This window comes from Silene latifolia, chromosome 5, assembly GCF_048544455.1.
Source record: "Silene latifolia isolate original U9 population chromosome 5, ASM4854445v1, whole genome shotgun sequence".
Classification (NCBI taxonomy): Eukaryota; Viridiplantae; Streptophyta; class Magnoliopsida; order Caryophyllales; family Caryophyllaceae; genus Silene; species Silene latifolia.
Genome location: NC_133530.1, coordinates 82,918,129 through 82,989,519, shown reverse-complemented (window position 1 = coordinate 82,989,519; position 71,391 = coordinate 82,918,129). Strand labels below are relative to the sequence as shown.

The window sequence follows — 71,391 nt, the reverse complement described above, 5'->3', positions numbered from 1 at the left end:
AAAATAGGCTAATAAGACTATATAAAATGCACGTATCAAATCTCCCCAAACCAAACCTTTACTCGTCCTCGAGTAAACTAAATGCAACTAAAGGAACGGGAAAGATAACTCAGAGCTAGCTACAAATGCCCACTTAAGCCAATTTAATGCAAACAAACTAACACTTATAGCTAAACAGTCAAATGCAAACGAGTTATAGGGTGTTTATAATAAAGCTGAACTGTCGACCTTGCAAGACCTTTAAAAATGGACTCTCACGGGTCACTCTTCCCTCATGAAGCAAAGGGTGAACATATATATGTAAGAGAGAAAGAAAAAAAATAGTCGCTCACCTAGACTACGACCCACATAAACATGCATGCAACTAATATGATAAACAATTCTAGCTACCGTACACAAATTCCAACCCAACAAGGTCCTGTCACAGCCGAGGGCTTACAAAAATATGGTAAAGTGAGGCAATGGGTAAGAAAAGGCAAAACATTTATGCGAATGTGGAGGTATAGGCGGCCAAGCTAGTACCTAAACAAAACCATATGAAACATATCCATTTCCAACTCAATTATGAATTTAAGCACATGCCCTTCATTCGGCACAAAATCTCACCAAACCGAACTAGAAACCCTCCTCAAATGATATAAGATAGAACATAGGAGCAGAAGTCGACAACGAACAAACAACATTTTTTTCAAATTTTTCCTTTCTTTTTCTATTATTTTCGGTTTCTTCTTTTCTTCTTTTTCGAATTTTTTTCTCTTTTTCATTTTCGAATTCCTTTTTTTTTTCATTTTTCACGTCTTTTTTCATCAACCTTTTCCTCAATTCATCCTCTTTTTTCCTTTTCTACCAACTCCAAATCAACAGAATACGCGCCAAAATTTGATACAAGAGACAGTATACCGCAGAACAATCTAAACTAGCTTGACAAGGCAGGCTAAATTTGGAATGTAGCTAAGGGTCAACAGGCAAATTTGGCTAATGTGGAGTTAAATGGGTAAAAATGAAAGAAAGGGGAAATGTACGCACCTCCCTGCATGTGACACCAACCACTAACCCGAATGTATGACGGCAAAAAGCAATTGAATTTCATATATGTGCAAATTAATGAACATGTTATGCAAGGAGTATACTACTCACAATCCTACATGAAACTGGTCATAAATGACACCAGTTTATAAGGCTCTAAATCTTAGAAATTATAAGTAGGTTGCCAAAATTTCAGGTCAAGTCTATTCGTTCAGCTAAATTTAACATTAACTCGTAGATATGCATAAGACAAAACTAAAAAGAATAATAGTTTATTGCAAGGCTTAAGCAAAAAGACAATTATAGAGCAATATCATCATTGAAATCTACCGTTCCGACTCAACCCATATGCTAAAATAAACGTGAAATTTTTGAATTTTTGAAATTTTCTAATTTTTATGAGATTTTAAATTTTATATGAAAATAAAAACAATGCAATACATAAATTAAACGTGATAACATAAATGCACTTAAAGACAAGATGCAGACACGGATATGGATGCATAACCTCCCCAAACCAAACCGTACAATGCCCTCATTGTACCAAAACATGGAAAGGAAACGCAAACTAAAAGAGAAAGAGAGTAAATGCGGAAAACTTACAAGATACGTGAATAAAGAGACCTCCCCAAACCGACCATGAATATGGGAGGTTGCTAAAAGGCCCGGAAAACCGTCTCGGGAAGCTAATCCAAGTCAAATACACTCGATAGCAGATGAACAGTGGCCGATCGAGTAGAATGGGCATCCGAAACCGCTCGATCGAGGGGAATAGCAGTCGATCGAGTGGTTTCTCGTTTTGCAGGTGGTCGATCGAGTAGAAATTCTACTCGATCGAGTGGATTCATCAGAAAAAGTATTCGATCGAGTAGAAAAACTACTCGATCGAGTGATCCTCGGCGTGCTCCTGCAAAACGCAATGAAAAACAGCCCGCAAACTAACTAAACAAGCATACTAAAATAGTTTATGGTATGAAAACCATTTATTGCAACTGAAATTAAATAAAAAACAAAATAAAATCGCCGGGTTGCCTCCCGGGTAGCGCTAGCTTCAGACAGGTCCCAGCTCGACCTTCTTCTCATCATCCAACAGCACAGATCATTGGCCCACTACTAGGCCTCTGACTGGACGCGGTAGCTTCAGCAATTGTCAAGCGGACATCCGGCCTCCACAGCTTGGCAATGTAAGAACAACAGCTTCCCACAGCATCCGGGTCCCAAACTATTGTCTCATCACGCAGCTTCTTCCTAGACGGTGTAGCTTTATCAACACCTCCTCCTGGGTCGTCTATCCAGGCAGTTCCGGATTCCAGACTCGGAGCACCCATCTTGCCTCTCGGGTCTGTGAACTTGTCAAGACCTGTAAAAAGAGAAACAAAACAATGTTCCTCCAATTCGCTCCCAGAATGGGGCGGAGGTGTTACAACAGCAATGACAATATGTGACTCAAACGACGGCTCAGACGGAATGTCGACGGAGTCTACAAGGGGAATATCAATGCAAGGTATGATAGGTATGGACTCCCTAGGGTCATCGGACTTAGTAAAAACCAAGTCCTCTCCTCCGACCTGAAAGGTAAGTGTCCCTACCCCGACATCAACAATTGCGCCAGCAGTGCACAAAAATGGTCGTCCCAAAATAATGGGAACATTGCGGTCTTCGGGTATGTTTAAGACAATGAAATCTGCGGGAATATAGAAATTCTCGATCCTAACAGGTACGTCATGTAAAGCTCCTTTGACTCGTACATAAGAGTAATCAGCCAACTGGATAGTCGTTCTAGCGCGCATAAACTTAGTCAGTCTCAATTTCAACGCCAGCGACAAAGGTAAAATGTTGACATTAGAATCGAGGTCACATAAAGCATTATCAAACGAATGGGTCCCTATAGAACACTGAATAGGAAAACGACTTGGGTCAGACATTTTAGAGAGGGTCCCATTCCGAAGAAGTGTGCTACACTCTTCAGTCATAGCTACATTCATTATCGTCTCACTAGCATCCCTCTCAGACCAATCAATTTGAGAAATAAAATTAGCATAAGTAGGTACCTGAGTGATCATCTCATCGTAATGAGCAGCGACATTGAAAGCTCGTATGCGGTCCAGAAATCTACGGTGTGGCAGCAATCGTTGTGGATAAGGAACTTGAACAGAATAGGAGTTGACCGTATGTTCCTTTGTATCGTCACTTGGAATAGGCTTTGGTGACGATTTAACAGTTTCCGCAGCTTTTGGGGTTGATCGAGCATGTCTATTAGTCGATCGAACTGTTTCCCCTTCGTCTTTGGTCGATCGAGCAGAATTGTTGCTCGATCGACCACTTTCCTCCTGAATTCCACTCGATCGAGCAGATTTACTAATCGATCGAGCACTTTCTCCTGGAAAATCACTGGATCGACCAATGTTAGTCACTCGATCGAGTGATTCCTTCTGTACAGGGCTGAAATCTTCGCATAAACTCTTGAAGTACGATAGGAATTCGTCATCCGAGTCATAGAAATCATTCTCAACATTGGGTGGCACGGGTTCTTCATGAGACGGAATGGTGTTGGTGTTGATATAGTGATTACCACAACCCCAAGATTCTTTCCTCTCCCAATTAGTAAATCTTTCAGTTTGTTGCTCAAACTGAGCAATAAGTCGAGAGACGGACGTCATCTTGGCAAAAGAGTCGAAGGTACTCAAGCCTTCTGTTCGACAATCTTTCTCTAAAAACTGACTAATAGACCTGTAGACCTATCAAAACAGCGCTGAAGAAAAAGATTAGAACGGCCTCAAGGTACTCAGTCTTCCCTTGAGGCGAAAAACAGACAAAATTAAAACAGATAAAAAAGCGTCGCCTCCCCGGCAACGGCGCCAAAATTTGATACGGTCGTTTTGTACCAAAAATAAATACCTAAGTTACTACTAACAGAAGTCAGCGGTAAGTAGGGTCGATCTCCACAGGGAGGCTAAATTGCTATCTATCTGTTTAATTCGGTCTGTCAGGGTGTCACAGAAATGGGGGTTTTGATTGTTGAACTAAACTAATGAAGCTAAGGAAAGAGAGAAATGAATGTAAGAAATTAACAGAAAGAGAAAGGAATATGCTAGGAGTCGGTCTACCGTGGCAGCTACACTATCGGGTCAACTGAGTCGATTAAACTATTGATAAGAAGAGCTATGGTCGTCACCTTTCGGTCCTTAAACCGCCCTAGGGTCTCCTAACTTAGCTTTCGCCCTAATTAGGTATTACCTATTGTAATTAAGCAAGCCTTCCCTTCCAATCTTTCGATCCAGGTCGGGGTTAACTAGATAAATTGGTCTCCTGCATGCATTCATTTGACCTAATAACAATTAAATTGCCTAATACAATTCTTATCGCAAGACTAATCTAATCAAGTCAATCCTATCATATTACTACCACGGCTTCCCTAATCCTAACATACAAAGGGAATTAGCTACACATAATGAAATAGAAAACAAGAAATAAAGGGAGAACAATAATCATAAGCATAAATTAAAGAGGAAAGGAAAGGGAAAGAAAGAAATACTGAATTAGATCCGGAAGAAAGTAACAGTAACAAAGTATGATCCAGTTCCAGAGGAAAAAGAGAGAGTTTAAATGTCGTCCTAATCTTCCTATTTATAAGAAAATAGGATTTGCTAAACCTAATTAACGGAATTAAAGCTAAAAAGCCCAGCCCATAGCGAATCCACTCGATCGAGTGGAATAAAACCACTCGATCGAGCAAACTCAGCCAAAAACTGCTCGATCGACCAAGAATAGAGCTCGATCGAGCAAATGCTATTATTGAACTGGTCGATCGACCATAAAGTTGCTCGAGCGACTGTTTTATTAGACCTAAAACCACTCGATCGACTAGAAATGTCCTCGATCGAGTGATAACTAACTTCAGCAGCTCAAAATCACGTTAGTTTGACTTTTGACTTGTCCTTTTAGCTCTCGAAATGGCTTCACGCATCCCAAGACAGCTATAATTTCCGCTCCAAATCCACTCTTCCTCCAAATGCATGCAAAACGGACGGTAAATGGCCTGATTTCACTATTTTATGGTCCATTCCTGCAATTAAGACAAAATACACCAAAGTAGCATATTCGGGGCATTTCGTAGCATAAAACCACGATAAAAGCATAGAAATACGTGCATAAAATAGGCTAATAAGACTATATAAAATGCACGTATCATGGAGAAAGCATACGACAAATTAGAATGGAATTTTATCGAGGAAAGTTTTAAGCAAATGGGTTTTAATGCTAAATGGATTTCATGGATTATGACATGTATAAACATTGTTTCTTACTCGGTGTTAGTAAATGGAACACCGGGAGATGTTTTTAGACCCACTCGAAGTATTCGACAAGGAGACCCACTTTCGCCATATATATTTATTATGTGCGCCGAGATTTTAGCAAGATCTCTACAAAAAAATAGTGATGTTAGCTCTAGTGATATTGGTATTAGAATTGGATCCGGGATGGAAAAAATTCCTTTTCTCACTTTTGTGGATGACACTATCATTTTCGCTAAAGCCTCTAACCAGAGTTGTAGAACTATTAAGTCTATTTTAAATAAATTTTGCACGATTTCCGGATAATTTGTTTATTTTGACAAATCCACTTTTCAATGCACTAGGAATATTGAGCGTTCTGTTCGTGAATCCTTTAGAGTCATTCTTCATATGAACGAGGAAGCTCATTTGGATAACTACTTAGGATGTCCTATAATTGATAGTAGAGTGACTAAAAGTACTTTTGAGAGCATTATTCAATCTTCTTGCACTCAATTATTGAAATGGAAAGCAAATTCGTTATCCCAAGCAGGTAGACTAGTTCTTGTCAATGCTAATTTAGCCGCGAAAAGAACTTTTCAGATGCAAAGCTTCCTCCTTCCTTCATCGATCCATAATAGACTAGATAAAATTAATAGAGACTTTATTTGGAATAAGAATCCTTCCCAACGTTCTCCTAATTTGATTGATTGGCATAAAGTTTGTTTACAAAGTCGTTTGGTGGTTTAGGAATTAAATCTTCTGAAGCAGCTAATAAAGCTCTTCAAATGAAACTTTTATGGAAAATCCTTATGGATAAGGAAAGTATATGGGTCAAAGTGGTAACTAAAAAATACTTGAGAAATTGTTCACTCTTTGATCATAAGCCTAATTCAGTCTCTTCTTGGCAATGGCTAAACTTATGAGTCTTCGGACTCTATTTAGAAAAGGGCTCAGATGGCAGGTAGGTAATGGTAGCAACATTAAGTTTTGGTCTGATAATTGGGTTTTTGCACACCCACTTACAAGCACTATGGTTGATGATGATAGTAATCGTGATCTTAATCTTTTGGTTAAAGATTTCATAACCTCTGATACACTACAAAAAAAAAGGTTCCATTGCGACGGAGACATTACGACGGACACGTAGGCCGTAGCAAATAAAATCCTGCGACGGTTCCCTAATTCTGTGATGGACTTGCGACGGAAATTCCGTAGCAGACGAATCTCCCAGACCGTCAATTTTTTTGACATGGCGGGAACGCCTGCGACGAAAATTCCGTCGCAAAAATAAAATAATAATAAAGTTTACGACGGAAATTCCGTCGCAACAATAAAATATTATTTTCCTTGCGACGAAAATTCCGTCGCAACTATTTTTTATACACAGGCTTTACTGCTCATTTAGTAAAATATTATTTTAATCTTGCAACGGAAATTCCGTCGCAGATATTTTTTATACACGGGTTTTTCACCCGTCTCCTCCTATCTCTCCTCAATTATTTTCTACCCAATTATTTTCAAAAATGCCCCAAAAAATCGCCAACACCACTCATACCACCACCACTCCGACCACCACCCCACTCCGACCATTTCTTTCCTCCATCCCCTCTTCTTTCTTCTTTCCCCTTTCCCCTTTCCCCTTTCCCTTTTCCCTTCTCCCTTTTCTCCCTCCGATCTGCCGCCACCCTTTGTCGCCGCCGCCGAAGCTGCTGCCGCCCTCACCCTCCTCTTGGTTCCTTGTCTCACTGCTTTAATTCAAGGTTTATTTACTTTATTTTATTATTTTGATTAATTAGGGTTGTTTTATGGTTATTATTTTGATTAATTATGGTTAATTTAGGATGCTTAGAATAATTTAGGATACTTAGTTTAATTAAGTTTAGTATTAATAGGATGCTTAGTTTAATTAAGTTTAGGGTGCTTAGAATAATTTAGGATGTTTAGTATTATTAGGGTAGTTTAGTTTAGTTAAAAGCCAATTTAGGATGTTTAAATCAATTTTAGGATGCTTAGTTTAATTAACTTTAGGATTGTTAAAATAATTTAGTTTAATTAAAATCCAATTTAGGATGTTTTGGATTATTAGGGTAGTTTACTTTAGTTAAAAGCCAATTTAAGATGTTTAACCCAATTTTAGGATGCTTAGTTTAATTAAGTTTAGGATTATTATTACAATAGTTTAATTTAATTAAAAGACAATTTAGGATATTTAGGATTATTAGGGTAGTTTAGTTTAGTTAAAAGCTAATATAGGATGTTAAAACCAATTTTACTATGCTAACTCTACTTTTGCTTAGTTTTATATGGTTTATTAGGAAGCATTAAGTTTGTTTTGATAAGTTGTGTATATTTACTTATGAATTAAATTTTGTCATGTGTATTTTTTTACAAATATTAATTCATCTTATGGTTGTGTTGTCGTGAAATCATAATGTTTTGTATCTGTGATTTTTAATATATTTTTGACCTAGTATCCGTTCAGGGATTACACATTAGGTGTAATTCTTGAATAGTCCCCGTTTTGGGACTGTCTTTGAATCTTTTATGCCATTTAGGTGGTAAATACTCATTTTTTTCTTGATTGTTATGAGACAAAGTTTGGTTGACATTTCCTTTAATGTTTTCTGAATACATATGTAGAGTGAGAATTCTTTCTAAATAATATATTTGGAGAACTGTAAGGAAGTGCTGCCGAATTTTTGTCTCATTACAATCAAGAAAAAAAATGGGTATTTACTAATGGTATGAAAGATTCAAAGATGGGTCTAGGTTGGAGAGATAAGGACCCCAATACATAATGTATTTTTTTGCAGATTGTTGTTGTTGTTGTTGTTATTGCTGTTGTTGTAGCTGCTGCTGCTGTTGCTAGGGCTGAGCAAAACCGTATACGGTTTTTAAAACCGTATCGGGTATACGGTTTTTAAAACTCCTTTTTTTCCCGGATACGATACGGTTTAACCGGGTATACGGTTTTCGGGTACCCGGTTAAACCGGATATACGGAATCCGGATACTGGATACGGTTTTCCTGGTTCTCTATTAAATGCGATTAAAAAAACAAGTAGACAATTTTATGAAGTCAGGGGGTAAAATAGCCCTTCTTCTCTTCTTATCTTATCTTCTTCTCTTCCTGCCAAAGTACCTAAACATGAAAAACCAAAATGAAACAATCGAAACCATGAACAATCAAAATCAAACTAACAAAAACATGAACAACCAAAATCAAACTAACAAAAACATGAACAACCAAAATCAAAGGAAAATCAAACGAAATATGTGGATTAAAATTAGACAAAAAAACCTTGATGGAGAGACTACTCGTGTGACAGAGTTGAATTGGGGATCGAAAGTTTGTGTCTTTGTGAATATCAATTGAGGATCGAAATTAGGGTTAGGGAATGGGGATCGAAATTAGGCTTAGGGAATGGGGATCGAAAGTTTGTGAGGAGTGAGGACTGAGGAGGCGCTGAGTGAATTGAGGGTTTTTGTGAGTACTGAGTCGTGAGCCGTAATGTTGTTATGACTTACGATTTTTTTTTTTTTTTAATAAATCTCAAAACCAGGTCAAAACCGGATACACTGTTTTCATTTTCCCCGACCCGGATACGGTACCGTTTTCAAAAAACTGTATCGTATATACGGAAAATCGTATAGTAAGAACCGTGTATCGTATCGTATCCGTATAAAAAAACCGTATCGTATATTTTTGCTCAGCCCTAGCTGTTGCTGTTGGTGGTGGTGGTGGTGGTGGTGGGTGGCGGTGTTGTTGTTGTCGTCCTAAGAATATGGATATGAATGTTGTTACTATTGATAATTAATCATTGTTATTTACCAATATAAATGTAGATTTGCAATGAAGAGATTAGAACGAAACTGGATGTATGAAAGGTTGGATTCCAATAAAAAATTAAGGAAGGAATTCGTAATAGGGGTTGTTAAATTCATTGATTATGTTAAGCAACAAGACGAATTCATTAGAAGTAAAGAAATTAGGTGTCCATGTACTAAGTGCAAAAATAAAAAGTATTTAGTTGAACAAGAAGTACGAAAACACCTTGGTCTAAAGGGTTTTTGTGACAACTATTATGATTGGGTGTGTCACGGAGAGAAATTCCCCGTTGAGGAAGATGAAATGGCAATGCCCTCTGACAATCCTTATAGGGATATGGTAGAGGATGCGTTGCGCGATAGCATTGATCAAATTAGGGAAGAAACTCTTAACGCCGAGGCGGTTGATGAATCTCCAAATCCCAATGTATTAGCCTTTTTTCAAATGTTAAAACGTGCCGAACAACCTGTCTACGAAGGATTTCGACTCTCATTGCTATAGTCAGCTGCAAGGCTTGTCACTCTGAAATGTGAATTCAACTTAGCCCATAGATGTGTAGATGGTTTCACGTCACTTATGGGAGACCTTCTTCCTCAAAATCATATTTTGATGCGTAACTTCTATGAAACCAAAAATGTTCTCAAAGCTCTTCAACTTCCTCATGAAAAGATAGATGCATGTTTTAATGGATGTATGCTTTTTTGGATGGACGACGCTCTTCTTGACAAATGTAGAAAATGTGGTAGAGTTAGGTACAAAAGTGCAAAGAATGCAAATGGCAAAAGGGTCCCCGAAAATTTCTTAAATTATTTCCCAATAGGGCCATGTTTGCAACGAATTTATGCCACAAAACACCTCGCGGAACAAATGCATCTGAGCCTCGGAATGTTAGACTTGGACTTTGCACCGATGGTTTCTCAGCTTTTGGTCCATTCGGGAAGTTGTATTCATGCTGGCCGGTGATGCTTACTCCTTACAATTTACCACCCTGGCTATGCATGAAAAGGCAATTTATGTTCTTAACATTAATTATTCCCGGACCAAAGAGTCCCAAACAAAACATTGACGTCTATTTACAACCTCTAATTTACGAGTTGAAGCAATTGTGGGACACATGATTGTTTACATATGACGTGTCTAGGAAACAAAACTTCGACTTAAGAGCCGCACTCCTATGGACCATCAACGACTTTCCTGCTTATGACATGTTATCTGGTTGGTTAACTGCTGGTGAGAATGCATGTCCATGTTGTACGAAAAAAGAGACTAAATCGATTTGGTTCAGCATAGCAGAAAATGGAGTTGGTTTGATTGTCATAGACAATATTTAGACACTGGTCATATTTTTCGCAAGGATAAGGTCCACTTTCGAAAAGGAAGAATAGAGAACGATGTTGCTGGAACTAGGTTATCGGGCGAACAAGTTGTTACTATTTAATTTCTTACTTGTTATTATTTGATTTTTTATTTTGTTGCTACTATTTGATTTTTAACAATGTTGGAGAATTTAGTTGGTTTGTACGGCGACGAGGGGACGAAGAAGAGGTAGTTGTAGTAATGTAGGAAACCGAGGAAATGAAAACGAGAATGAAGAAGTACCAGGAGGTCATCAAGAGCAACAACAAAATGCTCCAATTGAGAAAGTTCATTTCGATCCGCTTGAGCAAGATGGCGTCTGGTAAGTATGTCATTTTTTTCGTAATTAATTATTTTTATAACGATTTATATATATATATATATATATATATAGAGGCCGGATCCGGTGAGGCACCTCATTATGGCGAGGCGGCCGGCCTCACCAAATTCCTTCATTAAACTTGGGGCGGACTGAATGTGGACTGATATTAAACGGGCTCATCCAATGTGGGCTGTCAATTCTCTAAACTTTTCTACGCTTTCTTCATCAACGATTCCAAACCCAAACTCCATAAAATCAACGATTCATCAATTGCAGGTTATTTTTGTGAACACAATTCTCATCAACTTTCCTACGCTTTCTAATGTTCATAGATTCCAATTGATGAATTCCGTGAGGGTTGTGAAGCAATTAATATCGTGATTCCAATTGCAGCGATTTGCCGATCAACAAGCAATAATATCGTGATTTGATCAATTTCAGAAGACTTTATTCGATTAATTTGAAGGTAATTTCATCAAAATAACATACAACAACGTGATTTCAGCAATTTCAGAAGAAGATTTCGAATAATTTCGAGGTAATTTCATAATTTTGATCAAAATTGAGCTCGATTAATTTGTGTTGGATTGCGCGAAGAAAAACACCGCGGCGAGGCGAGGCAAAAGGGTCCGGAACAAGCGCTAGAGGAAGACGTCTTGTTAAATTGCGCGAAGAAAAACACCGCCGTCAACATGACCGCCTTCATAATTACCCCTCTTGGGCGAAGAAAATAGTTTATTGATTTATACTAGATGATGTTTGAGGGAATTTTAGTTAGGCTGGGAGATAAATAAGGATGTCCCGACTTCCCGATATAGAACGAAGTACGATAATGATGAAAATTTCATAGAATGAGATTCACTACATGTTTTGATAGGTACCTTGATCCTGGAATATCTGAGAATAGTTTACCTTTTTGAGTTTCCTTGCTTTTCTCTTGTTTGGTGGAGTACTACTTTGAAGTGGTTCTTCAATGCCTTTCATTTTCAATTTGTATGTGCATATTTAGTTACTTTCTTTGAGGTATATGGGTCGGGTTTCTTTATTCTCTTACTTTAATAATCGGAAATTTTTCTTTGCTGCTTTTGGTCAGTAGGTCACTTACCCCGTGATTTTTCCAAGCAAAGAGATATGCGCATCCTGTATTGTTGCCCAAGTCTGCTTCTTTATTTCGGTTTCCTTTTGAATCTTGTTTCTTAACTTTATTCTATCAATCAAGGGGAACAAAGGGAGTGTTGTTTAAGTAAGAAAGTAATGTAGGATATGTAGACATTAACATTGTTTGGCACAGCAAGGAAAATAACGCTTTGAGTGACACGCTAAATATGAAAGCTACTAAAAAAGCTCTTTTAAAACCTGAAGATTAATGTACTCTTTGTTCAATATGATTTCATCTTTGACGACCCATGAAAGAACCTTATTTCTTGTTGTTTAAGCTTTAGAAGGCAATGAAAGAAGAAGAAACAAAAGAAGAATGATTCGAGCCTTCAAGGGTCTCTCCTTCAACGAGAAAAGTAGTAAACAATTACTCCAGATAACCTTATTTCTTGTTGTTTAAGTTTTCGAAGGAAGGCAATGAAAGAACCTTATTTCTTGTTCATTGCATGTCTTTGGGAGTTTGGGTTTTGACAGGGCTCATCATCAGGTTTTTGAGTAGTAAACAATTACACACAAGTAGGCAAGTACTGTATCTTCCTCTTTTCGTTCCTTGACCCTTGTCCAATACTTTCTCCGTCTCCGTCATTTGTTTACCTTTGTATTTGTATGATTATGCAGAGTGTTGGAAGATGCGTGTAAGAATGATGCTGAGTTAAGGGCTGTCCTTGGTGATAGTATTGGTGATCCTGAACTCATGCGCCAAAGGGTATTTTTTTTTTATATTTTAATTCTTATTTAAGACGGGCACTATCCGTCTTAAGCAGACTCACTGTTTAATTTTATCCGTCTTGGTGTATTTGTTTTATTCATTCATCTGTTGGTTTGAAATCGTACTTGTGAACTACTCCCGCCGTCCCAATCGTTTGTTTATCTTTAATTAAAATATCCCTCACAAAGAATAATAAAAGTAAAACAAATGACTGAGACGGAGGGAGTATCTTTCTGTACAGCGGGCGTGTTTCTTGTTTAAATAACAATGAAGGAGGTTCGATTCAATAAGGGTAGTTCAATTCAGTTTAGTTCCAATCAGTGCAATTGAGTGTAGCAAAGCTTCATTTCTTGTTCAAGTTTATATCAGTTGTTATTCTTTCTGTTGTTTGATTCAGCTCGATACACTGCATTTTATTCCGACTCTGCGCAACTTTGTTGAATAGTCTTTGGTTGAGCTTCAAGAATTCTAGTTTAGTAAAATTGTGAAGTATCACTTTTCAATTTAAGTCTATAAGGTTAAACGCGCTAGTAGTGGACGTATTATTCTTTGCCTACGGTTGGTAGCATCACTTTTCAACTTAAGCTAGTGTTATGGTTAGGCTCGGGGACTACTTGGCCATTCAGGTTTCAGGGTTAGTCTCACGTGAATTTAAATACGCTGAAATCACCTATTTTGCTCTTGTTCTTATTTTGTGAATCATAGAGCCTGTTTTGTGAATCTTAGACCTTAGTTTTGTTAAATTAAAAGCTAATATTGTGAAACTTAGGTCATAAATTGGTTGAAATCACCTATTTTGCTCTTGTTCTTATTTTGTGAATCCTAGAGCCTGTTTTGTGAATCTTAGACCTTATTTTGTGAATCTTAGAGCTTATATTGTGAAACTAAAAGGTAATATTGGGAAACGTGGTCATAAATGGTTGAAATTATCTAATTTGTTCTTGTTCTTATTTTGTGAAGCCTAGACCTTGTTTTGTGAATCTTAAAGCTTATATTGTGAAACTAAAAGACAATATTGTGAAACTTGGTCATAAATTGGTTGAAATCACTTATTTTGCTCTTGTTCTTATTTTGTGAATCCTAGAGCCTGTTTTGTGAATCTTAGACCTTGTTTTGTGAATCTTAGAGCTTATATTGTGAAACTAAAAGGTAATATTGGGAAACGTGGTCATAAATGGTTGAAATTATCTATTTTGCTCTTGTTCTTATTTTATGAAGCCTAGACCTTGTTTTGTGAATCTTAGAGCTTATATTGTGAAACTAAACGACAATATTGTGAAACTTGGTCATAAATTGGTTGAAATCACCTATTTTGCTCTTGTTCTTATTTTGTGAATCCTAAAGCCTGTTTTGTGAATCTTAGACCTTATTTTGTGAATCTTAGAGCTTATATTATGAAACTAGAAGGTAATATTGTGAAACGTGGTCATAAATTGGTTGAAATCGCCTATTTTGCTCTTGTTCTTATTTTGTGAATCCTAGAGCCTGTTTTGTGAATCTTAGACCTTGTTTTGTTAAATTAGAAGGTAATATTGTGAAACTTGGTCATAAATTGGTTGAAATCACCTATTTTACTCTTGTTCTTATTTTGTGAATCCTAGAACCTGTTTTGTGAATCTTAGACCTTGTTTTGTGAAACTAGAAGGTAATATTGTGAAACGTGGTCATAAATTGGTTGAAATCACCTATTTTGCTCTTGTTCTTATTTTGTGAATCCTAGAGCCTGTTTTGTGAATCTTAGACCTTGTTTTGTGAATCTTAGAGCTTATATTGTGAAACTAAAAGGTAATATTGGGAAACATGGTCATAAATGATTGAAATTATCTATTTTGCTCTTGTTCTTATTTTGTGAAGCCTAGACCTTGTTTTGTGAATCTTAAAGCTTATATTGTGAAACTAAACGACAATATTGTGAAACTTGGTCATAAATTGGTTGAAATCACCTATTTTGCTCTTGTTCTTATTTTGTGAATCCTAGAGCCTGTTTTGTGAATCTTAGACCTTATTTTGTGAATCTTAGAGTTTATATTGTGAAACTAAAAGGTAATATTGGGAAACGTGGTCATAAGTGGTTGAAATTATCTATTTTGCTCTTATTCTTATTTTGTGAATCCTAGAGCCTGTTTTGTGAATCTTAGCGCTTATATTGTGAATGTTAGAAGACAATGTTGTGAAACTTGTCATAAATGGTCGAAATCACCTATTTTCCTCCTTTTCTTATTTTGTGAATCTTATGTCCTATTTTGTGAATCCTAAAGCTTGTTTTGTGAAACTAGAAGACAATATTTTGAAACTTGGTTATAAATGATCAAAATCACCTATTTTTCTCCTTGTCTTATTTTGTGAATCTTATACCTTATTTTGTGAATCCTAGAGCTTGTTTTGTGAAACTAAAAGGCAATATTGTGAAATTGGGTCATAAAATGGTCGAAATCACCTATTTTGCTCTTTTTCTTATTTTGTGAATCTAGACTTTATGTTGTGAATCTTATACCTTATTTTGTGAATCTAGACCCCTATTTTGCTCTTTTTCTTATTTTTGTAATTTCGTTGTTTTTTGTGCTTTGTTTTAATGGTTTCGAGTTTGACGATCCATGTTTTTTTAGAGCATTGCGGATCCGGAGGAGGATCCGGAGGAGTTGACTCGGGTCCATGCTGAGTTAGATGAGTCGAGGGCGACGATCCATGGACAGGAGCTTGGAATCATCAATCGTGACCGAAGTTCTTTGCGTTGAGAGGAGGAGCTGCGATGTCGAGAGGCTGAGATCGTCTCGCTTAGGGCCCAACTAGCTACAACGGAGGCTTCTCGTGTCACGACAGAGCCAGAGATCGTGATGGAGGAGGAGACGCTAGAGAGCTCTCCAGAGAGGTGGCCAGAGTGCGAGATCGTGTTTGCTTTAGTCGCGACTTCTGGTGAGACTGAGACTGGCCCGCCAGGGGGTGCTGAGTAGTTTGGTTTTGTTTGCTTGTATTTTGGAATTTGACTTGTTTATGGCGAGGCGGCCGACCTCACCAATTTACTTCATAGTTTTGTGAATCCTAGACCCGATTTTGTGAATCCTAGACCCGATTTTGTGAATCTAACACACAAACAAGTGACAGTGGACATATATTAACATTGATAAATATATTATAATCGTATATTTATATTGGTTTATCTATGTGGGACTCGAACCCACACCTTGCGCAATAGCACAATGCTCTACCTTTTGAGCTAATAGATAATAAGTACAAGCGATTGCATCAACAAAATCAAGTTTCTACTACATAAGATTCAAGTCAGCCCCCGTTTTAAGGATTCAAGCCTCACCCCCTTTAATTTTTGTTGTTGTCAAGTTCGGGTATTATTGAATCAAAAGTACCTAAATCGACTGTGCTTGATTATGATCAATGACGATTAGAAAATCCATGGCCAAAACCAACTCCACAACCAATGCATGCTTCAATATTTTTTGCACCTATCTTTTCAAACCGGGAAAAGAAAATCCCATATCGTAGTAGAAGAAAGATACCCGAATTAAGTGAAATATGCTCGGGGATTAAATACAGGAAAACAAAGAGCAGACATAATCTACGTACAGATTGATTCACATGTCTTCCGACACCCGAGACGGAAACGGAATTAATAAAGTAGTGTGTACTGCTGATATGCAAGCCAAATGAACTAATTATTATGGTAAAGATGAAATGATAGGATAACGGTTCTTTTACCTCCATACCAAAGTAATTAAACTGCCCCTCATTATATATAGATAAAATCACACAGAAACCCAATTAAGAAATATAATGAGACATATAAGTATATAACCACTCTTACTTTGACTTAAGTCTGCTATTTGTGGTGCACCCCCGCACAAAGTAGAATAAAAGTCGCCCACTGGACTTCACTCAACCTGGAAATAATGTAATAGAATAACTCATTTTGTGAATCAAATACACTCTTGATGCCATGTTCGTATTGTAAGATAAAAGCCTATGTGCAAGATATTATATGTTCGGGAGTGAATTACCATATTAGGCACTATGATTTGTCATGTTATCAGTTCCAGATCACATTGATGTGAACTAAATTATGTGCGCAGCAAAACAAATTATTACTCCATATTTTTTTCTTGACTTGATTAGTAGAAAGAACTTAATAGCATGACTCAACACAAACCACGGCTCACCGTTTCTTAAGAATGATACGGTATAGAACACCGTCTTGATGATATTCAAGTTTTTCAATATCGATAGCCTGGAGCATCCACATATGCGAAGATATAATACTGCTCAAGGAAAAGGGTAAAATGAGAAGTAAACGACAACAGTCCAAGTTGACTACTTGTTTGTAAATATACATGTACATTAATCCCCGAAGCCATAAACAAACCTGAAGTAGATTCTTGACAAGATAAAGAATTCTTTGGAATGGGGTAAACAATGACTTCATCAATCGTGGTGCTTAACCTAAGGGAAGCAAAGCAAATAAATCGAAACTTATATGGACATTTCACATTAAAAGATCAATGAAATGATAAGCAAAGAGAGTTCATAAACAATCAACAATTATCGACTAAGGCGAGAACAAATCATTCATTCCGTTAACATTTTGCCCTGACTTACCTTTGATGAAAATGGCGAGCGCACACCTTCTTGAGTAATATATAGCTTTAAAATTTCATTTGAAAGATTTTGGGGTAACCAAAGTCCATGATTTCGTAATTCAAATTTATTACAAGAATTAGAAAATTGAGAACATGATAAAGTCGAGACTCAAGATGACGACAAACACCATAGTACAAATGCAAGCTAAGCAGGGACACTAATTCAACTTCATTAATTATCACGCGCAACTTGTGTATCGCCATTATAATATGCCTCCAACATAATGTAAGATGATGATAAACGCCAAGCACAATGATGTTTCAGTTAACTGGTTTTCGAAGAGCTCGTAAAACATGTAAGAAGATAGATTACCAATACGCATATTGAAGCTATTGGACATGATACTATAGTCCTTGGTGTTTCATTCTTTATAAAGAAATTGAGATAAAAAGTAGTCTCTTACAGTATTTATAGCATTCTCATGTCAATATCCAAATGGCCAAGTATATGTAATTATGTATCATACTTTTAGTCTTACACTCTCTCATACTCCACAACAACCAGACAGAAGCGGGCAGGATTTTAGTTTCCTAAGAGAAATGGGCATAATCCTTGTACCCAAAGAGAGACTTTCCTCCACACCACAATCATCATAATCATCATCAAATATCTAAATACTTCAATTTCACACAATCGATCAATTAACTAATGAATTAATCAAATAATTTCACCAGAATAATACATAAACAAAATAATAGCTGTGTAAGATGAACAAATTCAATAGTAAAACCTAGAAAACCGGAAATTACTAACAATAATAAAATCTGAACAATAAAAGAGCAAGTATATTATCAAATAACTGACAAAAATCACATGATATGGCGATTACAAGTTTAACATTCAAATAAATGAAAATTAAAAACAAAAAAGAATAACAGCGAGAAATGAGAATAATACTTACTCCGAGATTGATGATGAACACATAATAAGAGTCCAGATCAAAACGTGAAGATCGAAGAAACATGGTGAATCACAGCATGATTATGGTGTGGACGATGAAAATCAGGGTGATAAAATGGTGATTGAATTCGAAGTGAACGTCGAATTTGAGTTGAAGAACAATAGATGAAGAGAGAGAAAGTGAAGAGATGTGAGTGATTGCGCATCTGAGTAAATGAACAAAATTGAAGACGGAAATGTGTTTTAGTTGGGGTTTTGTATGGGGACACGTGTCATCATCTGAGCCATCTGTAGTTTTTTAATCTGACGGTTTAGAAGGTGTCCAGCCGCCTCACCCTAAGAAGGGTGCCTCACATGATTCAATCTCTATATATATATATATATATATATATATATATATATATATATATATATATATATATATATATATATATATATATATATATTATTTATATTGTCATTTTTTTCGAGTTTAGTGATTCATCCGTTGTGAACTTGATATCGGACAATATTGGATGCAACTACACAGAACATGCTCCTAATTGGAAAATGGCGTCATCTACTATAAAGAAGCATTGGTGGAATTGGTTTGATGTATTAGCAATTGTCATTTATTTTAATATTAGGTATTTTATTCATTTATTTTATATTTATTTACAATGAAGTTTATTTTCTAACTTTATCGTTTATTGAACAGTGGTGTGTTAGTTACCATCTCCGTGACAAGGCAAGGGTTAAGAAGGCTTGGGAAGATGCCATGAAGACTCGTTTACGGCAAATGATTTTTCGAGCTTATCATAAGGAAGAGCATGAAAAGCCGGATTGGATTAGTCTTGATTTGTTCCGTAAATTGAAGAAAAGACCAGTTGAAGAACCTACTTTTACGGAAAGATCGGAGCAGTATTCGGCTACCGTAAGTCGGGATGTGACGAGAAGGGGAAGGCGTGGGTACTCACCTAATGGGTCGAAAAAACACATTGCAATATATGGACTCAATGGTAATTTCCTTACTTGCTTTTTTAATTTATTACCTTTTTTTTAACTCTATTTATAAGTTAGTAATCATATTTAACAAGTATCAAAATTGTAGGTCGATAAAGATGGAGTTGGAGAAATTCCGTCCGCTTTGCACTTGTTGGAGAAGACAAAGAAGCATAGCACAAAAGGATGGTTAACCAAAAAGGACAGTCAACTCTTTGTAAGTTACTATAATTATTTAATTTAACTCATTTTTTCAATCATGATTATTTAGTAGATGGTATCTAATCTTTCGCTTTTTAATGATGTAGGGTAAGATCATCTCAAGGAAAACTCAGCTTCAGAGTGAAGGGGTCGACAACATCGATGATAATGAGATTTATTTTGAAGAACATAGAGGATTTGATGAGAAAGGTAAAGTATATGGCGCGGGACCAGCAACACCACTTATTTGGGAGCACCAAAGCCACTCGACTGGTAACGCCACTTGTACTCCTCTTACTCCGGGTTTTGTTGGTAGAGTCGCAAAAGAGAATGCCCGACTTAAGCAAAAAGAGGCCGAACAATCTCAAAGGATTGCGGCAATAGAGGAGTTCTTGAGCCAACAAGGTTTTACTACTCAAACTTATAACCCCGGAGGTGTATTTCAAGGTCAAAATGACTTTGATGATATTGGTGGCGACAATGCTAGGCCTAATTCTACTCATATGACCCCATTCACTCTCGTGCATTGATTAGTAGCTATTAGTTGGTTTATGGACTTATTAGTTGGTTTATGAAATTATTTATCGTTATTTGTTGAACACGTATTTAGTTTAAGTTTGTTGTGTACTAAACTTATGTAAACCTTTTTTTTTAAGGTTATGAGAAAACGTTGTTTGAAAATCTCGTGTTGAACGAGTTGCGAATTTGTCGAATACTGGAATTTCCTGTGTGTTTGCAGGAAACCGTATGTAATTGATTTCGAAGCATTTTGAGGGAGCTGGGAAGGCTGTAAACCCCCTAGAACTTTTTCTTTTGCGACGGATTTTCCGTCGCAGTTGTTGACTATAAGTCTGACTTTAGCAGCCACGTGGCCTTTATGAACAGTAACTTGCGACGGATTTTCCGTCGCAGTTGTTGACTATAGGTTTGACTTTAGCAGCCACGTGGCCTTTATGAACAATAACTTGCGACGGATTTTTCGTCGCAGTTGTTGACTATAGGTTTGACCCTGACAGCAGTGTGGACCCCATGTACAGTGCATTGCGACGGAAATTCCGTCGCAGTTTAAGATTTTGTGACGGAAGCTTGCGACGACTCTGTCCGTCGCAGGATATTATTTGCTACGGAATTTCCATCGCAGGATTTTATTTTGCGACGATTCTTTGCGACGGTTTAATTACGTCGCAAATTCTATATTTGCGACGGATTACGCCGTCGCTATGGAACCTTTTCTTTGTAGTGATAAACAATGGGATGTTTGTAAATTATCCAATTTAGTAAACAACGATTGTAATACCCGTATATTGTAGGACCCAAAAAGGAACCTTGGGATACGTGAGGAGACCTTATACTAGACTAGAGGTGACTTAGGAGTGAGGTATAACTATAAAGTGGACCGAGTATAACCTATACTAGACTTTGTGAAGTTGTTATAATGTCCGTTTATGGAAGAGTCGTCTTAAAACTGTCATAACTTGAGATCTAGAAATGATATTGATATGATTCCAATTGGAGGTGATATCTTGTTCTCTTATGATTCCAACGGTAGGTCACACGCCCAAAATGACCAAGAAATGAGTGAGATATGACTGTTTACGAAAACTGGTCATTGCTGAGAACTGCGTCGCACTCGATCGAGTGAGGTTCACTCGACCGAGTGGACCGGCACTCGATCGAGTGAGTGAAACTCGACCGAGTGCGTGACACTCGACCAAGTGGCGCTGAATCAGAATACGGGATAAGGAAATCTTATCCCTTCTTCTATTTCATTTCTATCTTATTCCTTATCTCTCCAAACTCTCTCCCTTCACTCTAAAACCCTCATAAACACATTTATATGGAATTCAAGCTTGGATTAGAGGATTGCTCACCTTATCCATCATCCTTTCACCTTGTAAGTTGAGATCTACCCCTTTTTCTACTCTTATGAACCCTAACTTTTAGGGGGTTTTGATTGGGTTGATTAATTAGTAATTATTGTTAATATATGGGTAATTAGTGGGTAATGATAAGGGTTTTTGTGTTGTATTATAGTATAGAGTGATTTGTGATAGTTATTATGTAATTTATGTAGGATGAGACGGTTTTATGAGATGGATACTTGGTGATTTCGACTAGCTTATGAATTATGCTAAAAGGTAGGTTAATCCTACTCGGTTTCAATAATGTGGTGTTGTTTATGTTGTAATTAGTCTCACATAAATTAGGGCATTTGCATTGATGCGTGTCATTTATATGATGTTTTACATCTCTTTTTACACGCATTTCAGAGCTCAACTGTGCTATATATGCCCATATTTCTCTATTTTCCTCTACTTTCGTACTTTTGTACTTTATTGCAGAAATGTGGAGAATTTAGCGGGAAATCAAGCCAAATCTGTTCCCGAGTAATCTGCATTGCAAATGACGTAAAGGAACTGCTTAAGGAACAAGCTTGGTGCGCGATCCAAGGGCTAAAGGACAAGTCCACGAGTTAAAAGAAGTCAAGCAGCAGCTTAGCCAGTCGACCGACCAGCCTCTTCAGTCGATCGACCAAGGCTCGGTTCCCAGAAGCTACTGTTTGCTGACAGCCAGTCGACCGACCAGCCTCTTCAGTCGATCGACCAGATTTCGATTCCAGACGAGATTTAGAAAGCCCGTGAAGTTTTAGGTTTTGGAATAGGTTGTTGCGTTAGTTCCTATATAACGTAACAGCAGCATATCGGAATTTTTATCAGAGAAGACATTAAGTTTCAGATCACAATAGTTTTAGATTATTTTCCGAGTAATTAGGGTTTGATATATCGACTTTTGCATTGGAATTTCTGCTCTTTCGTTCTTAATCTTTCCTCTTGAATTTCGGTATCTCTTCTGCCCTAGTATTCAGTTTATTATTTATTGCTTTTATTATTAGTATAGAATTGATAGTTAGCATTCCCAAGCCAATTATCGCTTCATCGTTGTTGTTATTTATCTTAAGTATGAATTCCGTAATAGTCATAAGTTTTATTGTTGTTTTTACCTTCGCCATGAGTAGCTAAATAGCTTGTGCTAGGATGTAGGCGATTTATGGCTAGGCGGCAATAGGTTAGACACTGATCGATTTGAACAGCGTGTCGATCGATCGATCGACATAGTTGGTCGATCGACCGACCTTGTAAGGTTACCCTCGTTTTAATTGCTTTTAAACTTGTATTTAACGAATCGAATGCATGCGACCAGTTAGATACCTCTTTTGTGACTGACCCATTAGACCGAAAGGTGGGGTAGGTTGCTTGACCGTCAATTAATTCGACTAAACTGTGCTAAGATCGAAAGATAGGTATAGTTTAGGCCATTAGTCGCTTTTCAGAACGAAAGTTAGTATTAGTGACATTAGGGACCTTTAGCGAGATCGAGAGATGCTAATTGTTAGGAGTGGACCGAGAGGACCTCTTATTTCCCGCCTTACTTGTGTTTATTTCAGACCGACCTAGTTTGCCGCCGGAAAGTCGTAATGACCCGAATATCCTAGTACCTTTCTTTTATCTGTTTAAATCGTATTTTTAGTTTATTATCTTTGTTTGCTTTAGACTTAGACCAACTCAATTCAACCCCCATAATAGTTACCTTAGATCGATCATAGAACAACTAGAATTTACAACCGCCTCCTTGTGGTTCGACCCTGTTACCACTAGCCTAGGTTAGTCTTAATAGGAGTTTATAAATTTTATCTTTGGTACTCACAACGACGGGTATCAAATTTTGGCGCCGTTGTCGGGGAGGCAATAGTCCTAATTTTAGTTGTTTTTATTTTTAGTCTTTCTTAGTTTAAGGGACTTATGTTCCTTAAACTTTTCTTATATTCTTTTTGTAGTTTCTTCTTATGCGCAGTCACGGGGTGGAGAATTATTACCATTTGACTCGAGATAGAGAAATCTTTGCGTGGTTGAGACGAGCACGAAGGATATTGTCGACAGAGGAAGAGCCGAGTACTACTGTCAAGCTATCTCGAGCACGATCTGTTTGAAGAAGACCAACAGTCTTCACCCACCTCTTCGGGTGAAAACGATTACCTCTCCGTAAATCTCGGTCATGGCCGAGGAAGCAAGCATAGCTAGTTTTTCGGAGCCAACAGCCGCCGACTTGTACAAAGGGTTCGAATTACGGGGAGAAGCGGAAATTCGAACCAAAGCCCGCCTACATTACTATGGTCGAGAGAAACCGGTTTGGGGAGCTGCAAATGAAGATGCAGCTAAACACATGGAGACTTTCATTGACTCGCAGCGCCATTCCCCCTCCGGTGGCGTGACCCAGGATCAAATCAAGGAGACCATGTTCATTTTTTCCCTTCGTGATGCCGCAAGGGAGTGGTATAGGGATTTGGACAAGACCGTTCGAGATCACCGATTGGAATACACCGGCATTGGCGTTCTACAAGAAGTACTTCCGCTTCAAGGACGATCGCCATTAGAGCTCAAATTACGGGCTTTAAACAAGGGCCGGATGAGAATTTCCACGAGGCATGGGTCCGATTCAAGAAGTTGGTGCGGACCATACCGCACCATGGGATTGCGAAGTGGAGTTTGTGCAATCATTTCTACAATGGGTTGTACGACGATCAGAGGGCCATTTTGGATGTCGCCGCCAATGGGAGATTCGCTGAAAATTTGGGAGCAACCAAAGGGTGGAAAATCATTGATGATCTCGCTACCCACAAGGCCGAGTATGGGAATTCGAGAGGGAACCAGAGGAGAGCTGCTGAATCTTCCTCTGTTCTTTGCACTTGAGGCTCTTCCGCAAGATTTGACAAGTATGAGCTAGGAGGAGCATCTAAAGGTGGGATATACCAGGTCAATCTTTGTGTCGACGGTCCCTTCCTCGTGAAAGATGTGGAGTTGAGGGCCATGTCTCAAAGAATTGTCCTAGTCCCTTTGAATCTGTCCGCCTTTCAACACTATAGGCGAACAACTCCTACTACGAGCCACCACATCCGAACTTGAGTTGGAGGAGCCAGAATGTCCAAAACCCAACTCAACCTCCGCCACAAAGAAAGAACAGCCGTATGTTCCGCCTCATCAAAAGCAACAATGAGCACGGAAGCCTCCTTATGTGCCGCAAAGAAGCAACAATCACAAAATTCTCGAGTTTTCCGAGCTCAAGAATCATTGCTAAAGGAGTCCCAAGCAAGAGAAGCCGGGATGAAGCTATTAGAGAGCCAAATCGCTCAATTGGCTAGTAAGAATAACACTCGAGCTCCCGGGCACTTACCCACTCAACCCGAACAAAAGGAGACCCTAAATGCCATCACATTGCGGAGCGGGTCCACCCTTGACGGTCCTGCTATGATTGAGGATGCTGTTGGGAAAGATGAGCCAGAAACAAGCAAAGAGAAAGCTTCAACGAACAAATCAAAGAAAAAGGAGTCCCAGAATTTGATCGATCGATCGATATCCCTAGTCGATCGATCGAAACACGGGTTCCAGGAGCTTCGAACGTGCAAACAGTCGATCGATCGAGGGGAGTGGTCGATCGACCACTATCATCGCGATATTGAAGAGTCTCGTCCTTTAATGCCAAATAATTTGCGAGACCACTTGTTTCGGGGTACCCACGATCCGAAGGTTTTAGGGGCAGACCCGAGTGTTGATGGGTCAGTCCCGGCTACGAAGTTCGACCCAATGACGGTTAATGGGTCTCATTTGAGACGGTCTGAGGAGGGGTCCAGCTTCAACAAAGAGAAGGTGACGGACTTTCAGCCAAAGTCCAAGGACGCCGGCGCGCGCGCATTAGAGGAGAGGGCTAAGGTGCTCCTTACAGCCCCATATCCGGAGAGACTCGTGCCAACCAAGGAACAGGTATCCTTCAGTAAATTTGAGAAGGTCATTCAAAGCTTAAATGTTCAGGTACCCTTTCTTGAGTTAGTTAACCAAGTGCCAGCATATACTAAGTTTATGAAACAGTTGTTGTCAAAGAAAAAATCACTTGAACATGTTCATACTGTTGCGTTAACTAAAGAGTCTTGCTCTTACTTGTCTCACACTGCGCCCCATAAGTTAGAAGACCCGGGCAGTTTTTCCGTCCCTTGTAGCATAGGTACCTTTTCTATCGAAAAGGCTTTATGTGATTTAGGAGCTAGCATAAGTGTCATGCCCTTAAGCCTAGCTAGGAAGCTTAAACTGACCAGGTTTGCGATTACCGAGATGACAGATTCGGATGGTCGACCGATCCGCGGTCGAGCCCATAGGAGTCCTAGAGGACGTACCCGTCCAAATAGGGAAGTTTTTCTTCCCTGTTGACTTTGTTGTCCTTGACATGCCTGAGGATGACCATATACCCATCATTTTGGGTAGGCCATTTCTGCACACTGCTGGTGCAGTCATCGACGTCGGTAAAGGTACCTTGACTTTCAAAGTGGGAAAGCACTCCACTTTGTTTTTGCCAGGCCAAGAAAAAGGATCCCATGTGGCTGTCACCTGTAACACGGTTTACGAAAAGAAATCGTACTTTGTGCTTCCCGAATCGATCGTCCCTATTACTCGTCTTTGTATTAACCCCTCCGCCCCGATTGGGAGCACGAAGGAGGAAGACTTTGTTGTTTTAGATAATGCAGAGCTGGTTTGGGAAGGAAGAGCGCCGGATGCTCCAGTGCGACGAGCCTATCGTTTCGAGAGGAGGTCTTGGATGCCTAAGTTATGGAACTGACGAGGAAGTGGAAGATGAGCCCGTCAAGGTGAAATGGGCAGATTTGGAGTCCGACGATTCCGAGGAAGTCCTTGATTGGGGAGATGACAAAGCTGATTCATTGAGCTCTCCAACTGTTAAAGCTGAGAAGGGTGCAGCTGATAATATGAGCACCATTGAGGCTACCTCTAGTAGCCAGAAGCCGACGAAGTGGGCCATCCCTTGGTCCTTTTTGATCAACTATTAGTTGATCAATTTTCGTTATAAACTTCTTTTTATTGCTTTCGAACTATTTTTTTTTTTAGTGCTTTTGTGTGCGCGAAAACTTCGCTTTTATTTTGTTTGCTTAGTTTTTTTTATGCATTTTAGACTTTTTCTGGGTTTTGCGCAATTTTGGGCGCGTACTATTGTGTTTTTGCAGGTATTTAGAGTTTCTTAGCTCGAATCATTGAGCAATTACGAAGAAATAAGACACAAAGAAGAGTGTTTTCGGATCGATCGATGGTTTTGGTCGATCGATCGGCGGGTTGCGGGTTACAGGAGCTCGTTCACGACCATCCGGTCGATCGATCGTCCCTTTAGGTCGATCGATCGTCGCTGCCGATACATTCTTTCACGACCTCTCCCTCTTTGTGTTTGGTCGATATGCGGACTTAAGGGAGTTTTCTACTCCACTTTATTTTCCGTCGAATTGTCTATTTCTTTTTTTGTCTCATTTATGCACAATTTTTACGTTCCAAAATTGCTTTCTTCCGTCTTATGCGTGGTTTTGATTATTTTTCAGGCACTCTTGTCGGTAGCACATGCTGCCATGAAACCTCCTAGCTCACGCTGGTTTGGGGAGGTTTCCTTTCTTTGCGCTTAGAGTCTTGTGAGTTCCCAAGTTATCCCTTTATGTCATTATGTTTTTATTTCCCTTTTTCTAGCAAATTCCCGTTTTCCATTTTTCTTCATTACATGATTTTGCACAATGGGGACATTGTGCGATTTGGTTTGGGGAAGGGTTTTGCGTCGCATATCATTTGCTTGCATTCACATTTACATTTCTGTTTTGCATTGTTTATTTCATGTCTCATAAATACAAAAGTCCAAAAAAAAAAATTGAAAAATTTCAAAAATTTCCATAAAACGCACGTTTATTTTAGCATATAGGTCGAGTCGGAACGGTAGTATTTCTATGATGATTTAGCATTTGCATCTGTTTTGCCTGAGCCTTGCTTGACTTACATGTTATTAGTAGAATCGTTAGTGCATATCTACGAGTTTTCGTTAAATTATTTCTTGAGCACGAGACTTGACTTTAATAATTGGCAAGCTACATCATATATTTCGAGTTTTTAGAGCTTATAATGGTGTCATTCATGACCGGTTCATCTAGGAATGTGAGTAGTACTCCTTATGAGGCATGTTTCCTTAATTTGCATAATTATGAATTTGATCTACTTAATACCTGTATGCATTCGGTTTGTGGTTAGTTGACACATGTGGTAGAGGTTTCCTTTTCTCATTTTACCCATAAGCTTCACTATGCCAAAAATATCCTTTTTGTCCTATTTTCTACATCCTACATTTAGCTTTGTCCTTTGTCAAGCTAGTAGTCTCGTGTTCTTGGGATTGTTACTCAATTTTTGGTGGTACATGCTCATGTTTGAGATATCGTGGGGAGAATGAAATAAAGGAGGAAAGAAAAAAGAAAAAAAAAATGAAAAAAGATTCGAAAAAGAAGAAAAAAAGAGGTTCTGTACTGTGTAAGCAGTCGATCGACTGCCACCTTTAGTCGATCGACTGAGATTCGTGAAAGAAAGAAAAAGTCAATTCGCATGATTTAATCCTTAGCCTTTGGCGATTTTTGCTCCCATGTTTCATTTATTTCTTATGGGGAGTTTATTGATTTAATAGTTTGGAGATTCTGAGTTTTGTGCTTGCTATAGCACCGTTTCGTTTGATTATGAGAAAGAAGTTGGATGTTGTCCTTTGGTTCCGTTTTGGTACTAGCTTGATCACCTGTACCTCCACTTTACCATAAAATGTTTTGCCTCTTCTTACCCATACCTCACATTTCCATAATTACACCTCGGCATGTGTCAATGGTCATCTGTTTGGTTGGAATGCGTATGTACGGTCATAGAGGTCGTCTTCATAATTTATTGCTGGCATGTTTTCATAGGTCGTAGTTAGGTGAGAGTCACTACAATATTAATTCTTTCTATCTTACAAATATATCACCTGTGCTTAATTGAGCGAATTGAGCGACCCGCGAGAGTCCAATTTGATAAGTCTGTACGGTTGATGGTTCAGCAGTTTTTGACGACCTTATAATTCGTTTGCATGATTCGCATTACTAGTTGATTGTTGGTTGTGCATTAAATTGGTTCAGGCCCTACAGTTTGCGTTTCGCTCTGAGTTTGAACTCGTTCCATTGGGTCATTAGATCGAGTCTAGTTCTTGCTTGGGGACAAGCAAGGTTTGGTTTGGGGAGATTTGATGCGTGTCATTTATATGATGTTTTACATCTCTTTTTACACGCATTTCAGAGCTCAACTGTGCTATATATGCCCATATTTCTCTATTTTCCTCTACTTTCGTACTTTTGTACTTTATTGCAGAAATGTGGAGAATTTAGCGGGAAATCAAGCCAAATCTGTTCCCGAGTAATCTGCATTGCAAATGACGTAAAGGAACTGCTTAAGGAACAAGCTTGGTGCGCGATCCAAGGGCTAAAGGACAAGTCCACGAGTTAAAAGAAGTCAAGCAGCAGCTTAGCCAGTCGACCGACCAGCCTCTTCAGTCGATCGACCAAGGCTCGGTTCCCAGAAGCTACTGTTTGCTGACAGCCAGTCGACCGACCAGCCTCTTCAGTCGATCGACCAGATTTCGATTCCAGACGAGATTTAGAAAGCCCGTGAAGTTTTAGGTTTTGGAATAGGTTGTTGCGTTAGTTCCTATATAACGTAACAGCAGCATATCGGAATTTTTATCAGAGAAGACATTAAGTTTCAGATCACAATAGTTTTAGATTATTTTCCGAGTAATTAGGGTTTGATATATCGACTTTTGCATTGGAATTTCTGCTCTTTCGTTCTTAATCTTTCCTCTTGAATTTCGGTATCTCTTACGCCCTAGTATTGATTTATTATTTATTGCTTTTATTATTAGTATAGAATTGATAGTTAGCATTCCCAAGCCAATTATCGCTTCATCGTTGTTGTTATTTATCTTAAGTATGAATTCCGTAATAGTCATAAGTTTTATTGTTGTTTTTACCTTCGCCATGAGTAGCTAAATAGCTTGTGCTAGGATGTAGGCGATTTATGGCTAGGCGGCAATAGGTTAGACACGGACTGAACCCGCGTGTCAGTCGATCGACTGACATAGTTGGTCGATCGACTGACCTTGTAAGGTTACCCTCGTTTTAATTGCTTTTAAACTTGTATTTAACGAATCGAATGCATGCGACCAGTTAGATACCTCTTTTCAGGATGACCCATTAGACCGAAAGGTGGGGTAGGTTGCTTGACCGTCAATTAATTCGACTAAACTGTGCTAAGATCGAAAGATAGGTATAGTTTAGGCCATTAGTCGCTTTTCAGGACGAAAGTTAGTATTAGTGACATTAGGGACCTTTAGCGAGATCGAGAGATGCTAATTGTTAGGAGTGGACCGAGAGGACCTCTTATTTCCCGCCTTACTTGTGTTTATTTCAGACCGACCTAGTTTTTGCCGGAAAGAATTTGTAATGACCCGAATATCCTAGTACCTTTCTTTTATCTGTTTAAATCGTATTTTTAGTTTATTATCTTTGTTTGCTTTAGACTTAGACCAACTCAATTCAACCCCCATAATAGTTACCTTAGACTGATCATAGAACAACTAGAATTTACAACTGCCTCCTTGTGGATCGACCCTGTTACCACTAGCCTAGGTTAGTCTTAATAGGAGTTTATAAATTTTATCTTTGGTACTCACAACGACGGGTATCATGCATTATAACATGTTTAGTGGTTAATTGCATCATTAAGAGGATGACTATGAGATGTTGGGTTATAATTCATGTATTGGTTGTATTTGTGTGTGTGTGCGGAGGATATGTTGTTGTTGTTGATTGTTTGTTTGGAGACGTAAGACGGTTGGGAGACCGTCTTGCGCTTTAGTCGCCTGGAGCTTCCCACCCCAAGAGGGATGTGCACATTAATAGTTTGAGTTTGGAGGGACGCGTGTGGTTGAGACACGACGTCGACGGGGATCCGATTGGCTTAGGACCGTGCGCCCGGGCGTGTCCGGCACATTTGTGGTTGTTGGTATGTCTGGGCGTGTCCCGGTACCAGTGTGGTTGTCGGTATGTCTGGGCGTGTCCCGGTACCGTGGTGGTGGTTGTTGGATAGCGGTTCATTCATGTTATAGCCATGTTGCATACTCACACACTTTGAGTCGTGTCACACTTTAATTATTTATTGAAACTGACATTTGTTTGTCTGTGTAATTGTCACCTATCTCTTTTGGGGTGGCCTGTGTCGATCCATATGATATCCTTTGGTCATATAGGGAGCAGATTATATACAGGTGGTTTGGATAGTACGCGGGAGACGGGACGAGCTTGATGAGTCACAAGACGAATATAGTTAGTTAGATGAGAGTCGTAACCATGAGTTGTATTTTATTCATTAGTTAATGGTTTGTAATCTCTAAACCTATCATTTATAATAAACGTTTCTTTATTGTATCTCCGATTCACTGCCTCGGAAAACCGAGAAGGTAACATCTCCCAATTACCTTGGCCCGGTAAGAAGGGGGTGTTACAACGATATTGTTAATCAGATTATTAACATTCCACTGCCTCATAATGATATTCCGGATACCCTCATTTGGGGGTTGTCCGTAGATGGAAATTTTTCTACCAAAACAGCAACATGGTTAGCACAAGGTTTGTTCGATCAAAGTCTTGAAAATGTGAATTTTACTGGATTTGGAAATTGAATATTCCTCCAAAGTTAAAATTTTTCCTTTGTAAAGCCTGTGTTGATGAACTCTCAACCAAAGGCAGACTTCTTAAAAGTCATATTAATGTCCCACCTAATTGTGTTTTGTGCAACCATCATATTGAAAACAAAGATAATTTCTTTTACGAATGTCCCTTGATTGGTTCGGTTATCCAAGACAGGAATATTAGTAGCTTTAACAATTTCTTGTCAAATTATGATAATATTACGAGTCAAATTTTTCTTATGAAACTCAATTATCTTAAAGATTTAATTCCAAAAGATCCAAAAGATGATTTCATTAAAATTATCTTTATTTGGTGGAATGCATGGTTTTATAGAAATGACATTATCTTTAACAATGTTCATTTCAATATCAGCAAAATTATTATTTTATGTAATAATAGTATTAAGATCTGGAATGAGACTAGACATAAGGATCTCAACAATCCCGAAAAAGACAAGTCAACTAGAATAAATTCTAGTAGGGAAGAAATCTGGTGGGAGAAACCTAGAAACGATTTCCTAAAGCTAAATTTTGACGGTTCGAGAATAGAAGGCAATAAAGCTGCTTTAGGATATTGTATAAGAGATCATAATGGTAAAGTCCTTGTGTTAGGAGCAAAAAAGTGCGGATCTAATAGTATTCTTGTTACGGAATCTCTCGCTTTAAAAGAAGGTGTTTTAGCCGCTAAACAGTTAGGAATCTCAAAGTTAATTGTGGAGGGTGATAATTTATGTGTTATTAACTCACTTCGTAGTATTTGGCAAATTCCTTGAGAAATCTCTAGTATTATCAAGGATGTGAAATTAGACCTTCATTTGTTCGATGAAGTGATAATTAAAAAAAAAAAAAAAGTTATTATCACCACTAATCCCGTCGACATAAAAGTGTCTAATACAGTAAATCAGTAATATACTCCCTTGACATTTCTAAGAAAAAAAGTGGCCTCCACCTGGCACAAGGTTGTCTTAAAACTGGGATTTTGCCGCGCTGTGAGTTGTACTTTGTCAACACTTTCAAAAATTGAATTACTTGCTTACTAGAATCGTCCTTATCTTATGTTTCTTGTCTTAATTAATCTCTCCAAATCCTTCATCTTATTAACTCTTTCTCTCCCTTCATTCATTTCTCTCACGCATCTTTCGTGCATGTCATCCCATTCCCTTCATTAACACTCTTCTTCAATTCTTTACCATATACACTATGCCCATTTATTTTCATTTATATTAGTATGTGCATGTCCTTTGGCACTTCATACTTGAACTTAGAAATGAGAAGTATGGCCTTACTATTACAAGCTCCATATTATTGGTAAATTTCCCTCTTCTTATTGCATATTTGCTTCACAGTTCTTCATTTTTTGCATTGTTTTTATTTGCGAGATCAAAGGAGGTTCACATATACGCAGCCTAATCTCGACGGGCTAAATAACACTCTCAAACTCTTTATTCCAAGTGCTTGAGTAGATTTAGAAGAAGGGTTTTTCTATCCTATGCCCACTAGGTATAGGATAATCAACCAAAAAAAAAAAGTATTAAATGATATTTTCATGGGAAATTGTAATATCTCATCACTTTTAGTTTTCTTCACAAAAAATACATTTAATACTTTCTTTTTTTGGTTTATTATCCTATGCCTAGTGGGCATAGGATAGAAAAACCGTTAGAAGAAATGTAAAAAAAGATTTGATTTTCTTATAGTAATAAATTAACAAGTTTTGTTAGATATCAAAGATTTGACTATCAAACTCATTAGTCTTTGGTTTTTCATACAAAGACAAAATAATTTCAACTATAGACAGTTGGTAATAAATGATTACTTACCTTAACTTTCTACTTATTTATTTTTTTGCAGGGTAAGATTAACAAATATAATTAAAGTAATCCCTTCCAAAAATAATTAAATTAGATTAGATTAGATGCTTTGAAAGCAACTATACCTTCTCAATCAACTTCACATGCACTTCCTTGTGATTCATTTCAATTTTAATTAGTCGACTTTTCATTTCCTCGAAATTACTCTATCAATATAAATCCATCATTTTATCATAAACTTCAACTATTATTCAAATAATAATTAATATTCATAATATCATAAAAATAAAAATAAAAACCTACCATTTTTTCTGCTTCCACCACTCAAAAATTCCTTTTTTTCGTGATTAATTAATCATTTCTAGCTTTTAATCAACTGGGTTATTACTCAATTTCAATAATAATCATAAAAATTGAATATTTTTGATAAATGGGTTCAACTTCTGAGAGGGAAATTGATCCTTTGTTGAGAGATTTGAGTGAAAAGAAGCAGAATTTTAGACGAAATGTTGTGTCATTAGCAGTTGAGTTGAAGGATGTTCGAACTCGGCTCTCTTTACAAGAACAATCATGTGCTAAAGAATCATTAACTAGACAGGCAAGTCTTTTTGTTTTTGGATCTTCATTTACTACTCTTGGTTTATGCCCCATTTTATTTTTGCTAAATGATGCATTTTTTTTTTTTTTTTTGTTGTTGTTGGGAATTCACCAATCACCATCTGGTTTAGTTCGGATTTGAACTGGGTAGGATCACTAGGACGGTAAAGCTAACACTGTTGCATTCCCAGGACTCAAACGCGAGACAACTGGTTAAGTTAGAACAGACCCTTATCAATTGATCTAAATGCATGTGAGTTTTCTGTACACTGTATTGGAACCAGATTTAAAGTTAGGAGCAAACTAGTACTGTAATAGAGCAACTTAGAAAAAAGATCGAAAATTTTAACCAAAGAATTTATATTTTAGGGGGGCGAACTAGTAATGAATATCGCTTTTGGTTGTTATTTGTGCAAAATTTGAATTTGGTTTTTAATTATTTCATGTCGGTACCTCTTTTTGTTCTTGTTCATTTGATGGGAAAAGAGTTTTGATTGGTGGGTCCATTTTGGTTCATGAGTAAACTTTTCATTTCAATGATTTATTAACAAAGTTTTGAATTTTTTTAATAATTTTTAGGAAGCAGAAGCAAAGGCAAAGGTGATGGAAGAAGAGGTATATAGATTGAATAAAAATTTAGAGGAGAAGAATAAGGAATTGCAAGTATCAGCTTCTAGTGCTGAAAAGGTCCCACTTTTAAACTCAGATTAATTTTTGATTCTCCATTTTTGTCAAGCTTGATTTTCATGTTCTTGATTGATTACATTTTTATGGTATCGAGAATAGAGGAATGCTACCGACCTTCTTCTGATCTTCTTCGACCTTCTCCTTTCACACCGACTTATAATAATTGTTTTTATTGCACAAATGTCAAACAAGTGGGTTAAATAAAATCGTGTATTAAAGATTTAAAGGAGAAGGTTGGAGAGAAGGCAGATAGTGTTCCTCATCAAGAATATCATAAAGTTTCGATCTTTAATTTACGACAAATTTGGGTGTTATTAGTACAAGATGTGTGTTGACTGAGATTTGAAAATGTTTACATGGTGTTATTTTTAGTGGATTAATAAATGGTTTGGTGTTGGATATATAATATGAATACCACATATTTTGAAATCACTTTTTGGCTTTTCATGCATGTTTCATAGTGAAGACAGCTAAAGCTAAAGCAAAATTGCCAAGTATGCACCAAATGTGAATTTGTTTATTGTCTCACTTTAGATGTGGTTTGAATGTTTCAAGGTGTCATGTCTCTACTCATCAAGTGTGCTTAATTATTGAAAATGGTGCTTCCACTAGAAACTTGTTTTCTTTCATTTGAATAATACATTTTGGAGCAACATGAGACTTTTCTCCCTTCTAAGACGACAATATCCATCTTAAACTTAAAATTGGTGAAGTATGATAGATGAGACAAAAGAAGGATGCCTAGGGACTAACAAAAGGTTCGGTCCTATATATGCAAGTGGGAGCATATGTAACCATTTTATCTTAAGATGGATATTGCCGTCCTATGAGAGATTTCTGGGATACACAAGATGGATCTCACATTACTACTGCTTCATGAGTTCATGGTATTAGGTTAGGGGATTTGATTTTCTAATCACTTCAATTAGTAAAATGGTAGTTAGAAAATAGATGGTGTTTTGAGGTAAATGTCCAAGAAAAGTGACAAGTATACTAGTATCGTGTCGTGACTGATTAACATCTATTAAAGTCATTGTATGAAATTAGGTCGCATCACCTTTGCAATGGGGTCAATAACTCAATGTTCTCTGGCTTCGGAATATGATAGTATAAACTCGTTCCGTTTCTTTTTATAGTGAAATAGTTATTATTCGACGCAATTATCAATTAATTTTCATTTTTTGGCTCATCAAGATATAGCCTGTGTCAAGTAGCAACACGAGGGTAGGGTTGCATACATGTGACATCCCCTTATCCCATAATTCGCAGGAGATTTTGAGGCACTGGTGTAATGTTAGTTATTGTTGACATTGCATCCTAGTTGCTTCGTAAACGTTCTTAAGATTGCATGGCCGTATATTAAAGTGGAAACGCAAGTCGTCAGCTCTCAGAGACTTGTAACCGTCCCTTTTTAATGCTGAAACCCCCGACATTACATTTCTAGGATCACAATTGAAACCAAATCTGAAAACTGACTGGTTTATGAACCACTTGGTTTATTGGGTAGGGTGGAGGATAAATGTTGAAGTCTTGATCTGGTTATTTATTATTAAATAGGGGTGGTTATGTAATGGTTGGTCCCTATTTATTTAAGCTAGAAATAGACATCCCCAAGAAGTAGTTACATATCCTTTTCAAGTGTGCAAATATGGTCAATTGCAAAAATGCCACATTGGTCTGAAGCTTACCTTGTATGATGTTACCTTGCAATCTATCTAGCAACAAGTATATCTATGTGCAGGGGCGGAACCAGGAATTGGTTACTACTAGGGCTAGATATATAGGTTGTAGGAAAAAAAAATTGGGTATCCGAAATACAATGAGTCGTCGGAGGCTAGTAAGGGCACTCCTCGCTTTAGGCCGTAGTTATTTGTAAATTTCGAAATTGTAGTCATAATTTTAGAAAAAAATTCGAGTTTTTCCCATAGCATTACCCACCACTGACAATGAAGATTTTATTTATTTAATTATTATTCAATAATAAAGTGCACGGTATAAATAGTTAAATTTATCCTACAAGAGTAATATTAGTGTCAAACTTAAAAGGTATATATGACATTATGTTTATATTTTGCGCTCTCGATTTAGTAAAATGAGGCAACATGATAAAGTTTATGTCAAAGTTGAAAAGTAGGACAATCGGGCGCCTAATCTTATATAAGAAAGGTCGACACTGAGTTTTTAAAGAAAAAGATGTAAATGTTTAATGATGAAAAAGCGCTACTGTATTTTTATTTGATTAATAAAACTGTCAATGAAAGAAACAAAATGTATTTAATAAGGTCACTTATGAGATTAATTGTATTTGATTAAAAAATTAAAAGCAGCAAAACATGATACGGAGTATATGAAGAGTAGTAGACTAGTAGTACAACTATAAATACAAGATTCTTGGCATATTAAATGGAACGAGTGGCCCACCTGATAAAGTAAACCAAATTCCAAAAAAAATGTTGCGTGGAGATTCGAACACATACCAACTGATAGCTTCACCCTTCATATGCCAAACAGATCCACCACCAGACCCAAGTCGTTAAACTGTGCTATTATACTTGCTAAATTTTATTTCTTCCAAACTTTACTAGGGCTATAGCCCTAGTAAAAGAGGGCTAGATCCGCCCCTGTCTATGTGATGTCATAACTGCATTGAAGTTATGTCCCTCGACATCTCGTAATTATTCACTTTCTCAAAATGAGTACAATTTATGAAATGGATTCTTGTACTAGATTGTAAACAAGTTTCATTTAGTACGCGCGGTTAGTTCTAGATCACACGATATTGCAGAGTGCTGCAGAATATCTGAATTAAAAGTTGTTACTTCTTAACCTGTATATTCCGGCTAACTCGTGCAAATTGGTACTGTGGAGGTACGTCAGGTCTCAACATTGAATTGTAGTTGAAACTTTCAACATTCTACAGCCTATATGGATGTACAAATCTTTCTAAATCTTCATCTGAAAGATTAATGAATGAATTTGCAATTAAATTTGCTGTATATTTTTGTTAATTAGTTGGTACTTCATGAGGAACTGGTTGCAGTTGTGACGTGTACTCCGTATTTTATGGAGGCTGTTATATTTGCGGTATATAAGTGCTTTAACTTTTATATTACTACGTATTAGGTTTTAGATTGATCAATTGACACATTAAAAAAACCCTTTTGAAAGTTAAAATTAGAGTATTCAGGCGCATCACGTTTGTCGCACGAGTAAATTTTCGTAATACCTAATAGTCAAACACAAACCTTGCTTATATCATAATTAGTTGATTGAAGTAGGTGTATGCTGAATTATTTTACACCCTGGATGATTCACAAATCAGATAATTATATTAGTTGCTGTCAGATGAATAGCATCTAATCATGACTCATGAGCTTTGTTGCCTTTAGAGAAATGAGTAAATGAACCTTAAGAATGTTGGATGTCATCCATTTGTTTTTTGACTAGAAACATTTTCAAGTTTCGCCATGGATCAGACATAACAAGTTTGGTAACTGCGTAAATTTGACCCTCATTGCCCGTCTGTCAGCGAGAGCTGTTGAGCATATCTGTAATGTTGTTATCAATGATGGCTATACAGCATCACATCCTTTAAGTTGACTTGAATTATGCTAACCTGCTTGTATTCGTTTTGTTTCTCAAGTTTAATTTCTGCTTCGCTGAGTGCTGATTTCACATAATGATGCAATGCAGTACCTGAAAGATCTTGATGATCTTAGAGCTCAGCTGACTATTACTCAAGCTACAGCCAATGCAAGTGCTGCATCAGCTCAGTCAGCTCAGTTGCAGTGTCTGGCTTTATTGAAAGACCTCGATGACAAAAATAATTCATTAAAGGACCACGAAGTTCGGGTCAAAGGGTTAGCCATGCAATTAGATAAACTGCAGAAAGATCTGCAATTACGAGAGTCTTCACAAACGCAATTGAAAGATGAAGTCTTGAGAGTTGAACGTGATATAATGGAAGCCGTTGCCAAATCCGGGATGACCAAGGATTGTGAGCTAAGGAGAATTTTAGATGAGGTCTCCCCAAAGAACCTCGAGAAAATGAATAGGCTTCTGTGCGCAAAGGATGAGGAAATCGCCAAATTAAGGGATGAAATCAGGATTCTCTCTGTCCATTGGAAGCTAAAGACTGAGGAATTAGAAACCCAGGTGTGATTTTCAGGTTCTAGTAGTCTCCTGTGACATGAGAGACCGTCCCATACTACAATATTGTGAGAGGGACTTACCTTCTACTCTTCTAGCATGCCATCTAACATACCCATATGGGTTATCTTAATTGGTAAATGGGTCTGTCTCACAATATTTGAGTGTGAGACCGTCTCACATGGGAAGTTGTTTAACTATATGAATCGATCATTTTAATTTGTAGTGATTTATGAGAAATTTGTTTGTTAAATAGTTGGAGAAGCATCGGAGGGCTGATCAGGACTTGAAGAAACGTGTATTAAAGTTGGAGTTCTGTCTCCAAGAAGCTCGTTCTCAAACAAGAAAGCTTCAAAGGGTAAATCTTACGAATACATAATCCACAAGTCCATAGTTCTCATCTAGTAGTCGTAGTTAACTTCAATGTTGTATCTTTCTGATGCTTTTTACATGCATTGAGAATTTGTACATTTTTAATGCTTGTGTTAACACGCTACCACCCGTGTACCTGTGTTTGTAGATGGGTGAGCGAAGAGACAAAGCCATCAAAGAATTGAGAGATCAAATAGCTACAAAGAAGCAGGCTGACCCTGAGAGTAGCGAAAAGCCAAATTTCTGGGAAAGCCAGAATTTCAAGATCCTCGTCTCCATGTCGATGGTTGTGTTGGTCGTCTTCTCTAGGCGGTAAATTACTGTTCTGTTGATAACATGTATTTTGTAGAATGTAGGCAATATGTTGTAATGTCCAGAGCTTAGGAAGCTAGGCAAACCACAGAGGTGCAGTGTTTTATAAATAGCCTCTTTCTGCCCTCTTTTCTTGATCGGCAAGTAATTATCGGAGAAACTTTCTCCATTAGTAGAACTACAGTTAGTACTAGAACATATGTTCACATGAATGTGAAATCTGGGTTTATACTTAGATAAGTCGTGATGAATCCACAGAATGAAGGAAGTACTGTTTTTTCTCTTTTCAGTAATTACATCCGATGAAGTCTTGAATAGAACGGTAAACATTTTGAAAATTTACTGAGACATCTTGTTCAATTATGTCTTCGAGTAGGGCTGGAAGTAGTGTGGCAATCGGCTCACTTGGGTCGGTTACGGGTCGGGTCAAGGCGGGTCGGGTCATTCGAGTTCGGGTTAAGTCGGATCAGTGGCGGGTCGGTTTGGTTCATGTCGGGTCATCAATGAGTGGCAAGTCGGGTCGAGTCATTAACGGGTCAGTGTCGGGTCAGGTTATCATCATACCCATATTTTATCTTATGTATTTAGTTTTTGGGTCATTAACATTAATTGTAGTTTTAAGGGAAAATAATTAAGATGAATGTCAATTTGGTGTTATTTATCGGGTCACCTATCGGGTTGAGAAAATATCGGGTCAAGGGTTGGGTCGGTTCAGGTCGGGTTCGGGTTGGGAAAAAATAAGGTTGCTATCGGTTGTTGGGTCAGGTCAGTTCGGTTTCGGGTCACCTAATTTTCGGGTTGAATCAGGTCGGGTTTCGGGAGAGTCGGGTTTCTCGGGTCGGGTCAGCTTTTGCCAGCTCTAGCTGGAAGCGCCTGGAATTATACCGACAATGCTGATATGCACGGAACTGGGGTGGCAAGGTATTTAATCAAAGTCAATTAAGGTTGGTAGCAAAAGACACCTACCTAGCATGAGGCTCAAAGTTGAGTTTCATTTCTTAATCGACCCAACTTAATTGAAATAATTAGACCCATTATATTGTCCTCATTACCAATATTAATTGACTATTTCCAAGTGTTTTAGAGCATATATTCTTTAAAAGAGCGTTACAAATAAAATAAATTAAGTAAAATGGAATCGGACCAAACTTATTTAACAAAATGAGGTTAAGAAGCAACACGCCTCTTCAATAACAATGGTTGGTAATGGTGGCCGATGATTGATTATATACTCTAACAGTTAGTTCTAGATTACTAATTACAAGCGTTTTTTGCTGTCTATATAACCCGTCTGAAAATAGTAAGAACTTAGTGAGAAAGTAACTGGTATAACAGTGTAAAAAGCAAAAGCAACTAATCAGATTGTTGCTTTTGATCAGAGAAAGGAGGGAACACGATAGCATCGCATGTAAAGCGGGTTTATACTAAGGTAATTTTAAATCCACGTTACACGAGTATTTGCGACAAAGAATTCTGATAATGATAATACTTAATTGGTTAACTAAATAAGATCAAAGCATAACATATAACTACTGACATTACAGTGCAGACTACAGACTCATGAATGCATATTTTATACAGTACATCTCTAATCTCGAGGGTTACAAATCTATCTAATCCTGAACTAGAACTTCTACTTCTGTGATCATCTTCTCTACTGCTAGTTGATTTAATAAGCGCGAGTTTAGAACAACTCTTACGAATCTAAAACACTAACATTTCAGCAAATTTTGACCAAAACATATGTACAAGAGACGTGATTCCGGTCTACTGCTACCTGGATTTATCCTTTTTACTGTGAACTGAAAATTGAATTCGCGATGGAGAGTGACAGTACCAGGATTACGAAACTAATGCAGGGTTGTGTAGAAGTTGAACCTGCAGGATAAGAGGTACCAGTAGGAGGGCTGTCAGGTCCATAGCTTGTTGGAAAACCGGATGCTGGGTAGCTTGAATTCATTAAAAACGGTGGAGATCCAAAACTTCTGCACAAAAATCGGGTGCATTTAGATGGGGAATCAGTACAGCTCATAGACTAACAGTCATTTCCAAGAGAAAAGGAAACCTTGTAAAGTTAAATATAGGACACTTTTGCTATTATTAATGGTTTGAGTCTCAATACTAGATCTAGCAAAATCGTCTCAATTCCCAAAACTCGATCTGAGTCCTAAATTGGACCTGAATAAACCACAGAATTATGATTTGATACCCAAATTGATCCGTATATGACTTATAGTTATACCCGACTAGAACTTTATTTGACTCGATATCAAGCAATTCAATTGACTTATACACTTATACTTCACGGTTAATAATTACTTCCCCGCCTTTTATCCCAATCATTCATTTACTTTTTTATTCTTTGTATTTTAATCAAAGGTAAACAAATGAATGGACGGAGGAAATATATTATTTAACACAAAATCTCATTATAGACGGCATATATCTGTCTATAACTAAAGACGGGCCAAATACAATACCACATTCATAATAGGACAAACAACAAGCCAAAAATGTCACCACTTTCATGTTATTTGACCCGTCTTTAGTTATAGACGGATATCCGTCTATAGCAAGACTAGCTGATTATTTAAACATTGAAAACATTGTCCTTATTTGAGAAGGCCCTTAACTCGAGCACAGTAGTCAACTAGTCAATTATATCTGACCCAATTACCTTGCCCAGGGGCCTGGACCATAGCAGGTGTCTTTGCAGTGAAAACATAATACAGTAATTATTTAATTTAATGGGACATCATCAAACACTAAAAAGTTAAGGCGTACATTTCAAGCGTAGTACCACACATTTATCAAATTAAATGAGATGATGATACTTAGGGCATTAGCAATAGAGGTTATCAAGAGGTTTGTAGGATGACATGTCCAACATTTTAGAGGTTTGTCAACAAACCTTCTATTGTTGGTGATGAGTGTTGAGGTTCATGGATGAGAGGGTTCAAATTAAGAACTAGGGTTTGTGGAGAGAGAATGTGAGAGGACAAAAAGTATAGTGGGTCATGATATGAACCTTGAAGAGGTTTATTTATTGTTGGTAGGAGGTTTGTAGATAAATGAGTTTGTAAATTAGCTCATGTGGCATGAAAACAAACCTCTTAGAGGTTCATCTATTGCTAATGCCCTTATACGGAGTATTCATTTTATGTATTGTACCTCATTTAATAAAAGCACTGTATATTATTATATTAAGGATAATGATACGGCGCCACCCAATTTCGGCGCCACCTCTCACATGTACCCCTTATTATGGGAGTCCCCACTTATTTTATAGGATGTATCCATTATTTTGTGGATCCCCATTTATTACATGTGAGAGGTGGCGCCGGGATTGGGCGATACCGGGTGGCGCTAACTCATTTTCCTTATATTAACTACTCATACGTTATATGCGTAAAACGGTTTTATACAAGAGCTGGTGAGAAGTTGATTGGATAGCATACCCGGATGCTGGAACATCGTATGGTGATCCAACTCCCCCATATGGTGATGCTCCATTTGTCGATGAAGTTGTTGCTGGCGGTATTGTCGATGCAGGTGTTCCTGTTGTTCCTCCTCCTGCTCCTGTTGCCGAAGATGGATATATGCATGAACCCGAACCTACACACATTAACCAATTTTCAGAACCTTCTAACTTAAAACCATACAAATGATAACGAGTCGAGTTTGAGTCAGGTCACATAACTCGTTACTACTATACTCACATAAGAATATTAGGGTGGTACTGAAACTCGGTAAAGATAATACAAATAGAGGGAAACTTACTAGGGTTAGTGTTAACAAGCATAGCAGCACCCCCAAAAACACAACTAGTAGCAACAGGGTTTTTCTGAAAGTAACTATTAAAAGCAAAAGAAGCATGATTTTGCAAAGTATTAGGATTATAACAACTAGCTCCTTGTTGTATTGTTGAACAATCAGCTCCACCAATCCCACAAGCATAATCCAATGCTGATTGCAGTGTACTCTCATCCGCCCCTGCTTGAGCTACACACCACGTCTGCCCCGAAACCACCGGGGCTTGACCAGCTGGAACCGGGTTTGGGTTTGGGTTTGGGTTTGTGTTTGGGCCTGGATATGTGGTGGTTGGATTAGTGACAGGTGTAATGGGAGTAGTGGTTGTTGGTGATGGGATTGTGGTTGTGGGTGTAGTTGGCATAGGGTTTAAGGGTGTTAGTGATGTTGGTGTTGATGCTGGGATTGTTACTATTGTTGGTGTTGGTGTGTATGGTGGGAAATTTGCTGGATTTGTTATTGGAGTTGTTGTTGGTAAAATTGTGGAAGGTGTGTATGAATCATCTTGTCTTGTCTCAATGTTTAGTATCCTTCTATTATTTGGTGATGATGATGTTGTTGATCCTCCTACAAAAAAGTTAACAATCATAGTGTGTGTGTGTTAGTTATGTTACAAGTTACAACAATTTTAAAAGGTGACATAAATTCTCGACTAAATAAGTTCTGTTTAGGAAGGTTCAGATGTACGCAGCCTTAAACTCAACAAGTAAAAGGGAACGGAATTGTTCTTTTTTGGTGCATGTAATGCTGACGGGATTCGAACCCAGATCATGAGCAGTATCTCTTGTGATTTTGTCGACTAAGCTACTTGACGAAAGGGAATAGAATTGTACTTACCACAAATGGAGATGCATAGGGTGAAGGGAATTAGGATGAGTAGGAAGTTTAAGTTTGGTGTAGCCATTTTAGGGGAGGAGGGTTTAGATGGGTTTTTGGAGAGAATTGAGATTATTAGTTGTAAATATTCTTTATAATATATTTTTAAGGATGAAGATGGAATTGATGGGGTTTTTGGAGAGGAATTTGAAAATGGTGGTTAAATATTCTTTATAAAGATTGAAGAGATCAATAGAAGGGAGTGCAAGAATTGAAAATGAAAGGGGGAATAGTGAGAATAGAACAAGGTGGGGGTGTTTTGGGATAAAGGAGAGATTGGGCTGAAGAAAGTAGTATAAAGTGAAAACGGGCCCATTATATGTTTGGTTGCAATTTTGGTGAATTGAAAATATGGAAAAGAAATGTGCTTTGTCATAGGAGATTGGAATGCATGTTCTATTGTTCTCACTAATTACTACCAAATCACTGAATCAACTTTTCAAAGAAATAATATGAATTGGCACAAAATTCTAAATAAAACCCACATAAATAAATAAAGATAAGTTATTTGTAATTTTTAGGCATTTGGGACCACCTTCTTATTTTAAAAGTGCTTTTGATTAGACCTGGTAAAACTGACATGACCGGAATATCCCGACCCGAACCCGTCCTGACACCCGAACGCAAGACCCAAACCGAATTGACCCGACCCAGTATAACTCAACCCGAATTTTTATTGTTGCAAAATGCAAACTGATTATTATCCACAAATAGCTTGATAATAATAAACCTGAAAATGATCGAAGCCGAAATGACCCGGCCTAACCCGGAATCTGCAGACCCAAAATGAATCGACCCAGTTAACCAGTTTGCTAGATCTACTCTTAATGAACAATTTGATCATCTACGCTTAATTTAGTCCACTTTTAAATTCCTTATCTTATATAAACAGTATAATTAGCAAAATAATATTTTCATTATGGTCCGCCGTGATTTTCTTTGTCTTTTCCATAAAAACCAACAAGATCGTCAATTTATGATTTTATTTATTCGGCATATTTAAAAGCCTATACTCGTAAATAAAAGGGAGAAAATAGTATTTGACGATATGGGGATTAATATAGGTCCACTATGCTATGCTTTCCTTTATCTTTATATATATAGACTCCTTTAAGGAAGTATATAGATAAGAAGATGCATGGGAGAAATGGAGAATTGAGTTGGAATATTGGAAATCTGATGCTTATCATGTGCATGTTTAACATTCGGCCGACGTTAACTGAGGAGACATGTGGAATGCTACAAGACGGCAGGTAGTATTCCATGGCAAAGTCTGGTTGTTTTAACTATGGTTTAAGATATCAGAATTGAGACGGTTGTAATCGTAAGACCGGTCCAACCCAATTTATATATTCGGTTAGTTTGTAAGCGTAAGACGGATCCAACACAATTTATATACTCGGTTAGTTATTAGTTTATGACACTAATTACCGCTAGATATATGGTTTTAAATCCGTTTCACGCGTATAATGATTTTTAGAGAGACTTAATATTAAATATTAATAGCCCTACAGACTGTACATGGATTCTCTCCAAGTAAGACTTGATGATATTTTTTTTTTTTTTTTTTTTGTTTTTTGACAATTGAAAAGCGAGCAAAACTTACAAACGAGTTGCTCCTTTAGCTAATCTATGAGCAACCATAAGACTTGATGATATTGATCCAGCTGATATTGTACCTTACTGAAGAAGTTTTGAAGTTAAACTAAACCCGGTCACAGCCCTCTGCCGATCAATAGTAATCCGCAAGATTGATTTGGAAATACGGCTAGAGATGTAAGAATAAACAATTTTGATTGAAAACGTCCCTCTAATTAATTTCCTAGGGACTTTTATAGTAAATGGAATATACAAAATTGTGATCAATCAAATATTGCAAAGCCTCGGTATTTATTACCAGTTAAAATTGGATCATAACGGAATTTCGGTCTATACCAACACCATAATATCAAAATTAAAGATCGATAGAAAAGCAAAGATATGGGGGTAAACTGGATTCAAAATGAAGTCCACACATTCAAAATGACTCATTTGAAAGATTAAAATCTTCAAATTTTATTTTATTTGTTTCTTTTCACTCATAAGAAAAAAGGAATGGAATTTTTCACCATCCTAATTAATCGGAGAAAAGAAACATACATCGAATGTACCAAATGTGATTAATGAAGATTGAAATCAAACTCAAATATTTATTTAACAATTAAAGACAATAACCAAAATCATATTATGTAGAGTATAATTTAAGACAAATGATACTTGCTAAACCAATAATTAGCACAATATTACATTGTCGGCTCTAAGTGCAAATCAACGTCATCCAACATCAAACTAGGATAACAAAAACAAACATTATATCAAAACCAAAGATACAATTTGCTCATAAATTGCAGTCATCATGAACACAAAAATAAGAAAGCTTTGAGTAAAGTATTATACACATTTGGTTTGTACCCAATTTTCCTGCGCAATTTGGTAGGGCTAATCACATGTGGGATGATTACTCTGCAGTCTGCATGGCTGCTATTATACTTTGCTAATTCGTCAAAAAGCTTCGTATAAAGCCGAAAGCAAAGCACAAATACTGGAGAACATGAAGAAGCATGATCCATTTTTAAATCTGCTGTTGATAATCTAGATCTATTATAAAAGCAACTTTTGTTCATAAAAGTTGGTTTATAATGTGATTAACAGATAATACCTCCATTGCTTTTATTCAAGCATAATCTTCGATGGAACTTCTGACTTTATTAATATAGCCACCAACATTAAGACTATTGTATGCATGCAAGAAAGTAGGAGGTTGTTCTAAGATTTGATATATGAAACTGTGCTACCCCGACTCTTCGACATGGGTGGTGACCTGGTGTCATGTCTGATACGTGTTGAGTGTTGGATATGACTACTTTGTCAATTTTTCAAAATTTTCGTGTGAAGTGTGGTCGTGTCAGACATGATTAATAGACAAACACGCGACATGACAGCTAAGTGAAGTGTCGAAGTAACATAGATATAAACACATTAGTTACAAAAAGAAAAGAGTACAATGATCAATCGTAATGCAGAACGACCTTGTAGTACTTGTAAATCTCATTTATTGTAACGAAGATATCTACAACATTCTTACAGAAGAGTCACTAATCATGAGAATGACATACGATGATACGAACATCGTTATATTAGAAAGTTGGAAAAGATAATGTATTACTATTATTCAGTAAATTCAATTAGGGCTAAAGGGAACTTTTGTACAAGTCATATGACATGTGACCATGTCACAAAATGGTAAAGTGAATTGAAAATGTATCATCAACTCTTCTTTCTGACCTGGAAGCTGAGTTGGATGACAGGGACAACATGAATGGTTTTACGGAGGATAAAGTCAAATGATTTTTAACTTTGAAGAAACCTTAGATTAGCAAATGTAAAGTCTTAATTTGATATTTTACTGTTTAATATATTGAAATGACTCCATTAGATCTTCCATTACAGAGGATTATGTTTCATTGTGCTTAGCATCTGGACAACATACAACTAGTAAGTCTCCCTTAAGACGGCACTATCCGTCTTAAGGTTAAGACGGGTCAAGTACATATCATTTGTGTATACAAGAATGCAGAAGGAAAAGCAATATATTTGTCTTTTATACACAAGTCGTATGATACTTGACTCGTCTTAAGCTTAAGACAGATAATACCGTCTTAAATGAGAATTTATGAAAAGTTAAAACCCCCTACATTTGTTCGAATTGCCCTTGGATACAAAATGAGTTGAAGATAATTGCTTTCAAGGAAAGTCGGCATTTCATCAGAATGAATACGAGACTACCTCCACTCATGCATGAGAGACAATCTTTCAACAATGTCGAAATGATTGTCGAAGACTGGTATCATAAGTACTGGGATGATTTATACAGTTATAGATACAGTAGATCACAGAACTCGAAGGTGACATAGGCACATAGCACAAACCTGAATTCTTGAAGTCTTGAACACGTTTGTCAAAATGTTCTATTTATCAACCTTCCTTCATGTAGCATGATCGAGTATCAGTTCACTGAAGAAAGAATCCGAGAGAGCTTCCTTGGCAGAGTCATAACTGTTCAATCGCTTCTTCAACGATCGCAACTCTCTTTCATCTTTTCCAGAACGTTTCTAGCAACAAGTCAATAACTTATCATATGGCTGATTAGTGACAGTAAGAATAAGTAATTATTTGCTACTTTGTATGTCCGAAATCAACTCTAAATAATAGATCCTATCGTGAATATTCTGGGGCATTTTGATAAATTAAAACCAATAGAATAGAAGGATTTATTACTTTCCGCCATAAGAAACTCAAATTACATAAAATTTCAGCTACTGCACTTTGTATATTATACTGTGATAAATCGAGCAAGATCATTTAGTAGATCTTACTTATCGAACAACTACTAAATTACATCACCAAAGAAGTATGTTTCCGTTGTCAGCACTTAGAAGAGTTCTAAGTAACCATCTCAAAGTTGAGAAAGAGAGGTGTCTATTTATGTGATTATGTCTATTGCCATTGAGACCAAAGGTAGCATAAACAGTTAGCTCCATGTATTAGCAATGAAGGAGAAAGAATAGCACTTACAAATGATTTCTTCAGTATCAATATATCCACCAAGTACTGTAGCCATAATACATTGGTTTTGGGGACACTGCAAGAAATATTCAAGCATTTTGAGCATCGTTATCAATGAATCGCATCAGTAATATTTTACATGTGCATGCAGACTACTGATAACAAACTGCTTCTACAGCAAATCTTCCCCAAAAATTTAATTTAGTTTATTTTAACCTCGCCAATTAAAAGAATTGATTCTTTCAAGTTTAAACCAACTTCAAAGTCTAATTACATGTGGAGATTTTGGGACAAACCCAAGGCCAAAGGTTACACAACCCACCTAAGCTTCTGCCTTTCTGTGTAGAGTATTAAGAACATCCACAAATAATGTAAAATTATCCAACCACACGACAATGACACTTTCACTGTTAGAATTTGGGCAGCGGCAGTATTGAGACCCAAAAGACAAATCAAAATAATGTTGGCACAATCATACCTTCCATCCCAGCAATCCTCTGTGACCTCCCGCATCTTACGATATGTTTCTGACTGCGTGAGAATATTGAGACTTTAATTAATAGTGCCTTTTAATCTTTCACTACAAAAAAAACACGATAAAAATATGTTCTAGAATTCTCTTACTTGCTTGTCTCCTTTGGGGCCTTCAAAAAGTTCAGGGTCTAATGATAAATCCAAATAGAGAATAGTATTGCCTGTATGCGTTGCAAAAAATGTCATATCAGCCTATCAATATTTGCAGCAGCAAAGTTAAATGGTGAATAATAAGGCAGTAACCTGTATTAATTCTTGAAAGAGTAAAATCTATTATTGAAACCACGAGCCCGTGTGTCGTTATAGATGATGTCTTCCCTTCAAGAGTGAATTGCAATGTGGGAGTTTCTTTTCTGCTTAAGAGGATGTTTCCCCTGAAATAAAGGAACAAATAGATAAACAAAAATGAAAATGGAAGGTATGACTTGTACACCAATGTTACTACAGAGTATGGAGTATTATCTTTCAATGCGGATTAGTTTTTATATTAAAAAAAATAATAATAATTAAAAGTGCTAACCAGTGAAGATCACGATGTTCAAACTCGAAAGCAGCTTCTGCGACAGCCAGGGCAGCTGTTACCTGCAATTGACAGCAATTCAGAACACCAATCAACGAAAATGTCTCAAGTTATCGAGGCTGAAACTCAACTAAACTGATAAACAAACCTGAACTAACAAACTCTGTGCTTCGTTGAAGTCTACAAGGACAAAGCCTTCAAGATCTTTACCACCATGCTCAAGAATGGAAACAACATAGCACTGATATGCAACAATAAGAAAAGGTGTTAACCAATAAATGGCTTGTAACTGAAAGGCCAGCAAGAAGCTGTACGAAAAGTGCACACATGAAAGACGCGGAGTAAGACTGCTTAAGCTTATCACGTGGTCTTCTCAAGCATGCCTGTAAACATCAAGGAATAGCAAACCTGTTGCTCTTGAAACAGCTTGGGGTGATCATTTTCTGAGCTATTCTTCGCATCCCAAGTTTCCCAAGCTTTGAGAAGAATAGGATCATATGGACCTTGGCAAACCTTTATGCTGAAAAATAAACAATCCACAGCAAAGATTAAGGTATGAAAAGACACCAGTCATCAAGGCATATATTCTCCCGTATGACCCTTGGAGGTGGTTCGAAATTCCATGGCTTTTCTCACATCACTCATCCGCAAGGATGAGAATAAATGAGATAGGTTGCTTATATGAGAGGATCAACCTGGTCCACTAGGCATAGATTCTACTATCTTTGAGCATATAATAGCCCCGACGCTATTTCAAGTCACTGCATCCATCTAACCAATGTATTTTCAGAAAACAATACTCCCTCAGTCCCAATCTATTAGTTATCTATTGCTTTTGGCACAATGTTCAAGGAAATGAGAGAATGTGGAATAGATCAATTATTTATGTTATTTCATCACTTGCACATATCCTTTTTCAACCAAAATTTTATCAAAACTGGAAATAGATAACAATTGACTAATACTCTCCATAATGGAAATTAATAACAATTCACTGGGACAAAGGGAGTAACAATCAAACCCATTCACAACGAAGACGATCAATAAGATTTGGTGACATTAATGTTCTGCCCAAGTTATCCTCTGACAGGCTGAATCTTTCTGTTTCTTCTGTCATCATTTTGCCATTTATATAAGTTGGCCCACTTATATTTTTCAACGAAGTAAAACGCGGTGTCTCTATGAATTTTACAATAAATTTTACTCTGCACTTACTCTTTGGTTTCAATGAATGTTGAGGTAGCATTGTCAACAAGAAGTTCAGGTCCTCTTAAATGATTAAGTGTCCGCGACAATATTACTTCCTCCAGCAACTCTATAGATCTCTGCAAAGTAACCAAATCAGTTGAACAAGTGCCACACATAGTAGTCGTGCAGGGTTCAGATTTCACTGAAAAAATAAATAAGTTCTTCCTAGTACACATGCAATGGTACCCACTCAAACTTGATTTATTTTCCGTATTTAACATTCGAATGCATCGGGTGTATTTGGTAAGCAACGCTACTAAATAGAGTTAATGCATAAAGCTCTCTAGATGCAAATAGCATCCAAATTCCAAAATCACGCACTAAAGAATTTTAAGAATACAACAAGCATTATAGATATCAGTTGTAAAATTAACAACAATATCCTATTTGAGCAGTTCTTTGTGTTTTTTCATCTTCTAAAGGATGGCCTAGCTGCCTAGAAGACTAGAAGATGGAAATACTTGGGAAAACTGCTCAAAAGACATATTGAAACCATGTGTAAGAAGGACAAAGAAATGACGCCACTATAGAAATTTGTCTTCACAACCAGTATAGCGAGGACTCAGAAAAATGTAAAGTTTTGTGATGTACCTTTTGCACTTCACCATTCACTCGAAGCTCCCCGTCAATTGGAACTAATTTACAAACAGAATCACCAGCAATAAAAGCCTCCCCATATGTTCCTTCACCAATCTTGACGATGGTCCCTGGGTCACTGTGCTCCATATAAACATATCTCATAAGAGAACTTTTGTATCATAAACTCTCTTTTGGGACAGAAAAACAGGATAATGCAAGATAGCAAATGGAAGAGGTTCATTAAGAGATTGCTGTAATAGTTTAGTGCAATTAAATGCACAATGTCACAAGTTAAGTCTCTACAAGCTGGTAGATTAGCATCTCGATTAGTGGAGAGAAATTTGAAAGCAAAACAGTGGACTGTAAGCATTAAAGTTGCATATAAGGGCAAATGCAAAGGTTGTCATAGTGAGTACATCGTGAATTTTCTAGTATCTCTAGAAATGCCAAGTAACCTAACAAAGCTAAATCTAAAAATACTTTACTTCTCATGATGTCGGTAGCAGTTATCTCTTGCAGTATTATAATTACTCCTACAAGCTGCAACAATATCTCCAAAGAGTATTGGGATGCAGAGGTCAGCTAGAATTATTATCATGTTAAAGAGTAAAAAGTATTATACCCATGGACTCACATACATAGATGACTAACTAAAATTCTAAAATACATGGAGAGTATCTGGAATATTAAGGATTCAAGTCATTAATCTATTTAGCAAATATGATAGTAGGACGAGCTGAAATAGAGTAATTAGTGTCACCATTCACAAGAGTACTAACCAAAGCTTGGAGAAAACATCGAGCAGTGTAGATGGAGCAGATTGTCCACATTCCTTAAGCAGTGCAAAAAATGCATCATTACCCGATGAACTTGGCCGTGATGCCAAAGAAAGTTTCTTGATTTCAGATTCTATATCATCAAAGTCCTTGTCCACTAGATGATCTGGATTGGTATGTGATTTCTCAGAATGCGTGTGGATGTCTGGCACAGAGCCTGAATCAGAAATGTTTCGCAAGTGAAATGTTTCTGACTTCAGCAGACATGATGAATCACATCCATCATTATTGTAAGGGATAGGCTTTAATTGCTCAGCTGGAGTTCTTAGTATAGTTGAAAGAGAAGTAGAAACCATTTCATGCCGTCTTTTAGCATGCAGCCACTTCTCTAGTCTAGTGCAGAGTGGTGGTACAGTTACATCGTTAGGCTGATGGCCCATAACCCAAACACATTTCTTGGGGGAAGGACTTTCTTCCAGCAACTCATCTGCATCAACTTCTTGAAAGTATGCTCGCTCTTTCTCAAAATTTGGGAGTGGCGCAAGTTTTCCCTAGAGAAAGAAAAGCAAAAAATCTCAACATCTCTAACTCCTGAATATCTCCACAAGTTCACATATCCGTAACTAGACATGGTGGAAATCAACTTATATGAACTATAGAGCTCATTTAGGAATATAGTTCCACGAGAAAGTATATGTTAAGAAGATAAGATATAAGTACGAATATACAACATAATCAGAAACATCTTACAAAAAACACGATCATTTAAAAACAGAACTCATCAAACAAGTTTAATTTTTAACATATACTTCCTGCATTTAATAAATAACAAGCTGCATTCCCCAATAATAACACATTGGGGATTATATTGAGTACACGAGATTTCCCTTCCCCTAGAGTCATTCACAGTGCTCGTTGAATTCAAAGTGGGGAGGGTTCAAAATTCTGGTGAACTTGAAATTTATAATTGGTGGTTGTGAAATCCATGACCAGAGCTAAGATTGCACCGACAAGGAGGAGAGTCACTTAAAAATGTTTCATGGCTTCATCTCAAAACCAACTGAAAATGGGTGGATTAGTTCCTCAATTTATAAAGTAATCACGCATCCTCTTTTATAAATATGGGACACATACAAGTAAAACTTGAAGGGAGAAGTTATCAAACTCCTATGCCTCAAGGTAGGGCATTCAATATGAAGAACTACAGTCGTTTCTCTGTAATTATTAGCTGGCCAACTATGGACCTTGAATGCCTTTGATACAAGGTGAACTTTTGTGACATGATTCTATTTCCTGGGAGTTTATTAGGCAACCAAACAACCAATATGTTGTCAACATAATCAATCATCTCTAGCTACTCAATCCCAATAGATTGGTACCAATAAGTCGGTACAAACTATTAACCTCAAAACATCAAACTAACAAAACGATAATTTGAGAACGAAAATGAAACCAAAATGAAAAAACAAGTTACACACTTTAGGAATAGGTGGTCTGTTTTTCCGTCTTGGCCCCCGTTTTTGTTCCCCCTGACGATTAGATACTGCTATAACTGCAATACTTGTCCTCCCTCTGCAACCAATTTCGACAAAAATATGTTACATACATCCGAACCAACCTAGTAATAAAGCTCCCAAATTTGCTCCAAGCAGCTCAGTTTTTTTTTTTTTTTAACTACGGAGTAGTTACAAAGAAAGAGAAGCAACAGCCTATCGATACAAACGAGTTCGGCACGTACGTATCCACTCCATTTGTCGAACTTTACCAGCTAAGCTAATTAACACCCTCGTAATCTTTATCATCAGACACAACACAACAATTACACTATATGGTCTTAAACGCTTAAACAATTCAAATGAAACATGAAAGTTGAAACCAAACCTGGTAGATAGAGAACGATTCCAGCTAACTCGTTGCAAACGATTCGGCACAAAACTCACGCGATTCGCATTATTGCTTGTGCTTGCCCTCGAATTCTTACTTCCATCTCTACATAATTACATTAACAACAACAAAAACTGAATAAAAACACATAAAATCGAACTCAAATAACAAAAATTAAACAAAAATGAATGATCAATGAAGATATAGTAAGAGATTACTGTTGCGAATTCTTAGAAGCAGGAGGAGCGTCGTTAGAGGTATCGCGACGATACGTGACGATGATTTTAGGAGGTTGTTGATGATTAGATAAGTTTGGAGCTTGATTTTCTTGATTTTTGGAGGTGCTATTACTCCATAATTCGTCGAATGTGGTTTTTCTAGGGTTTGAAGCCATTGAATTTGGGGGAAATTTGATTTTAAGAGACTGTGTTTTCAAATACTGACACACAGGTGAAGTGACTGATGGAGGGAGATTCAAATTAAGGGATGGGCCTTGGGCGGAAATCATAAAACGACCACGTTTGGTTGTTTTTTTTTTGTCGGCCGGGTCGGGTCGGGTCATTCGAATTTTACAATGTGAGAAATTGATCTGATTCATACTGGTTTTTAGCAAATGAAAAAAAAGTACATTATCTGATTTAATGAACTGAGAGCATGTTTGGCCGAGAAAAAGGAACATATATCGGATGTACTACCTCACATTTTATTTGTTTTTGAGCATATCTATATTTTTTCTGAGCTTATTACCTCAAACTTTATTTGTTTTGAGCATATATGTATTTTTTTTGAGCTTATTAAAGTTTATAAGTTAAATTTTAATTTTTTTTCGTCAAAACCTAAATTTAACTAAGTTTGTATGTCATGTTTTTGAGTTTTATTGTAAATTTTTTGAACTTAATGTTTTAGTGAATGAACTCAAAAACTTTATAGTAAAACTCATAATTTTTAAAACAAAACTCAAAAACTTTATTATAATGCTCAGAAACTAAAAACTGGTGGTAGTACATCGGATGTATGATCCACTTACTGATGTTTGGCCTTGATTCTCAAAAATAAGAGTTTGTTTTTCAAGCTTAATTTTTAAAAAGTGTTTTTCAAAAGCAGAAACAACAAATAGCTGCTTCTATTTCTATATGCCGTTGCATAAGAGAAAGGGATACCTAGACTTCATCAGATGCTGAAGCTGCCTCGAATGTTTTGTTTTGGTCTTAACCCTTCTTCTTGTTCAAATTCAGAAGCAACTAAGCTAGTTAGTCAATTCGTACCTCTGGCGTTGGGAAGCGGAGATCGCACCGATTGATTCTTCGTCAATCAAGTCGAGAGTTGGTACCAGGCCGGGAAAACGGATCAGCCATTCTAGGTTTGAGGATAGCAATCGGAAGGCAAAAATATGGATTTTTAGCTTTTAAGAATTTTTGTTTAACTTTTAGAAAACGATGTGTTTGGCCAAAAAGTGTTTTTGTGGCCAAAAACACTTTTATAAATTAGGCCAAACACACACTGAATTCTCTCTCCTCGTGAGTGTACACCAAATTTTTTTTTTTTTTTGGTGACGAGGGGTTGAATCCCCTCGGGCACATGCAATACCCTGCAAACCACGTACGCCATGTAAGACATCCTTTAGGATGACAAAATCGCAAAGACACTCCGTGTAGGGAGTCGAACCCGGGACCTCTCAATTCGTTGTCATTGCAACGCTTTGAGGCACTCCCGCACTCCACTACACTCAAGCCACTTTGGTTTGTACACCCGATTTTACGGACTCTTTTATGAATCAAATATTGTGTCAGATCCCAGTGTTATGACCTAAGTATTGAACCGAAACTAGGTCACGATCTAGGTTGCACGGACACTCCTCCTAATTGGCGTTCCTGTGTCGGACACTTGTAAAGCCGTGTCTAACTTTCATCTTTTATTTGGGCACGTGTCCGACACGTGTCCATGGTATTTTGAGCCGTGTCCATGGTATTTGGACACACCTTCAAACGGAATCAAGTTGAATTTAAGATAATGGCGTGAATTGTTATATGGTTGAATTTGGTGGGGAAATAAGTTGAATTAGCGGTAAATGATGTTCTTTAGACTAGTAATGAGATGTCGAAATAGTTGATTATAAGTTAGTTTTTGGTTTTGGAAATGAGAATGAGTTATAATTAACGTCAAGTTTTACCTTCACTTATTTAAATTTAATATTCAAATACTTTTTCAAAAATAAAATCGCACATAAATAAATATGAAATATATATTTTATTAAATTTAAATGACGTGTCCCGTGTCCTAAATTTCATGAGATGCCGTATCGCGTGTCCGTATCGTGTCAATGTCCGTGTCCGTGTCCGTGTCGGTGCTACCTAGGTCACGATGAATTAAATAGTCATTTGCTTAAAACGCTCATAAGCTACTTCTCATGTTGTCAGCTAGATTTGGGATGATACATTGATACTCTCCTGAATATGATTTCTTAATACGTAGAAGTACTTAAAGTTCTTTCCATTATATACTTTTTTCACTTAATTTTCAGTATGATGTTGACATATATTTCAAGAGACCGTGTTTTCAAATATTGACACAATATCATTCTTTAGAGTTTGTTGTCAAAAACTACCTAATATTTACCTCATTTTCATAAATACTACCTAAAGTATTTAATTTTGCGAGAAACTACCTAAATTTTCTTGACTTTTGTCGGACACTACCAAATTGAAAAATCCGATCAAATTAGACAAAATTCTAATTCGAAAACATTATTTTTGGCATTGAACATACATTATTTACTATTCTTAACCACCGCCAACTGTTTTGATTAGCTCTACTAACACGTTTATTTCAATTTTTTTACTACAATTTTGTCTAGTTTGGCTGAGAATGTGGCTAATTTGGACAAAATTATGATTAATTCGATTGCCATTTTGACTTATTTGTCGGAATTTTAGTTAATTTGGAAAAAAAATTGTCGAATTTGCTCATTAATTTCAATTTGGTAGTTTTCGACAAAAGTAAATAAATATTAGGTAGCTTCTCACAAAATTAAAAATTTTAGGCAGTTGACAAAAAAAAAAAAAACTCCATTCTTTATAATGAAAAATTCTCATTTAAGACCAGTATATACATCTTAAGTTTAAAACGAGTTAAATATGTCTATGTGAGAGGATTAAGACAAAATAGAATACATTGGAAAAAACTAAAGATTTATTTTATATGCTCATGTGGATAATATTTGACTCGTTTTATTATTAGTTTAAGGCTCATGTCTCATATCTTAAAGAAGACTAAATACATAAACTGTATTACACAAATCTATCGTAAATTCGGATCTTTTAATAACTACTTTTACCTATATCATGATTGTGGTTAGATCCATATTACAACTATATCAGAATAAAACCGCCTTATATAATACTAATGCTAAATTAATTACCACAAAACTATACCTAAATTCCCCAACACAAATTTTTACGTAAAACGAAAGTATCAAACTTAAGACAGGTCAAATAATAATCCTCTTGTAGAGTCATATAGATAGGACAAACATCTTGTACTTGTTATTGCCCACGCAATCCGTTTTAACTTTAATATAGATATATCCGTCTCATCGATCTTAAGAGACTAGTTCATTCCCCAAAACCGTAAAACTCCCTCTACAGACTACAGCTCACTCACCTTACCTTCCGTATTTCTCGTACAGTCGTACCACTGAAACAACCAACAGAATACGATTTTTGGCTGTTTGCTTGCATATAAATGTACTGATTTGCCAGTTGCCACCCACAATTCCACAAAACAACCAACAGAATACGATTCCACAATTCCAACCCACGCCTTTTCTTTCTTCCTCCCTTCTTCCTCCACGCGCCGCCACACTAGCCACCGTCACACATACCTTTGGTAATAATTTTTTATTTAGTTTTTCAATTTTTGTAATACAAATGGAAATGAAATTGATGATATGACCAAATATTAGCAATTACACAAACTTTAGAAGGAGACGGTCTCAACTGATTCGTCGTACAGTGTAAAACCGTTCACAAACAGTAATTATTCTACTCCGTAGTAATTATACCACGGAAAAAAGCTGGTATTTATTAAAAGTTACTACATTTTTATGTGGGACTGTCTAATTTCTGTGTTACCTTGTGCAACGAACGGTATTGTGCAATATAAAAATTAAAAACTGTCCCAGTCCCATATTTTGAATGCACGTACTTTTCGACCTGTGGATGGGCAGTTTGCATATTTTTACGTAGCAGGGATATCGTTTTAATTGAGCCTACATCAGGACATGTGATTCAACCGCCAGCCTATCCTATTAACTACTCCTATTTTATGTCGTCAAAATTCACTTTGCTAAGAAACCCGTTAACCACCTCTGATTACACACTTGGTGTAATGTACTTTGGTGAAGTCGGGGTGTGCTCTAGCAACGACAATGTGTGGATAGTTCATGACTATGGTTATTATAAACCGGTTGATATTACGTTCTTCAATGGGGGTTTGTTATAGCCTACAAGAGGACTAATGATCGTCTTACTCAACGAGTGGTAGCAAGTCTACATTGGACATCAACACGCCCTGGTTCTGTCTATATGCTCGATTTAGCTGGTGCCCTATTGGTTATCCTTCGTGTAGTTGAGGGTACATATGGCATGACGGTTAGTTTCAAGCTATGGAAGGTGAATGTCGAGAATGGTAAGGTTGAAGAGGTGAACAACTTAAGAAACAAGGCGGTTTTTGTGGGTTTCAACTCTTCCTTCTCTGTTGAGGCGTCTACTACTTATTGTAAGCCTAATTGCATTTACTATACTGATGATATTTTCAATTACTGTTTTCTCTTACGTGGTGAGCGCAAAGATATGGGTGTCTATGACTTAAGCTGCGGAACAGTAACCCGAGATTGTTTTCAAGGTTTCCCCGAGTTTAGATCTGACACACTGCCTCTTTGGGTGGAGAAACCCCCTTTCCGCGTCTAATTATCATTTCTTAATGTTTATTAATGATGTTTCCAGGCAGAACTTTTATTGTTAGTTCTAATCATTTGTTTACCTTTTTCTTATGTATAAAAGTCCCTATGTCGACGATCATCTTGAATCATCAACCAGTTTTTATTTTAACATAAATTCTCGATTAAAATTGTCCTAAGTTAATCGTGTTCAAGTACGTAAATAATCCATGCATAAACTAAATCAGTGACGAACATGGCAAAGTGGGATGAAATTCCATTAGAATTGGCGCAGAAAATAGCGGAGCAAATATATTTATACGAAGATTTTATTGCGTTCGGGGGAGTTTGTAGGTGGTGGAGAGATGCAATGAAGCTTGCAACTCAATCTAGAGCGTCACGTCAAACACCGTGGCTCATGTTTGCTGAACGACCTTCCTGTTTCAAGTGCGACTTATATGATCTTTGTCACGGTACTGTCCAACACTTAGAATTGCCAAATCCAGGCGGTGATTGCAATTACTTTTCTACCTGTGGTTGGCTAGTTTGCGTATTTTTAGGGAGTCAGAAAATCGTTTTAATTGACCCTAAATCAAGACGTATCATTCACCAGCTGGCCTTTCCTAAAGGCCGTTATGTGTGCTCAAAATTCACTTTGCTAGGAAACCCGTTAACCACTTGTGACTACAAACTTGCTGCATTGTCCTTTGGCGAAATCTGGTTGTGGTCTAGCAACGACAATGTGTGGATACTTCAACACAGTGGTTTTATATTTTCAGTTGATATGACGTTTTTCAACGGGGGGTCTGTATAGTGTGACTCACCAAGGCGAGGTTAAAGCCTACAGCAGGACTAATGATCGTCTTACTGAACGAGTGGTAGCACGCCTACCTTGGACATCAACAGGCCCTGGTTCTGCCTATATTGTCGATTTAGCTGGCGTACTATTGGTTATCCTTCGTGTAGTCGAGAGCAAAGATTACAGGACAATCTGTTTCACGGTATGGGAGGTGGATGTCAAGAATGGCAAGGTTAAAAAGGTAAACAATTTGAATAACAAGGCGGTTTTTGTGGGTTCCAACTCTTCCTTCTTTGTTGAGGCATCTCCTACCTATTGTAAGCCTAATTGCATTTATTACACTGATGATATTAACTATTACCGTTTTCCCTTGACTACCCGGGCCTCGGATATAGGTTGCTATGACTTAAGCTGCAGAATGGTTACCCGAGATTGTTTGGAAGGTTTCACCGATCCCAGATTCGCCACACGACTTCTTTGGGTGGTGAAAAAAATGGAGTACAGTTAATGTGCCGCTTTTTTGTTAGAAAAAAATGTGAGACCGGAGGGAGTAATCGAATATACATCTATGATTATTGTTAGCTTCACCCATGTTTATATTCGCCACTCGACTTCTTTGTGCAATGTAAATAGTTATTTTCTAAACTTCAACTTGTTAGCAGTGTTTACTAGGACAAGGCAAATCACCTCCTCTTTCGCACGAATTTTTTTATTTTGTAAAGGGAGTCACAAGGGCGAACATGGTTTTGACAGGGTTTGAACCCAGATTTTGAGTACCACCGTTAATGACTTTACCAACTAAATTAACTGGTATTGTTGCAGGTTTTTAAACCAACGGGAACTTCAGTTCTAATGAATTATGGTGCCCTGTCGGAGGCTTAAAAACGATCTTCCGCTTCGTGATACATAGTAAATAAGCATAGTAAATGGCTTGATTCTAATATGGTCAATGTCCAGGACTCGGTTTATGAATTATGGTGCCCTGCCGGAGGCCTAAAAACCCTCCACTTCGTGTTGCAATTCTCCCATTTCCGATTCTAATATGGTATCAGAGCCTCATGCTTTTGAGGCCTAAAAACGATGTTTCGCTGCTCTGCCGGAGGAACTAATGAATTATGGTGCCCTCCGGCGGAATTTCATCGTGATTATGTTTTTTGTTTCAATATAAAAAAAGGAAAAGAAAAAAAAATCGTCAAATTTCAAGGTCTTTACTCTCATGATACATAGTAAATGGCTTGATGATGTTTGATGGTTTTGCACGAAACCACCCAGTTTTTTTTTTAATTTCCGAAGAACACGGTTTTTTCATGCTCTATTGATTTATTGGAGATCCTACAAATGCGATCTCCACCGATTGATATTTTGACGGATGTTTTGTCAAGTTCGAAAAGATGCGACGTTCTTGACATCGAAATTTTAACGAGTTCGAAAAAATCGACGTTCTCGTATCGTTTGAATTTTGACGGGTCCGAAAAGCTACACGTTACCGTCCAACGATTTACAGGTTCGAAAAGATTGACGTTGCCCAAGATCGAAAATTGAAGATCATCGGATTTTTCTTCTTTCCTAATCTGGCTTTTGGTAATAGTTGATTTAAAGAAAATAGTTGACGAATACATAATCTTGGGAAAAAATTTGAATTATGCATCAGGACTAAATAGTTTTTTTTTTTTTTTTTTTTGACAACCGGACTAAATAGTTGATACTCCGTATGTTCTTCACTCAATTCAGTTTCATACGTGTGATTAAATCTCTTCGACTATTTTGAACAAACGAGTTAAAATAAAATGAACCGAGAGTGTATAACTTATATGCGAGTTAATGAATGGGGATCCTTAATGAATATGGAAACCGATTAGAGGATTTGACTTGTTATGTATAATTTGCACCAGGAGTGTCCAAGCTGGTTACCGCTGCTGCACACACAAGCTCTATGAGCTCCAACTTTATGAAGGACCTAAATGAGACAGGAACTTAGCAACCAAGGTTTTTACTGCTATCATACCACCAAAGCCACAGATGATAGATAATATGACCTTTCAGTTTCAAATCATCAGTCATGACAAGTTTTTGTCCTAGGCACTAACAGAGCATCAAGCATGCTACTAGGTAGGTAGAGCGATTATGCTGCATCATTTTCGAATGGTTAGAATGGAACGCAACCTATCTTGACAAGAAATGAAGGGTAAAGTTGTAGACGAAACATCTGACATTCTTTACTATGAAGCATCCAACAAGACACAAGGCTAAAATTCATTACCAACAAGAAAATTACGGAAGGTTTATTATGGCAGAAACTTATAATGCCAAAACTTCCCTCGCTCAGAATTAATAGATTGGTTCCTCATGAAATAAAACCATAATTCTCATGACAATTAACAGCTCACACGATTTACACTTTCACCTAATTACAACAAAACCCATCTGAAAATCAATCATGCATCCATTAATTAGGTCGGGATCACGACAACACGTGGGAGGCCAGTCATACCTGCCCGTTCAAGGAAGGATGTGTGTTAGGCTTTCCATCTTTGGAAATCTGGTGGGGCTTTCCACTTCCATTCAGGCCCATCTCAATAGAATGCGTAATCTTCTTTTCATCTCCATCCTTCTTGTCATAGTAAATCCAGTATAGGATCAGCTGCATTGCTCCCAGTGCACTTCCAAATCCATTCGGTACCTGTCACACAAACCCGTTCACACTCTTAATCACCCTTTTACACTCGCTGAACCATCCGGGTCCAATAACTCATTAGTTGGTCTAGTCGGTAAAATTGTCAATGTCCAGGACTCGGTTTGACATGTGGAAAATAAAAGTTGATGCAACCGAATTGATAACCAACGTTGAACAACTATCGATATCAGTTGATAGTGAAGGTTCAATTTTAGAGGCTAACAAAGCGAAACATGACAAATGCACATCTAAGCCGAAAGCAGGCCTAATTTAACTAAAAACATACATACATTGCTCTACCTTTTAGAAAAATTGATAGCTTTTAAGAAGTTCAGAAAGTGACAGAAAAAAACAGGAGGATAAACAGATCTTCACCCATAAGAAAATTCCGATTTCCAAGCACTATATTTTATGAAATCGGTTCATGCTAATTGCTAGGTCCAATAGACTTCCGGACACGACACACCTCATTCTTGAATGGTTGATCACAACATATATATTCTACCTGCAACTTGCCTTAATTAACCAAGACAGTTCTCTAGCATCAATGTTACATAAACCCGTCTTTTGACCCGACTTAGGTAGTCTACTTATATGTACTCACATGAACAATACACTTAACTGACTTGAGGTTTTACTATAGAAGTATAGAGTATGATATACTTACAGCAAGAAAAAGGTCGCGGCCAAGTAGTCCGAAGATGAACCAGGAAGTACCACACAAGAAACAGAATAAAGACAGAAAGAAGGGCATGTACTCCACACTCTTGGTCTTGATCACCACCCTCTGCAATTGAATTGAATTCCCAATTAGAAGACGTATTAGTGCGTTCAATCATTGTGAATATCCTGCTAAATGCCGAATTAGTAGGGTAGTGATCGAACTGGTGATTGTCATTTGTCGATAGAGAGATGAGGTTCAGTTGTTTTCATGAAAATAAGACTACCTATAAATGTGCCCTATTATTCAAGGAATACTCTTTGAGCAATATCGCTTATATCAGTACATAAACACTGTATATCAGTACGACTAAGCATTTAGCAACTTCATACTAGAAAATGCAACTTGACTAATTACAACAATAATAAATGTGATAATCAGACTACTAGCATATCGAGAAAGTTAATAACAGATTGAGTAGTATAAGCTTACCATGACAGAGAGCGGAGACCCATACATGATGACGGAGAAAACACTAGCTGCGATTCCACAGAAAATCTTCCTCTTGTTGTCATGAAGAGCAAATAGTGAAACAAAAGCGACAGCAGCAAAGATCGAGAGAATGAGAGCAAGGAGGCCTCCTATCTTCAGCTTCTCCTTCTTAGGAGCCAATATCAGGAAAATCAGAATATAGACACTCTCAATTACAGCACCAGCTCCGTTGATTGTTATTACCAACATGTTGTTTGGGGACACAAACGGAATCCCGTACCTTTCAATTGCACATAATGTAACAATTCTTATTAGACACTCTCAAACACGGTGTTATCCAAGATATCCATTCATAAACGTCTGTAACACTTTTCAGTACTAATGCAAGTCAAAATTTCATGGCGTACAAACTCGAAGTAATGAACAACTAAAACCATAGCAAATAAATATTTACTAGGAAATCGTCTTACATGAACTACGATCAATTTTGTAACCAGGCCGTAAACAACAGTGAATTTTAAGGTCATGTAACACTTTTCAATACTAATGCTAGTCAAAATTTCATCGTTTAAACTCGTAATGAACAAGGAAACCATAGTCAGAAGACTTTCTAGGAAATCGTCTTACATTAGCTACCAGCAACTTCGTAACCAAGTTGTAAACAAGTAAAACAGTGAATTTTGAGGGGAAATTACCAAGCAGAAAGGAGGTTGTTGAGCAAAGTCATCACATAAGGTATGCCTGAGAACTCCTCGGTTGATTTGTTCTTTATGATCCTCTTAAAGGTAACACTGTCATAAATAATTCAATCAAAAAAGGAAATAAATTTAATTTCTTATCCCAAAATTGAAAAACAACAATTATGAGCATTAATTGAAATTAACCCCACAATCAAACTTCAATAATTAAGCATAATTCAGTAATTTTTATTCAAGAAAACGTTGAAATTTACCGAAAAGAACATGTTAATCAAGAAAATGACAGTACAGTAAAAATGAAGACCACCTAGATAAAAAAAGATAACAACTTTGTGACAAATCATATGTTAAAATATTGTGACAACTTAACAGTAATTAGGTGTAAGACGGTTTTGCTCAAATATTGTGTAAAACGGAACCAAATCACAAGAGAATCATGACCCGAATGTGTGGAAAATTAGTTATCCAAGAAACCCGCTTTACAATATCCTTGTGTAAGGCCGCAAATGCACAAAAACACAGATTCAACCGAACATAATAGAAGAAACCGAACATAATAGAAGAATCCAAGAAACAGTATGCATGTCTTTCTTGTAATTATGATGAACTATTTACTACAATACTGTAAAAAAATTTACAGTGAAGTGAAAAACTTACACAGGTGCCAAGAACAGGAACAAAGCAGCAGCATTTCCTGCATTTTACACAGAAAAAAAAAATCAAGAAACAGAGTTATAAATTACACAAAAAGATCGAAACTTTGAACAAAAATGTAAAAACAGAAGCAAACCCAATAATTAAAAGTTGATAAAAAGTGAGAAAATCACCCAAAACTCCGAAAATTAAATGAGCAATATTCATGATTAATTGTGAAGAATTGAGGAAAAACAGAGGAGAATTTTGTGTGTTAATTTGTACGAAGGTTTTGTGAAGAATGATAAAGTGAAAGAAAGAAATTGGATTTCTGTGAAGTTAATGAATTTGAGTTTTGGGAATGCAGAAATGGTGTGGATTTTATAGAGGAAAAGTGAGGTAGGAACTGTAGAAAGAGAGAGAGAAATAGGAGGGAGAAGAGAAGGGAAAATGATTTATGTGCTCTTTCATACATAGCTCCGCATTTTTCTCTAATTCTAGTAATTAGATAACTAGAACTAATCATCGTCTCCATAACAAAAACGATGTTCGGGCATTCTCTCCGACACTAGCTAGTTGACGAGAGTGCTCACGATAAAGGAATTGCCTAACCTTTGACAGTTTCAGCTTAAAATTATTATTGTTGTTCGTGTTGGAGTAATGGCTTCAACTTTTATACGCCCTTCGTCCCAATCATTTGTTTACATTTTGCTTTTGACATAAGTATCAAGGAAATGGGAGGGGATCATTTGTGATTAGTGTTGTTGAATGACAAGTGGATATAGATATGCATGATCAAATAAAGGAAATGACACCCTCCTCTATCGCCATTGGTCTGTCTCGCCACTCACCAGGGTGACGCCTTCATCCAGTCTCCATTTCTCCTTCCTTCACCCACCCGACCTTTACTCTCCCTATAGCTAGTCTTTCTCTTCATGCCCAACATGTCCACACGTAGCAGAATAATGATAACGGTAGTATCTCGTATTATGAGAATTTCTAGAATTATTTTACAAACCTCCTTAAGACTCGTTATTAGTAAATGGACATGAGAGACTATGACGATTATAATAGTATGTATAATAATTATAGAGTTATTACCGTAGTGTGCTAAGTTATCAGCTAGGTACGGTATGTGTTTAGGTCGTGTTCTTCTTGTTCTCGGGTTTTTGATGTGGACATCTATGGTGATCATGACGTGTCGTGTGCTGGGACCGTTGGTATTAAGCGTCAACATACCCTTGTTCGTGAGACTCTTTTGGATATCTGCTTCCGATCTGGGATTTCTGGTGTTAAGGAGGTGGATATTGCTTTGATTGATTGGCATGTCAAGCCCCTGCGTCCTTCTTTTATTCTTGGGACAAGGAGCGTGATGTGCGTGTCGATCTAATTGGGTCTTCGCCTTGGCCGAGTTTGGGATGTCTGACTTCGTGCCCGGACGTGTGGTGGTTAAAGCGGCTCAGCGCAAATGTGTTAAGTATCAGGTTTATGTATGAGGATGGGTAATGGTTTCTTCCCTTTCTCCTTCTCTTCACTTGGGGAGTACAAGGATGTTGCCTTGCTTAAAAGGGTTCAGAAATTTTATGTGCCATAGAGTGTTGGGCTCGTGTTGCTGCTCATATTTTTACTAGGATCGGTTTTGTTATTGTAAAAGAAGTAGGAACCGAGATAGTATTTCGGTTGTCCATTAATTTTTTGTAAAATATTTTGAGCTTAATTAAAGTTGTATTTCATTAAAAAAAATAGTAGTAATGATAATAATATCCATCACTCCATCGATATGAGCCCATACTTCATGAATAGGATGGAGTATTATATAAGAGCCCAAACCCCACGGTCCATCTTCACTCTAGACCCTACACCCCTACATTCGTTTTGGGTTTCAAATGAGAGTAGTATATCGTGGGTGAGAATCGACCTCAACTTCATAGATGAAGTGAAGACTTGAAGTAAGAGAACTTTATCACTCGAACTAACTCTTTCTATTTATTCTATACCCTCTTTACCGACTTCATCTCCTTCACCCACCTCATTCAAACACCTCTTAGAGAGCTATAATCCGCTCCGCCATTTAAATCACACTGTTGTCATATATGGGATGTAAGGTATTTATTTTCGTATTGTTTCGTTTTTTCCCTAATTTAGATTAGAGTTGATCAAAAGCGGGCTTGGGCTGGACACGGGGCGGGCCCAGATGCTAAAAAAGTGTCTGGCGGGCTTTATTTTATAACCCAAGCCCGCTAAGCGGGCCAGTTTTCACTGTTCGTACCCGCCCACTTCAAAAGAGCAGGCCGGCCCGCGAGCCTGACTAAAATCAAATACAGAAATTAGTGTTTCTATTAAAACACGAGTTTGTTATCGCTACATCTCACTGAAACTTAACAATTGTCTTTAAAAGCTTACCCTTAAGAAAGTATAACAATTGTCACATGACCAAAAGTCTTGACTTAAAACCCTAGCTTGCTTCCTCTCGTTTTTCCTCTATAAAAGGAACACCTCCCTTCACTTTCAAAGCAAGACTTTTACCTAAGAAATCTAAGTATTTTGCAAAATCAGTTTTAAGAAGTCAAAGTTTTTTCTTTTGCAAAAAATTTTTAAGTCTTCAAGTGTCACAGTCATTACCACTATTACCTCATAGTATTATACTCTCTCATCTAGAATCAATTTGAGGAAACTTGGTTTTGTAAACATTCTAGTTAAAGTGTCGAGTTCCGTCTAGAATCAATTTGAGGAAACTTGGTTTTGTAAACATTCTAGTTAAAGTGTCGAGTTCCTAGACGGAGTAAATTAAATTTATATCGGATCTTGTATTAAGTAATCACTTTACTTCATTCAACATCATATTGAGAATTTAAGTTTAAATCAAGTATAACTTGAAATTTTTAAGTATAAAACAACCATTAGAATAGGAAAATTTACCTAAATTAAACCGAGCTTGTTGAGTTCATATATCCCCGTTTATTACTAGACTAGAAATCGGTAAACCTTCCAAATAGAAATTGGGTAGGACGCTCGCATATATAAGCCCCTACGTTGACGATCATCTTGGATCATCACTTTGGAAACCATGCAAACTAAATCAGTGACTCACATGGCAAAGTGGGTTGAAATTCCATTAGAATTGGCGCAGAAAATAGGGGAGCAAATATATTCAGACGAAGTTTTTATTGCATTCGTTCATGTTTGTAGGTGGTGGAGATATGGAATGAAGCTTGCAATTCCAAGTTGAACACCATGTCTCGTGTTTGCTGATGAACTACCTTGCACTTCAAAGTGTCGCTTATATCATCTCTATCATGGTACGGTCCAACACTTAGAATTGCCAAATCTAGGCGGTGATTGCAACTACTTTTCTACCCGTGGTTGGCTAGTTTGCGTGTTTTCAGAGCGTCAGAAAATCGTTTTAATTCACCCTACATCAGGACGTATCATTCAAGTACCGGCTTTTCCTAACTACCGTCATATGTGGTCTAAATTCACTTTGCTAGGAAACCCGTTAACCACTTCACTTGAAATTCATTTTTATTTTTCAAAAATCTTTTTTGTATTTCTAAAGTGACTTTGAATTAAATGATAACTTTCAGATTTTTCTCTAAGGATTTGAGTTTCTAGAAAAAAGGTTGAGCTAATTACCAATTCAAATTGTTTCTTATTTGTGCCAATTTGACTCCTTGGTCCTTTGTAAAACAAAGATTGTTTTTTACCATTTTGGTGAAAACTTGTCACCTTGTGACTTTTCTTTCACTCCTTATTTTCTGAAAAAACAAAGGCCTCTTTTGGATAATTACAAAACTTTTTTTCTTCTTTTGCCTTTTGAAAGAGTACCTTCTTTGGTGCAAGTTTGGGGAAGAGTTGGTCTTCACCACATGTGATGACCATTGAATTTCAAAACCCTAAATCAACCACCTTGCTTGCCCTCTCTATAAAAGGAGTGCATCATCTCATTATTTCCTTAAGACTTTTTCTGAGAATTCAATCAAGTTTGCAAAAATTATTTTCAAAGTTTAAAAACCGTGTCATTGTTTTGCAAAGCTTTCAAAAGTCTTCAAGTGTTACAATCATAGCCACTGTTGCTTTAAAGTACTAAACTCTCTCACTTATGAACCGTTTGATCTTGTAAAGTTGTCCATATCAATTCTTGTTAAGAATAAGTCCGTGGAAACTTGATCCATAAAAACGTTCTAAGTTAGTGTCTAGAGTTTAGGACGGAGTAGTCCTTTGACTCTTTGGCAACCGGAGTAGGTTGCGAGTTACCTTGTTCTAGGATGGAGTAGTTCTTGAACTTGTGTCACAACCGGAGTAGGTTGTTGGTCTTTTTATTGTACGGGTTTTTTAGTAGTCGGAGTAGATCACTAAAATTAATCAATAAAAAGTAGATTGGACGTAGGCACTTGAGTTCTTGCCGAACCAATTCAAAAATCTCTTGTTTGATCTTCACTTGTTTTATTCCGCTGCTTTTATATTGTTTAGTTTTATTTGCTTAACTCTTGAGTAACAGTTCCACATACTGTCACATTCGGTCTGTAGCCTCTACTTCATACGCTGAGACGAATAGCAACAGTCAGAACCATTGTTATCTTCAGACTTTAGCAAAATTGTCTTTTAATACTCGTTTAATCTTTCAAAATTAATCGATGTATTCACTTATCTTCCATATTATCAAACAACTTACTTTAATTCAATAAAGTTTAAGTTGAAATTTTTTAAATAGTACCTAATTCACCCCCTCCCCCTCTTAGGTACTTGAATCCATAAACTCTTCAGTTTATTTTAGGTGTCTTTTGTTTTTCCCTTTTTTGTCTTGTTCTGTATAATCCCTCTTCCCCTTGTTTTGTAATGTGTCGAGAAAAATTATAGGATTAGTATTATTGTTATTAATATTATTAATTATTATTATTAGAATTATTAGTAGACCCCACTAGTATAAAAGACACCATAGTATACATTAGTTTGACCCCTAGAATTACACACCAGTTAGACATTAGACTACCCATTAGATTAGAAATTAGTCTCTCATACTCTCTCATTATTGTAATAAGAACCCTAATTTTCCTCTCCAATTAATTCTCCCTTTAATCAAAGTTGTAATCTTTCTTCCAAATTATTGTAATTCCGCTTTAGTTTATTCAAGTTCTACAATTCTCAATAGTTTACATTTAGATTAGTGGGTTGTAATTTGAAGGCAGAAGAGATTCATTCCTTATTATTTCAAGCTAAGTTTCAACCTTTATAATTGTTGGTATAATTCGTCTTCTTATTTCACTTCTTTTCATTTGTTTACATCTTATTTATTTGCTTAATTACTTGTATTTATATTATGCTTGTTCTACTCATTTCCATATTAATGTTCTCATCTTTTACTTGCAATTCTAGTAACATGTTTGAGTAGTTTGATAGTAGGATGAAGGGGGATCCTTTGTAGTGTTATGTAAATGGTTTTGGCATAAATTGATGATAATTCTTGGGTCATTTACATTTATAATTTGTTATGCACATGAGTTGTTCGAGGAATTGCTTGAATGAGTAAGTTGAGTCAATTTCTCTAAATAATCCACTTGTTGAGTGAGTAACTTAGCTAGTGATTAAGATTTGATAACAAATTACGGTTTGGGTTAATTGAATGAGTAAGTCGATTAAATCTTGACCTAGAATAGGATTTGCATCGAGAGATGAAGTCTTGTCTTTGTATCGACCTAGATAATTGTTAGTCTATGTCAATCTTCTTTCTCTAATTACATTGGTGAACCCAACATCCTAGTTTCTCCTAATTATTGTCCTAGACCATTTTAGCATTACTTGCCTTTACTTGCATTAGTTTAGATTCAAATAGTTAGTAGTTATTCTTGGTAGTTAGTTGTCAATCAATCAATACTTGCTAGAACTAAACTAGAAATAAAACAATCAATTTAAGAACCACAACCACCGTCTCTTGGGATCGACCTCCTTACCCTACTACATTTATTAGTTGGTATTGAGTTTTACAAATATTGTTTGCATACTGGGGGAGTGCGACAAACCCCGGTATCAATGATAAGACTGATAAAAGTGACCAATTTATAAGAAATAATGAACATTTTATGTAAAAATTGTTTGTTTTTAAAAAGTGGTCACTTTTAATAACAAAATAGTGGTGGTAACTTTTTAATATAAAATTCTAATTTTACCATAAAATGGTCATTTTTATGTCGTCACACCATACAACGGTCTCATAGTATAATTTGCGATTGAGAATTGGCCTATGACACTCTAGAGGGTAGACCCCTTATTCATGTTCGATAATGCTAAATATACATCCCAATCAAAACTCTCTAGTGTAGACCCCTTATTCATGTTTAAACAATGTCAACTTACTCATAATCAAATTTCATCCATATTAAGTGCCATTAACTAACAAAAAAATTTGAAAGATCCGAGATGGTTTCTAAATAAGTTATTGATATAACACTAATTTGTATCCATTTATGCGTTTTCATGACCTTCATGTTGTTAATAATGACACAAAATGACTCTTTATTATTTAACTTTGTATCTATTCTTATAATAAGTGTACTCGATTTATAAACTGTGTTTTCTCCTGTTTTGTTGCCCGTTGTATTGTTTTGTATTATAAATTATTATAAAGTAATCTCATAATAATATTGTGTTGATGTTTGCTGATGATATTGTGTTGATTGATGAGACGAAAGAAGGGGTGGAGAGAAAGTTGGA

General features: G+C 37.0%; 4 protein-coding genes across 10 annotated transcripts; 1 reads left to right on the top strand and 3 right to left on the bottom strand.

The window, feature by feature from the left end:
• The first annotated feature begins 32,026 nt into the window (after window positions 1–32,026).
• LOC141657654 (nuclear envelope-associated protein 2-like) lies at window positions 32,027–39,318 on the top strand. Of its 4 annotated transcripts, none has more exons than XM_074464952.1 (6): window positions 32,027–32,338; window positions 32,882–33,443; window positions 34,022–34,125; window positions 37,819–38,280; window positions 38,531–38,632; window positions 38,795–39,318. In XM_074464952.1, exons 2-6 carry the CDS (start codon window positions 33,272–33,274, stop codon window positions 38,960–38,962), a joined length of 1,008 nt encoding a protein of 335 aa, XP_074321053.1. In that variant the 5' UTR covers window positions 32,027–32,338; window positions 32,882–33,271; the 3' UTR covers window positions 38,963–39,318. The 4 variants fall into 4 exon arrangements, with proteins under 4 accessions (XP_074321053.1, XP_074321052.1, XP_074321055.1 ...); XM_074464951.1 differs by having other exon boundaries at window positions 32,028–32,338; window positions 32,882–33,439; window positions 34,018–34,125; XM_074464954.1 differs by lacking the exon at window positions 32,882–33,443 and having other exon boundaries at window positions 32,029–32,338; window positions 34,018–34,125.
• Window positions 39,319–40,415: 1,097 nt separating this feature from the next.
• LOC141657653 (uncharacterized) lies at window positions 40,416–43,932 on the bottom strand. The gene is made up of 4 exons (XM_074464950.1): window positions 43,606–43,932; window positions 42,739–43,335; window positions 42,417–42,573; window positions 40,416–40,943 (listed from the first exon to the last, which is right to left on the bottom strand). The coding sequence occupies exons 1-4, from the start codon at window positions 43,670–43,672 to the stop codon at window positions 40,751–40,753; spliced, it is 1,014 nt and encodes a 337-aa protein (XP_074321051.1). The 5' UTR covers window positions 43,673–43,932; the 3' UTR covers window positions 40,416–40,750.
• Window positions 43,933–45,883: 1,951 nt separating this feature from the next.
• Window positions 45,884–54,272, bottom strand: LOC141657652 (serine/threonine-protein kinase haspin homolog). Of its 3 annotated transcripts, none has more exons than XR_012548820.1 (15): window positions 54,009–54,272; window positions 53,788–53,895; window positions 53,385–53,478; window positions 51,910–52,457; window positions 51,143–51,266; window positions 50,519–50,628; window positions 49,712–49,823; window positions 49,452–49,544; window positions 49,304–49,365; window positions 49,027–49,157; window positions 48,874–48,944; window positions 48,728–48,780; window positions 48,259–48,325; window positions 47,613–47,795; window positions 45,884–46,225 (listed from the first exon to the last, which is right to left on the bottom strand). XR_012548820.1 is itself a non-coding variant. In XM_074464949.1 (14 exons), the coding sequence occupies exons 1-14, from the start codon at window positions 54,182–54,184 to the stop codon at window positions 47,670–47,672; spliced, it is 1,875 nt and encodes a 624-aa protein (XP_074321050.1). In that variant the 5' UTR covers window positions 54,185–54,272; the 3' UTR covers window positions 47,444–47,669. The 3 variants fall into 3 exon arrangements, 1 of the variants encoding a protein (XP_074321050.1); XR_012548821.1 differs by lacking the exon at window positions 45,884–46,225 and adding an exon at window positions 46,959–46,975; XM_074464949.1 differs by lacking the exon at window positions 45,884–46,225 and having other exon boundaries at window positions 47,444–47,795.
• Window positions 54,273–61,719: 7,447 nt separating this feature from the next.
• On the bottom strand, window positions 61,720–65,332 carry LOC141657655 (bidirectional sugar transporter SWEET1-like). Of its 2 annotated transcripts, XM_074464955.1 has the most exons (6): window positions 64,878–65,332; window positions 64,708–64,744; window positions 64,048–64,143; window positions 63,353–63,632; window positions 62,867–62,986; window positions 61,720–62,205 (listed from the first exon to the last, which is right to left on the bottom strand). In XM_074464955.1, the coding sequence occupies exons 1-6, from the start codon at window positions 64,909–64,911 to the stop codon at window positions 62,011–62,013; spliced, it is 762 nt and encodes a 253-aa protein (XP_074321056.1). In that variant the 5' UTR covers window positions 64,912–65,332; the 3' UTR covers window positions 61,720–62,010. The 2 variants fall into 2 exon arrangements, with proteins under 2 accessions (XP_074321056.1, XP_074321057.1); XM_074464956.1 differs by lacking the exons at window positions 64,708–64,744; window positions 64,878–65,332 and adding an exon at window positions 64,305–64,417.
• Between the last annotated feature and the right edge of the window lie 6,059 nt (window positions 65,333–71,391).

What these genes read in the sequence shown, in the direction of transcription:
- LOC141657654 (XM_074464952.1), top strand. Translation starts at nt 33,272, where the DNA reads ATGGGTTCAACTTCTGAGAGGGAAATTGATCCTTTGTTGAGAGATTTG. An exon ending in CTGAGGAATTAGAAACCCAG is followed by an intron (nt 38,281 to 38,530) that starts GTGTGATTTTCA and finishes TTTGTTAAATAG; the next exon opens with TTGGAGAAGCATCGGAGGGC. An exon ending in AAACAAGAAAGCTTCAAAGG is followed by an intron (nt 38,633 to 38,794) that starts GTAAATCTTACG and finishes CTGTGTTTGTAG; the next exon opens with ATGGGTGAGCGAAGAGACAA.
- LOC141657653 (XM_074464950.1), bottom strand. Translation starts at nt 43,672, where the DNA reads ATGGCTACACCAAACTTAAACTTCCTACTCATCCTAATTCCCTTCACC. An exon ending in GCTTGTTAACACTAACCCTA is followed by an intron (nt 42,574 to 42,738) that starts GTAAGTTTCCCT and finishes TAATGTGTGTAG; the next exon opens with GTTCGGGTTCATGCATATAT. An exon ending in TACGATGTTCCAGCATCCGG is followed by an intron (nt 40,944 to 42,416) that starts GTATGCTATCCA and finishes ATTTTTGTGCAG; the next exon opens with AAGTTTTGGATCTCCACCGT.
- LOC141657652 (XM_074464949.1), bottom strand. Translation starts at nt 54,184, where the DNA reads ATGGCTTCAAACCCTAGAAAAACCACATTCGACGAATTATGGAGTAAT. An exon ending in GAACATCGTGATCTTCACTG is followed by an intron (nt 49,158 to 49,303) that starts GTTAGCACTTTT and finishes CCTTTATTTCAG; the next exon opens with GGGAAACATCCTCTTAAGCA. An exon ending in TCTTTCAAGAATTAATACAG is followed by an intron (nt 48,945 to 49,026) that starts GTTACTGCCTTA and finishes CAACGCATACAG; the next exon opens with GCAATACTATTCTCTATTTG.
- LOC141657655 (XM_074464955.1), bottom strand. Translation starts at nt 64,911, where the DNA reads ATGAATATTGCTCATTTAATTTTCGGAGTTTTGG. An exon ending in AACAACCTCCTTTCTGCTTG is followed by an intron (nt 63,633 to 64,047) that starts GTAATTTCCCCT and finishes TGCAATTGAAAG; the next exon opens with GTACGGGATTCCGTTTGTGT. An exon ending in GCCGCGACCTTTTTCTTGCT is followed by an intron (nt 62,206 to 62,866) that starts GTAAGTATATCA and finishes TTTGTGTGACAG; the next exon opens with GTACCGAATGGATTTGGAAG.